The 72,089-nt window shown below is 36.5% G+C and overlaps 1 long non-coding RNA gene across 1 annotated transcript; it reads left to right on the top strand.

Annotated features, from left to right (window-relative positions):
- Window positions 1-43,533: 43,533 nt before the first annotated feature.
- On the top strand, window positions 43,534-44,460 carry LOC149226526 (uncharacterized). The gene is made up of 3 exons (XR_016247737.1): window positions 43,534-43,794; window positions 43,884-43,976; window positions 44,265-44,460. It is a non-coding gene; the product is annotated as an uncharacterized LOC149226526 (long non-coding RNA).
- Window positions 44,461-72,089: the final 27,629 nt, after the last annotated feature.

Raw genomic sequence — 72,089 nt, 5'->3', positions numbered from 1 at the left:
ACCTTTACCTTTTCCTTTGCCCCCGCCACTGCTTGTGGAAGCCTGTTTCTTCCCTTTGCCTTTCTCCCTCCTGCCACCAGTGCTACATCCTCATCCTGCTCAACTGGCTTGGCTGCCCCAAGCTGACCTTTCTTGATCTCTGTCTGAATGCAATCATCCCAAAACCTCTCCCATGTGGGAAGGGTCTCATGTGCACAAACCCCATCAGCAAAGTTCAACCATGAACGGGGGAGGCCATTCACTGCAATCTGCACCAACTCAGTGGGTGGAATGGCCTCTCCAATTGCTGCCAACTCATCTCTCACATTAGTAATCTTTGTGAGATATCTAGCTGCAGTATCATTATCCATCTTAATGTTCTTTAGCTTCTCCTTCAGGACCATCTTCCGGTTCTCATTGGTACTCTGGTAGAGATTGGACAATGCTGTCCACATCTCATGGGCATTGCTCTTTCCTCTCACATGAGGAATGCAATGGTCTTTGATTCCGTCTAGAATCGGCCTCTTACCCTTGTTGTTCTTTTTATTATAAGATGTCAACTGAGTAGCATTAGTAGGCACAACAACAAGGTTCTGTGTGGTATGCACCATGATATCCCAGACTTCTGCCTCCTCAAAGATACTCTGCATTCTCTCCTTCCAAACGCTGTAATTTATATGCCCATCCAGCCTATCCTCCACCCTCAATCCCAATGACATCCTGCTGTCCTAAAACTGAAAAATAGCACTACTGTAGTAAGATAAAACTGTTGTTTATGAAAAATCAGCTTGCTGAAATTTTCTGATTGAAAAATCAGCAACTGTAATTTTTCCTTTTGCTGTCCCAAACTGCCCTTCAGCACTCAAGCTCTGATACCATGTAGAAATTTATGTTTTCCCACCCCGGTTTTCAGTTTCTCCTTATTTGTCCCATATAGTTCAATGCCCTTTCCCATAACCATACATTTAACAAGCTGAAAAAAAATAAATTTGCTGAAAACACAAATTCTGGAAATTTTATAGAATGCTGGAAATTGCAGAAATAAAAATCAGCAGTAATAAACAGTCATTAAAACACATTTAAACACTGAGATTTTTGGTCAATGTGACCCTGGAAAAACTCCCTACAACTCTTGGGGAAAACCAGTTTGAGAGCTCTTCTTTATTTCTGAAAATTGCCTTTTACAGTGAGAAATTTTCAGCAAAAAATCAGCAAGCAAATTTACAACTTATCTCTTTTCCCATGCTTCACAAAAAAATGGAAATTACAGCAAACAGGATAGCAATAAATGTTGTACGGTCTCCTCGATTTTCGTGCCCACTTTCAACATTAAATGTTGTTGTATGGCCCTCGTTTTGCGTGCAGAAAAACCAAAAAACGGCTCCTCGATTTTTGTGCAAACCTCTCCTCGAAAATCGTGCCAAAATCTGCCTTTCACTATGTGTTGAATTAGCTGTACAAATCTTGTCAACTGCTGCCTTCGAATGTGTGCCAAGCTGTTGTCTCCTTCTCCTCCCTGCTCAAAAATCTCTCTTGCTCTCTTTCTCTCCTTCTCCCAATCTTCTCATGAAAGAATTGAATCGAATGTGATCTTTTCCTCCTTTTCCTCCCTTAATATAACTCCAATTGACTTTTGGGTGATCCAAGTGACTTTTGGGTGATCTCTAAATCCAATGGCTGAAACAGATTTAGATCAATGGCCGATATTAAATGCTCATTTAAATGTCACTTTTTATTTTTTAATTCACCCCACTTTAGTAAAGACCCACTTACTCATTTATTTCCAAAGTCACTTTTCCTTTCTAATTTTTCATTGACTTTATAAAAGTTACTTTAAAATTAGACTTAGTAACTTTATCACTTAAAGTCACTTTTAAATTAGATTTAACTTTATAGAATTATAAAGTCACTTTAGGAGAAAAATTAAATTCTTTTGGACATGTTTCCCTAGGCCAAAGATCAAAGCCTAAGGGAACCCCCTGTCCTCCGGTACCAAATTTCAGCAATTCTTCATTCAAAGTTTATTTATGTTCATGAAGTACCTGACATCTGGATTTATGATGTATATCCTTGTTGCAGTGGCTAAAATGATTCTTCCTCCTCAAAACTTTCCAGACTGTATTTGAATGTTTTTTCCTTATGCATCGTTAATTAGGAGAGGTTCCTCTTGAATCCTCACTATAACTTGAATGTAGTGATGTGCTCCCATATTCCACTTTTGGTTTGTCATTTGTTGCCTTGGAGAATTCCCCAACCTCCTTTCCAACATAACTAAGTCATGCAAAGTTTTAACACCCTCCTCACATATCTAACCAACTAACCAACCAACTGGGGTAAACATGTGACAAGAGGCTACTATGATTTGATTTGACCTCCTATGTGACCTTAAGGAAGTGGAATCGATGGGACACATCAACCAACCTATCCACATGAGCAACAAAACCTTGAGGAGACATGTTAGCCACTCAAACATCATGTCCCTATGTTCAAATGATGTTATGGACATATTAAGCCTCACTTTCTCTCATGATATAGGAATGATAGTAGAAATTCCCACTATAGATCAACAAATTATGCAATAAACTAAAGCAAAATAAAAGATCTACTTCTACAACAAAGTTTGTTGAAGCTTAATCGAATTGAACAAGATCAATGAGAACACATATAACTGAGAATAATAAATTAAAACACACATGAACACAAAATAATAACCTGGGGAAAGCCTCAGCCTAAAACGCCAATCTTTGTATTGTCATACAAGTGGAAACATGTCAGATTACAAAAATAATCAGCTCACAAGCTATGCTACTCGATGCAATCTCTTTACTTCTCGTAGAGAGTAAAAAGGATTCTCACAAACCTTCTCCTCTACCCTCCAAGCCTCTTATTTGCTTGTGCAGTTTTTCTTGGGGTCCAGTGCTACGACCTATGTGAATTGGAATCTTCAAACACTCACTAACCTTTGATCTAATTGTGTAATCCTGAAGGAGATAATTCCTTCCGCATGGATGAGTTTCCTATATAGGAAAAATCCTCCAAGTAATAGTACATTGTCCCATCCTCTGATCTCAACTTGGTCTCTAACTGAACTGAGATGCATGAGTTATTTATGAGAGAATATTCAGTTATCTGGAGTGCAGCAATTACATGCATGCATGCATTAACTAACTAAACTCACAATTAATTCAACAAAATGTTTGAATTAATCTAACTAGACTTGACTCAGCTAACTAAGCCAACTAATTACAACTCAATATTACAAATCATCCTTATCTCTTTAACTGATGGATAAATTCCTCAATCAATGGAGAAACTGTTGCATGTCCCCACATAGACTTGATGTTTGATTCTCTACAACTAGTTAACTCATGGTGAATTAATTAATTATTTTACAAACAACTACTCAGATCAAATTCAAATTTTACTTCCGTATTTCAGTTTAGGGACTAACTAAAATTGGAATCTATCCCAAAAAGCTATTTATACAAATGATATTTTTAGCATTTCCATTTTTCATTCCTTGTTTCTATATCCAAAACTGGTACCTGAGATGCTATTTATAGCATTTCTATTTTTAGCATTTCTTGTTGCCATCTTCAACACTCCTTCTCAACAAGAAAGACATTCAACTCGAACCCGATAATGAACCTTTGGAATGTTCTACATGCAACACTTCTCCCAAGTGTTATTTCTCGAGCAACTCTAGAAAGAAAAAAATCTCCCAAATGACCTCTATGTTGGGCTAGAAGCAACCTCTGATGTTGAGGCTCCATTTACCACTGACAAGTGCTCCCTCTCTGACCTTTGAGCTATTGCAACAGTCCATGCATCTTGCATCGTTGCACACCTTTCCGTGCCATCCTGCATTGGTGCAACACTCTTGTGCCTCTCTCATTTTTGTAGCCAGCTAGCTCTGCACTCTCTTGGGATTCCTGTACTATAGCTCTCTCTGTCGCTCCATCTGCATCTGTCTCTACCCACTCAACCAGTCCTGCTACTCCAAATCGGGGCTCTCGTACCAAGGTCTAATCAAGGAGGTTGGCTCACATAATGATCCTGCCCCTATTCCAGCCTTCTTGGGACTGTCACTCCACATCGCCCCACCTCTGACCTAGAGGTATGGATGCATGTGATCCCTCTACCCACTTGGCTCAAACTTTCCCCCTATTGGATGTCTCTGCATGAGTGGATGCCTCCACTTGGTCTCCTCTCGGCTTCTCTACTTGTGGCCACTCCATAATCTGCTAAGGTTGCTTCACCTGTTGTGGCTCCTCCACAATTGTATGAGACTTCTTCTGGCACTGCATGTTGGGAGGTAATGTACTCTCCCTCTCAACCACCAAGTCTCCATCAATTTCCTTGCTCCTCAAGGCTTTGCATGCATCATGAACCTGAAGATCATACAGGTTCTCGACTCGTGAATCGATCTGCTTCACATGTCTAGTGGTGATGTGTCAAAGGAAAACCTTTCCCTTACTAAAGACTACATCATAGCCTTTATCTTCCAGCATTGCGATCAACACCAAATTTTTCCTCAATCCTGGTACATACTTGACATCGGTCAAGGAAATGGAAGCTCCATGCTCCCTCTGAAAAACAACCATGCCTACACCTAAGACACTATACTTTTCATCATTACCCATCACTATGAGTATCTACAGATCTTTCTCCTCCAAGGTACTGAACAAACGCTTATTGTCGATAATGTGGAATGAAGCTCCACTATCAGGAAACCAACCACATCCCACCATGGATGAAACCATGCATGTGAAGAGGGTGAAATCCATCTCGAACTGTGAGTCCAATAACTCACCTTCAGATCCTTCCTTGGATCCCATCTTGGATTTCTTCAGTGGATAATTTGTAGAAAAATGGCCCACCTAATGACAACAAAAGAATCTTACTTTCGATTTGTTAAACTTCTTTCCACCATGGGAAGAACTCGATTTGGGATGAGAATCCTTCTCCTTCCCCTTCTTCGCCTTACTCGCTAAGACTAAATTTTCTTCATCCTCCTTGGATGAAGAACCATCTTTGGTGCTTCTTCTTATCTCCTCCTACATCAGATCTGACCAAAGTCGTTCTCAACCTGGCAGTTTTTCTCTTACATTAATTGAGTCTTAGTAGCTATGCTAGCTCTTGGGAAGATTGAGGAGCTCAAGACTCACCATGTTATTATCGGCTATCGTGATCCCTACACTTCCAAGCTCATCCTTGCAGGTGGTTAACTTGTTCAGATATCTAGAGATCATGTCGCCCTTTTCACACTTGATTTTCCGAAGCTTGTCTTTCAGCTCTAGCTTCCTTTGATCAATTTTGTTATGATATAGATCTTTCAATGTTTTCCACAATGAAAACTATGTCTCCTTCCCATGGAGACTCGAGATTATGTGGTCTCGAACTCCCTCTCTATGGATTCTCCTTGCTCTAGCCACACATTTCTTTCATTCTACCAATTTTGTAGCATTATCTACTGCAGGCTTGGGGACTTCTTGATCAATGAAGTCCTTTAGACCGTTATCCTCTAATATTGCTTCCTTGCAATCCTTCCAGGCTATATAATTCGAGCTTCCATCAAGGGCATACTCGAGTCTTAAACCACTGAATGACATTGGTGAAATTGATATGTGATAAGAACTCAATTTATATATTCAGGAACCTCAAACTTCGAACTTCTTCTCTCTTGTATATTATTCTTCGCTTTGAACACCTTTTCTCTGATACCATGTAGAAATTCCAACTGTAGATCAACAGATTACGCAATAGACTAAAGCAAAATACAAGGTCTTCTTCTACAACAAACTTTGTGAAAGCTTAATCGAATTGAACAAGATCAATGAGAAAACATATAACTGAGAATGAGAAACTCAAACACACATGAACAGAAAAGAATAACCCAGGGAAGGCCTCAGCCTAAAACTCCAATCTCTGTATTATCATACAAGTGGAAAAATATTCAGATTACAAAAATAATCAGCTCACAAGCTATCATGCTCTCTCTGCGATCCCTCTGCTGCTGATAGATAGTCAAAGGCTTCTCACAAACGTTCTCCTCTACCTTCTAAACCTTCTATTTTGTTGTTCAATTTTCCTTGGGGTCTAGTGCTACCACATGTGTGAATTGGCCTCTTCACACACTCACGAACCTCTGATCTAATTGTGCAATCCTAAAGGAGATAATTCTTTCTACATGGATGAGTCTCCTATATATGAAAAATCCTCCAACTAATAGTACACTGTTCCATCCTATGATCTCAACTAGGTCTCTGACTAAACTGATATGCATGAGTTATTTATGAGAGAATATTTAGTTATCTAGAGTGCAACAGTCACATGCATGCATGCATTAACTAACTGAACTCACAATTAATTTAACAAACTGTTTGAATTAATCTAACTGGACTTGACTCAGTTCACTGAGCCAATTAATTACAACTCAATATCACAACTCATGCTTATCTCTTTAACTGATGGATAAATTCCTCAATCAATGGAGAAACTGTTGCATGTCCCCACATGGACTTCAAGTTTGATTTTCTATAACTAATTAACTCATGGTGAATTAATTAATTATGTTACAAACAACTTCTAAGATCAAATTCGAATTTTACTTCCCTATTTTAGTTCAAGGACTAACTAAAATTGGAATTTATCCCAAAATGCTATTTATAACAATGATATTTTTAACATTTCCATTTTTCATTCCCTGTTGCTATATCCAACACTGGTACTTGAGATGCTATTTATAGCATTTCTACTTCTAGCATTTCTTGTTTCCATTTTCAACAATGAAAACATCCAGAAACCCAAAGTCGCTCTCACAAGTTTTCCTGCCAACATTGGGAGACCCAATTTTCTAGTTTTGAGCCAACATCCCGGGGATTTGAACCTTTTTTTTAGGCCCAGATTCCAGGTCACTGCTGAGAATGGAATGATAACTTAGGAGCAGTAAAATAATAGGAAAACAATGATCCAAAAGAAAAAAGTTAAACATGACCTTAATCAGATCCCCACTAGCCATGACAAGCATTTTGTCAAGCATCTCGCAATCATGTAACCTATAGGTGTAACTAATGGAATTAAACATAGGGATCTTGTGATTATTTGAGGATCACTAAGAACCATGGTTCCCTCAAGCCCATTGCTTCATTACCATATATTAAGCTAGAGATACATTATCCATTCATTTACAAGGAAAAACATGTTGAGAGCCATACATAGTTGTCGTCATAAAACACACATATAACTAGCATAATAACAACATAAATACTCCTGAAAGTACAACCATATAGACCACACATAACTCGTTAAAATCATCATAAAAATGCAGTGGGAAATAACCTTTCACTAATGATAAAAAAACCAAACCTGGGGTGGCACTTCTGTGTTCCACCTAATCGTAGAATAGATGAGTGAAATCTCTCCTCATTCCAACCCTCGTGCCATGTTCCAAGCATGAATGTGGGAATCAAACCGAAAGGACCAACCAGGTCATACCGAGGCTAAACCACCTAACCCTCATCAATGGAAACCATGCTTTACCGGAATCCATCATAGATCACTATGCCAGCACAACGAGCACATCACAATAGGATTTATCGTGATCTTAACCCAATCCCTAGGCCAAGCAAGCATGGATGCCACCATATTTCTCCACCTACAATGTGAGGAACTTTCCTGTCTCCTAGTCTCTTAGGCCTTACTGTAATCCAAACCCACATCACTAAGCCCTAAACTAAGACCCACTCTCTAGGATTTATTGCATATCCCAAGCCTAGGATTACTAGGCCCAATAGAGAGAAAACCACCTCTTAGATTTACTATATATCCTATCATTCATTGGCAAGGATTCCTAGGCCCATCAAGGCAACACAATCCTTACTATACCACAATCTACAGCCTGGCTTACGGGTCACCAGGCTAGTGGCTTTATCATGATCCGAAATCTGGTTTAGGGACCACTAGGGCATGTTCTCTATCATTCGGAGATCCACGTCACTCACCTTTAAATCCATCCTACAATGCATCTCAAGTAAAACATGAGAACCCCATCACACCATGGCTATCCAGAAATGGAAAGGGTAGGCTAAAAACACTGTTACACCTAGAAAAACCCATGACATGATAGAAAAGAACCACATGCAATGCCATGCATGCAAAATATACAAGGAAAATACACATGAGAATTGATACCTTCAAATAAAAATGTTCTAGCTCCTTGATCCTACCTTTCCCTACTTGATATTTTCTTCCTCTTGCCTTCTTTTTCCATTCTTGATTCAATGTCGAAATTCTCTAAGAAAAAACTGTGTCCAAGAGTGAGTGAAAGAGAGAGAGAGGGAGAGAGAAAGAGAGAGAATAATGAGAGAGATCCAAAACTCAACTAACAAAAGGTTACCAACTGATCCTAAGAAGCCTTTTTATGAATGAGACCTCTATTTTCTTCATTTTACATTATTTTACTTCAATTTCCTCCCCACATGCAACTTGTGACCTTTCACCTCCTTTTTCTCCTAATTTCTATTATTTTTATAAATAAATGTGCAAAAAATGCCATTTTGCCTTTTGAAAGCCTTATCCATTTCCTTATAATAAACCAAATAAACACCCTCTAGGATGTCTTTCCCAACATTCATCTTGGAACAAGTTTCCCATCAACCATGGTTATTATTTTTTCCTTAACTTTCATTATATGAAATTTCCACCATGTCTGTTACAGAACCCTACCCCCTAGGGAACATCGTCCTTGATGTTAAACAACACCAAGACTTCAGTAAAACCATTGAAACACAAACATACTGCCCATGGATATTTATAACATAGCTCTATGTAGTATTTACAATGATCATCCTGCTAAAACGCAGACCAACATCATAACAACATGACAAAATAATGGTATGACTACCATACCACTTATTCGAGCTTTATAAATTAGATTATGGTGGTGTTTACACCTGTATACATATGTACATATAGCAACATAACCAAAACGTATGCCAAAACACCATTCCATAACTACTTTTCCTCAAATGAAAAACAAGGAAGGATACATAGCTCGCATATGATCAGCCATCTCCCATGTAACTTCATCAAGACCAAAGTGCTTCCCTTACACTTTAACTTGGTAGATTGCTTCGGTTCTGGAGCATGAGCACATTTTTATGTAATATACACTAAGGCTTCATCTAGAATTATCCATCTGGTTCCACCTTCAATACAGACCAGTCAACCACATGATCAACATCTTTAACATACTTCTTAAGTAATGACATGTGGAAAACATCATGGACTTGCACCATAGGAGGCCGTGCAAGTCTATAAGCTACTAGCCCAATCCACTCAATGATACTGAAGGGTCCATAAAACCATGGTGCCATATTCACACATGATCTAATCTGCAAGGAGATCTTCTTTGGTTTGATGCAAAAGTACACATGTTCCCCAACCTAGAACTTCTCGAACAAAACATTTCGATCTGCATAGCTCTTCTACCTATCCTATGCTACCTTCAGATTCTTGTTTATAACCTACATTTCCTATTCCATGTCTGCCAACATGTCTCGTGCAATCAATACCCTATTAATTGGATCACTCCAACTGATAAGAGTATTTCAACTTTGCCCATAGAACACCACAAAATGACTCATGCTCAATGAATCTTGATAACCATTATTGTATGAAAACTGAACCAAGGGGACATACTCTTCCCACTTTCATTGCTGATGCACCACATACATCATCAACAAGTCCTTGAGTAAGTTGTTGACCCTCCATGTTAGTCCATTTGTCTACTGATGATAAGTTGTACTAAATACCAAGTCTGTTTCCAAATCTACAAATAACTCCTTTCAAAATTTGGAAGTGAACTTCACATCCCTATCTGATACATTATTCTTTCGAACACCGTGCAATATGACCACATCTCTGATGAATACCTATGCCACATTGCTAGCTATGAATGTAGACTTCACTAGAATGAAGTGTGCAACCTTCATCAAACTACCCACAACAACCATGATGGAATCATGATGTCTCATTGCCTTAGGAAACCCAGTTATGAAGTCCATGGAAATGCCTTGTAATTTCCACTATGGAATCGTGATCAACTGTAGTAATGACTACCTAGATGTTTACGCTCTCCTTTCACATGCTAACAGTCAAAACACCTAGCCACAAACTATGCTATATCTCTTTTTAGATTCATCCAATAATAAAATTTATTCAGTACAATCAATGTGTTTTGATAAACTAGGTGACCTGAATATGGTTTTGCATGAAACTATATCAAGATCACCTTCTTGAGCTCATTTCTGTTTGTCACATATATCCTTTCTTTGAATCTGACCAATCCATTTGTTGTAATACAATAATCCATACCCTAGGCACCTACAATTGTACCTTCACCTCTACTTGTTCATGTACATATACTTGTACTTCCACTTGTCGCTATACCACTACATGTAATTGTACATGCACTTGCACCAACACCTTACTCTAACCTTTACACAATCTCCATAAACCTGACATATTGTTGACCTGCTTACAAGATCGTATCCTGTAATTCTATCCTATAAGAGCTTGTAACTGCTAAGTGATTTACTTGTAACTGCTTGCTAAGAGCTGTCTCTTTACCTTTGATGGATTTGATCTTGAAATCAAACAAATTGATTGTGGCAAACCCCTTAGCCTTCCTGGCATTCAGATTCAGCTAGTCAAAAAAATGCCTCAACCCAATATGATGACTCATCAATACAAACCTCGTGCTAAGAAGATAGTGTCTCCGCATCTCCAATGCATGTATGATTGTTGCTAACTCAAGATCATGTTTCAGGTAGTTACTCTCATGCTCACTTAGTTTCTAGGACTCATAGCATACCATCTATCCATCCTACATAAGGACTCCACCAAGTCCTATCTTGCAAGCATCTATGAATACTACAAACTCTTTGTCCAGATCTTCAATCTGTAGCACTGGTGCATGTGTCAACCATTATTTAAGTTGCTCAAACCTAGCTTCACACTCCTCTGTCCATTTGAAATTATTACCTTTCTTCTGCAATGGTGTGATAGGATAAGAAATCTATGAGAAGTTCCTCATGAACCTCCTATAATAGCCTACCAACCCCATGAAATATCTCACCCCAGCCACACTCTTTGGAGATACCCAATCCATGATGGCTCTTCTCTTCTATAAATCTACTGAAATTTTCTCCTTGGATACAACATGACCTGATTAATGTAACTCAGTCTGAAAGAAACTACACTTGCTGAGGTTAGCATACAATTGATAATCCCTTGACAACCTCCACATTGTTGCTAAATGATTGGCATGCTCTTCCTCATTTTTAGAATATACTAGTATATCATCAATGAACACAATAACAAACTTATCCAAATAAGGATGTAGCACACTATTCATCAAGCACATAAATGTAGTTGGAGCATTAGTTAAGCTAAATGGAACTACAAAAAAATCATCATATTCATACCTAGAATAGAAAGTTGTCTTGTAAATTCCCTCTTCTTTAATGTATATCTGATGGTATTCAAATCTTAGATCAATCTTCGAGAACAATCCTACTCCCCTAAGCTAATCAAACAATTCATGAATCCTTAGTAAAGGGTACTTGTTCTTGATGGTCACTTTGTTCAACTTCCTATAGTCAATGCACAATCTAAGAGTACCATTTTTCTTCTTCACAAACAATACTGGTATGCCCCAAGGTGATACACATGACCTAATGTATCTCTTTTCCAAAATTTCCTTCAATTCTAATTTAACTCAACCAACTTAGGGGTTTTCATCCTGTAATCTTGTTTTGACGCTAGAGCTACTAGTGGCACTAACTCAACCAAAACGTCTACCTCTGAGTGAGGTGGAAACTTTGTAATGTCCTTGGGAAATACATCCTAAAATTGCTACAAAACTTGATACCTACTGAACACATCTACATCCTCAACCTCCTTGCCTTTATCACTAGAAATGTGTACTGCAAAAAACATACACCCTTTCTTGCGGCTATGCTTTTCTTGCATAGCTCTCACCATCCTAACTGATGTGGCTTGCTTCTTACCGTGCAAGACCCTTGGTTCCCCATTGTCATCAACACACTCAATGGATTTGTCATAACATTCTACCTTGGTTCTATGAAGATAAAACCAATCCATGCCCAACAACATACTGTATGATCCCAATGGTAGTATATTCAAATGTGTTTTTGTAGAAGTATCATTCAAATCAAATGCACAAGCTCTTACCTAATGATGAACTCCCTTGTTCATACCTGTATCCAACTTCAATAACCAAAATTGTGCATGAAATTTCTTACTCAAACCACACTTATCCACCAAGTTACGAGTAACATAGCTATAATTAGGTCGAGGGTCAATCAAAATAGAAATAACTTGATCACAAAACTTACTATCCATCTCAATGATAGATGCCTGGTGTTCCGCCTCTTTGCTTTCCACTGCTGCATAGATACGAGGAATGATCTCTGCTACATTACCAACAATATGCACCTCATGTGAACTATATATATGATACCTACCACCATGATTCTATGGAAAATATCTCTTAAGGTGTTACTTGCAACATGTCAAACACTCCAACTGACTAGTACCAACACCTCTATGTTGTTGTTGCAACTCATGTCCCTCTCTAGCTACATTAAATCTCTCTTATGGTGCCACATTCTCTTTCTCATTTTCATTCTAAGGCCTTGTTCTCTTAGGATGCCATTTACATTTGCGTTTGTCCTTTCCCTTCCATCCTTGATGAGATTCATTCTTACACTTTGATTGTTCATAGAAATGCTTTAGTTTCCCAAATAATGCCTCAAGTGACCGACGCTCATCATACTCAATCTTATCTCTAAATGCTAATGAAAAATCACTGAAAATTTGTTGAAATTTGGCCTTCTCATCTATAATATACGAAATAGACCTCAGTAGCTCTATAAGCTTGGGTGTGTACTCTCCATGTGTCATTGATCCCATATTTAGCTCATAGAATTATGTGGCCTTACGATCGTAGTAACTTTGTGACAAGTATTTCTTCCTGAAAAGCATCTTGAACTCCCACCAAATCATGTAATCATTTTTTATGTCTCTAACCTGCTTCACATCTTCCCACCAAATGTTTTCTTTACCTTTCAAGCTAAATATCTCTACACTGGCCTTCATGTTATTTATGTAATCATGAAACTAAAAAAAAATGTTCATCCCAAGTATCCAAGTGTCCAGACATCTCCATAAAAATTAGGTAGTTTAATTTTCTTAAACTCATCAGGAATGTATCCCCTATCATTCCCACTATAACGATGATAATGACGATGATCATGATGTCTATCAGAACTAGAGCTAAAATAGTACCTGTACTCATCATCTCTCCTATCTAGAGTGACCAACAACCTTCCATATCTGACTGTGTCAGATCTATCCGACCTGTGTCTATGAGGATACCTACTTCCATATGCCCCATAAGTTCTATCCTCATGTCCATGGATGATCCAAAGTGGCTCTTTTCACTACAAGTCTAAAAAACTCTGAAGAAGTTTAGCATTAACCTCTACTTGTTTCTCTCATTATTGTATCGTCGAGTATTTATTTTCCTTACAACTCCTTATATGATCTGACATTCACCCTATCTGATCTGTGAGTTCTCCTGATGCAGATTTTTCTTGGCAGGGTGGTCCTTGGATTCCCCAAGCCACTTGAGTACACATACTTCTTCTTCCTACCAACTTTGTGACCTTCTAGTCTACAGGGGAGAGCCCAATGTGGTGCTCAGCCTGGAAAAATCCTCTCTGGGATGGCTTGGCTCTTTCAAGCCTCTGGTGCTCGATGCTGCCTCTAGTCAGCTTGGCCCTCTGTCCTCTTCTACTTTCTTTATTGCCTTCTTTCTCTATGTTCTGTCCTCCTCTTTGGATTCTAGTCTCTTCCTTTGTCTCTTTGGGGTTCTATGTTCCTCTCGATGACTGATTAACTATGTATCCTATATCTGTTCATGTCTTTTAGCCATTCATTCCAATTCCTATTCGATTCCACTTCTTCCTCTGTTGATTCACCTTCTGCAGCTGTGCTTGGGGTTCCCTATTCTGCGTCATCATCAGTGCTCAGGGAGGTGGGCATGTGTCCTCCTTTAAACAACGGCAACCTACTTCATCGGTTCATTTCTTCAGCTACGTCATGGATGAATCTTTCCTCCACCATGGCAGTCAAAATGGATTCCAAATCCTTACAAATCACGACTCATTCCTTCGACAATTTCGCTTCCTCCATCGGGTGCGATCTCAGTCGTCTGATCTGGGTCCTCCAGATCTAACATCATATGCACATTTCACATGGTTGAGTTGCTCGACCAATAGTGCGTGATCAATGGCAGTTTTCTCTCACCTCCACTTGGCACATGTCGATTGATGTATGGAATTGCTTCACTTTCATCCAAAACCTGTTACCGTTTAAGGGAACCCCGGTCAAAACTGCCAGTTTCCAAAGCATGGGTCCTGCTTGTACATTTAGCACTTTTCACTTTTTCTTCCCACGGTTCTCCAGCTCACCATCTGTCCAGGTGCTCGGGTTTCCTCCATTTTGGCCCTGTTCACCCAACAATGCGAACATCACCTCCATTTCCCTAGGCACTAATAGCACATAAAAAATCACCTTCATTTCCCGATTCGCGGCTCCCAGGGGCTACTTTGACCTCCCACGCAGCGTCCATGGGCCTCGGTCAGTGCGCTTTGACTGAGGTCCTTGTCATTCCATGATGGCTGCCATTGCCACTGGTTCAGGGTGTTTTTGATTTCTATTTTTGATTCTTTAGAGATTTTTTTTGGCCTGATACAGTCATGGTTCTTTGATAGTCTTCTATGGATCTAGTTTGAATCATGGCCTTCCCATTAAAAAATCTTTTGGACCACCAAAAGTTGGTTTTGAAGCATCGACTAAGTGAGGGTATTGCTTTCTCACTTGTCCAATCTCAATCCACTTTTCATTTCTTGGTTTTGAAACTTTGAGCCCAACCCCGAGGTATTCGACATCCCCCTACGCGTTGTCCTCACCTTCCTATCCAGCACTGCGTCTTCCTGTAATTCATTAAGTTATTCAGGTAGAAGGTCATCAATAAAAGGAAATTTATTCTACTCTTCAGGGTCCTCAATCATTGACGTTCAAGCTATCTCAAGAAATCTACATTTATGACTAAGTAGATGTGCATGTCAGTTGGTAGATCAAGGCAAAAAGCATTTTCACCAATCTTAAAAGTTCCATACTTGATAGGATTTAGCTTTTTACCTTCACCTTGCACCCTGTCCTTGCTGATATACAACCAGACATGGTCTCCAACTTGAAAAATATTCTCCATCTGATGCTTGTCATGCCTAGCCTTATACTTGGCCTAGCTCTTTTCTAGCTGTTCCTGTACTGCCTGGTCGATCTCTTGGATCTGTACAATGAAACTAGTTTCCTTGTCCACATCACTATGTCCATCAACCATGGTATCTTTACCAAAGACAAAGTCCAAAGGAGACCTTGGTGTGAAACCAAAATAGGTCCCAAAAGGATATCTCTGTCTAGAAGAGTGCTTGGCTCTGTTGTAAGCATGCTACACATAACACAAGTGTTCATCCCAAAGCTTAGGATGTTTACTGCAATAACCTCTCAGTAACTGGATCATTGTTCTATTTAGTACTTCTGTGTGGCCATCTATTTGTGGATGAAAAGTTGTGCTTTTCTTTAGTTTGGTGTCCATAAGTTCCCATAGACTCTACTAAAACTTCCCCACAAATTTGGTGTCTCGATAAAATACAATGGAAGTGGGTAATCCAAAATGAACCCATATATGTTCAAAGAACAATTCTTCTGTTTGTTCAGTTGTAATCTGTTTATTACAAGGTATCAAAATACACATTTTGAGAACCTATCCACAACAACATATAGATAATCATGACCTTTTCTAGACTTAGGCAGTCCTCCAACAAAATCCATGGAAAGGCTTTCCCAAGGGTGAGAAGGAACTGGCAATAGAGTATATAAGCCTAGTTTTAAGTTGCTGGGCTTGCTTTAGCACACGTGGCACACCCTCTTACATATCTAGAAACTATCTCGTCCATTTTCAGCCAATAGCAGACCCTTTGCTGTTGTGAAACTGTTTTACTTACCCCAAAGTGGCCTGATATCAGAGAAGTGTGTGCTTCCCTAATTATCCTTACTCTCTCGGTTTGTGGAATGCAGAGTTTTCCCACAATGATATAAGAGTTAGTCCTTCACATGATAGTTCAATTCTTCTACTCTTTTGCCTTGACTCAAAGTTGCATATACATCTTTGAAGTCCATATCCTGAGAATATTGTTCTATGTAGCTCTCATGTAGCATAAAATTATGCTTAAGTATGGTAGATGCATTTAGAATGGGTCTAGATAACATGTCTGCAACCTTGTTATGTATGCCCTTTTTATATCTAATGACTAAATGAAACTGTTGTAGAAAACCCATCCATATGTAATGTCTTGATTACTGTAACTTAGTTTGGGAGTGTAGATATTAAGGTGGTTGATGATTAGTATGTATTTCTGTCTCTTTGCCCATTAAGTAATGTTTCCACTTTTTCACACTGTAAACTAATGCATACAGTTCTTTATAATATGTAGGATAGTTAACTACTGCAGGATTAAAAGTCTCAAAATGATAGCATATGGGTTTACTGTGCTGTGTCAACACTGCTCCCATGGCATAGTCACTAGCATTAGTTTGGATATCAAATGGTCTTTGTAGATCTGGCAATTCTAGTACAGGTGTTTTACTAGTTTTCTCCTTCAAGGTGTCGAAGGATTTTTGATGTTTGCCTCCCCACTGAAACACCTTATTCAATCCTATTAAAGCATGTAAGGGACCTGCGATAGAGGAGAAGTTAGAAATGAACTTCCTCCAATACTGTGCTACTCCTAAGAAGCTTCTCACTTCTGTAGCGGACCCAGGTTTAGGCCAGTTCACAATGACTGCCACTTTCGAGGGATCCATTTTCACTTCACCTCCCCCTACTATAGTACCCTAGTTTAGAGATGTTTTGCCAAATTCACATTTTGAGAGTTTAACATAAAGTTATTCTATTTTCAAAACATCTAAGGTCTTCTTAACATGTTTTAAATGTTCTTCCCACATTTTACTAAAAATCAGAATGTCATCCAGATACACAATAACAAAATCATCAAGAAAAGGTCTGAGTACATCATTCATTAATTTGATGAAAGTAGCAGGAGCATTAGTTAAGACAAAAGGCATAACCAGCCATTCATACAATCCTTGCTTTGTTTTGAAAGTAGTCTTCCATGTATCTTGCTCTGCAACTCTGACCTGATGGTATCCACTATGCAAATCTAGCTTGGTGAAATAAACAACTTCCTTTAATTGATCTAGAAAATCATCTATGCGAGCAAGGGGAAAATGATTTTTGAGTGTTATCTTATTCAGTGCTTGATAACCAATGCACATTCTCCAAGAGCCATCTTTCTTTCTCATCAAAATGATTGGTGACCCATATGGTGATGTGCTAGGCCCGATGAACCCTTTCTCGAGCAACTTCTACACCTACTTCTTGATTTCAGCATTCTCTAATGTAGACAACCTTTTATACCTATGGCTGCTATAGTTGTTTCATCTCCTGAGTTAGACCCCAAATCTTTCTAAATAGTTGTAGTAGTCCTCTTCTTCTTGCCCTCATACTTCTTAGGTCTTAGCTCTAGATGCAGAATCCAACAATGCTCATCATCATGCCCCTCCTTTTTACAGTGAGTGCATGAAGCTTTGGATTTTTGTGCAATGTTAGCCTTCCTTGCTTTCCACTTCTGCTTTCTTTTCTCCTTAGTCTTGCTTATAGTGGGTTGGGATGGTCCACCAACTTCTAGATTTCCATTCTTTCCTCTAGCTTCTAGATGAGTAACGTGTACAGATACCTCATCTATACTAATGGGATTAAACATGAGGATGGTATGCCTCATGTAGTTGTGTAGACCACCAATGTACTTCAAAAGAGTCTCTGGTGAGTCTAATGAGATACCCAACATCAATGTTCTCATTCTGAATTCTTGAGTATACCCTTGCACACTTTCCCCTTTCAATTGTTAAAGAGTTTTCCAACTCATCATGGCTTGTTGCATGTAGGCCAATGGATAGAACTTCTTTTTTATTACAGAAACAAAGTCACTCTAGACAAATATGGTCTTACCATGTATTTTCATATCATCTTGGGTTCTGCCTTCCCACCAAACCAAGGTAGTGCCTCCTAGGTGTAGGCTTGCCAGCTGAATCTTACTCTTGTCTAAGTTTATGTTCTATACCCTGCAATGCACAACAATTTATCTAATCCAATTGTCCAGCTTTTCAACATTTAGCTCTCCATCATATATAGGAAAATCAAATGTAACATGTATTTTAATCAAATATGCTTTCTTATTATGCACAGGGGTATTAGGAGGTGTGAGAAATCTTTCCTCTTTCCCCTTTCCTTTGGAGTGGTCATGGCAGTGAGACTTACCTTCTTCTTTATCTTGCTTAGAACTTGATGAATATTCAACCTTATGCTTTCTAAAGTCTCTATACATTTCTTCTACCAAATTTCTATGAATTGAAGGCCTTGCCCTGCAAAACCTTCTTTTGAAATTGTCTTCCAAGGATAGAGTCTCCCAATTTCAAGATTAGTTTCCACCAACTCTCCTTCTCCTAATTTGAGCTTTGATCTTGTGAGCATTCACAACTAAACCAACACAAGCTCATCTAACCTTATAGCCTAGAGCTCTGGTACCACTCGATCTGATATTCACCCTATGAGTGACATCAATTAAAGTTTTATTAAACAAAGGTATTACAGACTCATGTGCTGGTGTGTGTGTTCTATGTTATTAAAGAAACCAATCGATTAAATTGCCAATACCGAGATAATAAAATGGAAAGACAGTAGAGAAATACAATGAGCAAACACAAAGACACAAGCAATTTTAATAAGGAGTTCACCCTATTCTCCAGGGCTACATCTCCGTTCAAGCCCTCAGTTGTGGCCTTGTTTCATTGTGTCTTTAAGCAGAGAATTACAATGGAGGGACTCAATGTGAGTTCTCCTAAAGTGGGGTTTTCTTGGCAAGGTGGTCCTTGGATTCCCCCAGCCACTTGAGTACACAAACTTCTTCTTCCTACTAGCTCTATGACCTTCTAGACTACAGGGGAGAGACCAATGTGGCGCTTATCCCAGATAGATCCTCTCTAGGATGGCTCAGATCTCTCAAGCTTCTAGTGCTCGATGTTACCTCTGGTCATCTTGGCCCTCTATCCTCTTCTGTTTTGCGTTACTATATTCTTTCTCTGTGTTCCATCCTCCTCTTGGGATTCTCGTCTCTTCCTCTGTCTCTCTGGGGTTCTTTGTCCCTCTTGATGACTGATTAACTGTGTATCCTATCTTTGTTCATGGCTTTCAGCCATTCGTTCCAATGCCTATTTGATTCCTCTTCTGCCTCTGTCAATTCACCTTCTTCAGTTGCACTTTGGCTTCCCTGTTCGGCATCATCATCAATGCTTAAGGAGGTGGTCATGTGTCCTCCTTTAAATGGCACCAACCTACTTTGTCGGTTCGTTTCTTTAGTTACATCGTGGATGAATCTTTCCTCCACCGTGGCGGTCAAAACAGATTCCAAATCCTTACAAATCACGGCTCATTCCTTCATCGGTTCCGCTTCCTCCATCGGGTGCGACCTCAGCTGTCCGATTTGGGTCCTCTAGATCCAATGCCATATGCACATTTTTCACAGTTGACTTGCTCGATCAATAGCACACCCTCCTCATAGATCTACCCAAGAAACCATCCAACTGGGGTAAATATGCAACAAGAGGTTAATAGTATTGGATTCAACCTCCTATGAGACCTTAAGGAAGTGGAATTGATGGAGCACATCAACCAACCTATCCACATTGGCAACAACACCCTTAGGAGATATGTTAACCACTTAGGAATTTTGTCCCTGGGTCCCACTGATGTCGTGGACATATTAAGCCTTGGTCACTCTCATGCTATAGGTAGGACAACATCCAAAAAACCCGAATTCACTTTGACAGGCTTGTTTGCCAGCATCTAAAGACCTAATTTGCAAGTTTCATGCTAGCGTCCTCGGGATTTGAGCCATGTTTTTAGCCCCAGAGCCCAGGCCACTACCCATAATGAAATGATAATTCATGAGTAATAAAATAATAACCAAAAATGATGCAAAAGTAATAAGTTATACAAGACATTAATCAGATCCCTACTACCCATGACAAACATTTCGTCAAACATGTTGCACGCATGTAATCTATAGGTCTACCCAATATAATTAAACATAGGGATCTTATACTTATCTGAGGTTTCCTAATAACCATCACTTCCTCATTCCATTTTCTTCATTACCATCTATTATGCCACATATACATTATGCATTCATTTATAGGAAAAAACATGCTCAGATCCATAAATAGCTCCCGTCATAAAACACACATATAACCAACATAATAAAAATAGAAATACTCATGAAATTAGAGCCATATAGACCACATATAATTCATCAAAATTCTCATAGAGATAGAAGGAGAAATATAATTTCTTTAATGATGCATAAACGAAACTCGGGATGGGACTTTAATGTTCCACTCGACCGTAGAATGGCTGAGCCAAATATCTCCTCAGCTATTGACCCTCATGCCATATTCCAAGCATGAATGTCGGACTTAGAACAAAAGAACCAACCAGGGCATACCAGACTAAACCACCTCACCCTCATCAATAGAAACCAGTCTTTACAATAATCCTTCCTGGATCACTAGGTCAACACAATGAACACATCATCATAGGGTTTATCATGATATCCACTTGATCACTAGGCCAAACAAGCATGGATGCCACCTAATTTCTCCACCTACACTGTGAGGAATTTTCCTATCTCCTAGTCTCTCAGGCTTTACCACAATCCAAAGTTAGACCACTAGGCCCTGAATCGAGACCCACTCTCTAAGATTTACCGCATATCCCAAACTTGAGATTAGTAGGCCTGACAAATATCAACCAATCACTTTTCTTTACCGTATATCCTACCATTCACTAGCAAGGATTACTAAGCCCACAGAGGCAACACAATCCTGGTTTTACGGCAATCCAAAGTCTGGTTCAGGCGTAACTAGGCCAGTGTATTTACCGTGATCCATAGTCTAGTTCAGGGACCACTAGGCCACGTGTTATATTATTTGGAGGTCCACCCCACTCAGCTCAAATCCACTCGGCAATCTAGCTCAACTAAAAAATGAGAACCCCATCACACCATGGCTATCTAGAAATGGAAAGGCTATGCTGAAAAGACTATTACACCGGGAAAAAGCCATGCCATGATAGAAAAGAACCACATGCAATGCCATGCATGCAAAGTCTAGCAAGGAAAATACACATGAAAATAGATACCCACAAAGAATCATGTTGTAGATTCTTGAGCCTACCTTTCCCTGCTCGATCTTTGTTTCCTCTTGCCTTGTTTTTCCTTTCTTGATCCAATGTAAAAATACTCCAAGAAAAATATGTGTCAAAGAGAGATAGAGAGAGAGAGAAAATAATGAGAGAGATTGAAGACTCAACTCACAAAGGGTTACCAACTGATCCTTAGAAACCTTTTTATTAATGAGGCCTCTATTTTCTTCATTTTCCTTTATTTTCCTTTAATTTCCTCCACACATGCAACCTATGACCTTTCACGTACCTTTTCTCCTAATTTCCATTATTTTTATAAATAAATGCGGCAAAAATGACATTTTTCCTTTCGAAAGCCTTAGCCATTGCTATCACCAATTTCCTTAGTTATACTAAACCAAATGAACACTGACATGATGTCTTGCCCAACTTTCAGCATGGAATAAGTGTCCCATCAACTGTGGTTATTATTTCTACCTTTATAAACTTTTATTACATGAAATTTTCACCAGGGTTGTTACAATAGCGAAGAAATTCCTAGAATTTGATGGGGTTCATAATGGCCTGACCAGGAATGTTGAGGTCATTGCCTTGATACCCCATTTTCTTCATCAACTTTGAGCAATTCTTGTAGTATGTTTTTCAAAAGCCATGAAATCATCATCATAGAGAGAACATGGAATTAAGGAATCAATTTTTACCTTAGGCTTGTTATGCTACAACTTTTCCAAGGCCTCCTTCTTGGCTTGTAACTGATGTTGTAACCTCTATTTATTCTCCTATGCTTCTTGTAGGAGTCTCCTTAGTTCAAAATGACCTCTTGGAATTATTTATTTGATCTCCTCAGGTTCTTGGATCCATGCAATATTTGGTTCCCTTCTCATCTCTAGCATGACATCTACTGAAATATTTGTATAATTTCCTGAATCAGAACTCATGTCAAAAGGTCCATCTTCTGCATCCCAAGAGGTACAATCTTCATCTCATCACCTGAGTCAGATCTCAAGTGAATTGATCCAATACCTACAAATGCGAAAGTTGTGACCTTCTTATCATCGTCTATTTTTTTTTCTTTTTTACATATTTGTATCGAGAAATCTACTGTCCGTTCAGAGCTAGTAGTCCCACTAAGATGGGTAGCTATCTTAGAAACAAACAAACTAATGTTACTTGCGTTTTCCTTTATGAGAGATAGATGAGAGATAAGCAGAGAGTACCAATCTCAATCTTTCGCTAGTCTCCTTGCCTGTTTCCTCTCTCCCTTGATAGAGCTTTCGCCACTCCTTTCTCACTTGTCCCGCTTCAAAGCACACCTATAGAGTCAAAGCAGCAAAATACCATCATAAAAAATGTAGGATCAGATGTACATTAACGATACAAATGCATATAAAAATACAAGATTCAGAGATACGCAAGTATATGGAGAAAAACTCAAATAGCTTTATTGATAGAAGTAGTAGAAGGGAGGATTACAACCAAGCTGTCTAATCTGGCATCATCCTCCCAGTATCAAAGCCTTCTTCACCTCATGAAGAGAAAGATCACCCAACACTACAATGTCTTCAAAGAGAAACCAACAACACTTCCTTACAAATTACAAAATTCCAGCCTCTGGATCTCTAGGATAAGGGATCCATATATAGATGTTTGCAAGAGAGTGAGTCAGTTTCTGGGATTTTGATTAGTGTCATTTCACTAATATATATTCGTTCCACTTGGATATTTCATGATCTCTTACTCATCCCTGGGTGAATTCAGAGGGGCAAGTGCCATATGAGAAGTTTCTAGAAGATTCTTTGAGTTTCCAGCTAGAAAACTGCTTCTGCCATTTGTCTACTCTCACTCATCACAGCCTAAATAAGGGATTTTATGTATGCATCACACCCCTAATGTGTAACAGGTGAGATGCATCACACCCTCAGCATGGAGCAGTTTGTATGGTCTAGTTTTGACTAGTTCTGAGTAGTTTTTCAGGGAGAACATCTGGGAAATGATGTAATTAGCAGACCTTGTTCCTTTAGGGTATGAAACAACACTTTTAGGGGTTTAGAAGCCCTTTGTTTATGGACATATGTGATTGGGGTTGCAGTGCCCAAATATGTCTATAATGGTTTCCCCCTAAAGCATGAGGTCGTAAATCTTTTGTTGTTGGGTGAAATGCTTTATCATGAGGATCCGAGGTTTTTCGAACTAAAAGGTGACATGTAATAAGATACAATATAATACATTATCTTCATAATATTTTCATGATCTTTCTGAGGCAGACATTCCCACGCTCAACTTTATAAATTCATTTTCGTGTACATAAGATAGACAATCGTCTATATGGCAGACTAATGATTCTGGTAGAGTCATCATCCCTTAGCTTGGATGATTATCTGTGCACATGTGATGTACATTTGATGTTTTTATTTTCCTGAACATATCACAACCCAGATGGATGAAACTAGACCTGGGGTCTTCAAACTCATTCAATCTTCACCCAAAGTACAAGTCGATCCATGCGAAAATATGTTCTGATGTCGAACATGGAAAGACATCGCCTGATTACCAACCAATGATGTAATTTGTTAACAGGCACAAGAGGAATCACTGATAATTATGATGACCCTCAAGGTACTATAGTACAATTCACGTGGTGTGAATACATGAGTTGATGTCGAACACCACGCAAAATCTTTTGGTCGAAGGCCATTGATGTAAACTCGTCGTCGGAAGTGAGAAACTTACCGTTCAGGCATGCAAGCTTCAAAGTAATGGAAGGTTTGTTCCTAAGTCAACTTCTTGGATAATGAGATGATGTCGACAAGAAGTGACGCATTGTAGGAGGGCCTTAATGAATCCCACATCTATGACATAGAACAGAGCAAATGATTTTGTGGACGTGAAAATGATCTGATGATACAAGGTTCATGGTGGCAGTCATGAAAAATGGAGAGTGAAGGTATTGCAGCAGAGGAGGCTTTAGCTAGGTTGGTGAATTCTCTGAGTGACTTCTCTTGAACATACCGGCAACATTGAAATGGATTAGTAGGATTAAACCCAAAAATGGATGGTACGGAGGACCAATGGTGATATGACCGGTGAACAAAATAACCCAACCTGACTCAATCATGGTGATGGAGTGAAAGCGTCATGTTCAAGAGTGACTTGCTACCAATGAAGTTATTCAAGTTTTATTCCCTTCTTCCCCAATAATTTCTAACCAATACTTCTTTATTTTTTGTCAAGCTTGAGGAGGATAACACATGCTTGTTCTATAATTTTCCCTTTAGGAAAACCTGTCGCTATGTTTTAACAAACCTAGCGGTAGTGAAACTCGCTCTTGTCTGCATGGACAAGTTTTTTGCTATTGTTTTAAGGAGCTTAATGACAAAGATAACTCTGTACTTTTCAGTTTTAGAGAGTCTAAAAAGAGACAGAAAGGAAACTCTAGTAGTGATTTTTCGTAATATAATCCCTTGAGTCTGAAAAAGTATAAAATAATACGAAAGGGATGACTTTTCAATAGTTTTAACAAGCCAAACAAGACCAGCACTCGATATTTTTGTGTAATGATCCCTCAGGTCCAAAAACATTAAAATATAGAGGAGGGATGGCACTTCCAATGACTTTAACAAGGTAGAGAGGCCGACTGCTTGGCAATCTTTTTATATTTTACGAGTTGGATGAAAAGAGCTTAAAGGAGACTTTTTTTTGAGGAATGAGTGATGTTTTTAGGTAGCAGCTGGTTCTAGGTAAGGTTTGGAGCTTTTTCAATCATGGCAGTGTAAAGAAGGTGCCTAATAGAATCACTCATCGTAGCTGTCCCTCAAAAGGGTAAATAATCAAATGGAAGCGTATGATCGGCTAAAAAAGAGTGGAGGTGATGGTAAGAACACGATCAAGTTTCAAAAGCTAATAATTATGTGATCGCAAAGATTATTTACCAAAGGTGGGTTCATTTTTTAATGAGCTTGAACTCTGAGGGAACATTTGCTCATTGCTAGGTTTACTTTTCAACGAGCTTGAACGTTGCATAAATCGGCGCGGGCTAGTTGTATAATAAGGATGTCTCTTATTAGTAGGTTCATTTTTTAGGGAGCTTGCCCCATCGAAACTTTGCTCTAGAGCCTTTTCTATGCAAGTTAGGAATGACCAAACTACGAGGTTAAAGGGTTGAGATCCTACAAACTAAGAAAATAAAAGGTCGTTTTTCACTTGTATGCAAAAAGGTTTTCATGCCCCTAGGTATAAAGAGAAGTAGAGGTGATCACGGTGGGATCCATTTCCAATCTTATCCCATTTTCCTAGATAGACAGGGGCATCAAACTTAGTCAGATATCCTACGCGAAAAACCTACCTTCTCTCTGGGTTTTCCTACTGAAGCAGACCAGGGTTCATGCCCCCCCTGGGTTTTCAGTCACAATTACCGAATCACTCGTGCTCAACAGGTGGACGGACTAGAGATTGATGAGACATTCCTTGTTTAAAAAGACCAGATAGGGATGGAAATTGACTAGTAGTTGTGTTTGAATCAGAGAATGAAAGCTAGTCAACTAGGTTGATCACTCTGCCTTCATGCGAAAAACACATCACTCGAAAAAGTGAGGAAACAATAGCTCATATGCTGTAAATGTAGTCATGCCCAAGGAGTAGATTGTAATATGGAGACCCTTGGACTACCAACATGGTTAGATGAATGGATTTCCTTCTCAAAGTTATATTTAAATTTGGAAGGATACGTAACAGTCGACTGGTTCCCTTGTTGAAGCCTGTCACATTTCGAATCTCAGGCAGAAGCGATGGCGAAGCAAGCGCTTTCTAAGAATTTGAGTAAAGGATACTCACAGAATCCCCTTCATCTATGATAGTACCAACCATGATCATTCTATAAGCTTGTACTATGATTTGGAATGGTACACTAGATGGTAGGCAGGGTCTCCCTAGTAGATTCCAGTCGAAGGAAATGACTAGATTGCTTGGAGGAGGGACCGAATAAATAGACAGATCAATCTCTGATGAACTTCCTTCTTGTGGTGAAGGAACAGGTCGATTTCCCCCATGTTCATCGGATTCTGTGTTAACGAAAAGAATTTGAACGGTGTCATTCTCACCCTCTTTGGTGATTGTATCATCTGAAGGTGGACCATCTGAAGACAAGGTAGGGTTGACTGCTCTCTCAACCTATTGACTTTAGTCCAATGTGGATTCAGAGGGTTTATCTTCAATGATAGGTGCTTTGACCGATAAAAAAGGTGTGTGAGTCAGATTTTCAACAAGTGATGGACTCGGCAAGAGTTTCTTGTATCCAGGAGGAAGTCGTTGTCATGAAGTAGGACGGTTATCCAAGACTCTTTTAGCTTCATCTAGGAAAGGACAATGGTGGAGGGCATGATCGCCTTCACATGGTCTACAAGGAAATTTAGATCTTCCTTTCTTCCATTGACTTTGTTTTCACTAGTTGATGGTGTGCTCTCAACATGATTGTTAGAGGTTGAAGACACTGGATTGTGCAAGTGGGGAGATCAGTCCCTCAGGATCCATGGGATGCAAGGACAATCTCGATGATGGTGGTTTCCCTTGAAAATGACACATGGATATTTAGGTTTGGATGGTGCAGTGTGTGGATTTTTGCCAGATGATGCATGGTTTCCCCCTTTCGTCATTGGTTTCTTCTTCTTCTTCTCCTTCTCTTTCTTTTTCTTCTCAGTTACTTGGTTTTCAGCGTTACTAGCTTCACCAAGCAAAGAAGAAGAAGGAGAGGGAGAAATAAACGAAGTAGAAGGTGGGGGAGCAACTTTAGCATCATCTAGTTGTTGATTTTATTGCTGAGGAATTGTGGTGTTTTGAACGACAAAGGTCGAGAAAAGCCATACTGGAAGGCCGATTTTGAGTCCTGGAAAGGAAAATGTAGCCATGTGTGGAGCATCAACATCTCCCCAAGAGGACAAAGGACTAGGATTTCCCCCAAGGGGAAATCCTTGATTGGTGGACTCCATTTTCTCAACCTAAGACCAACGAGGGAACGATGATGTTATTCTGATTAAAATGAATTTTATGATGCTTTGACACAACTTGATTTTTCAATTTTTAAGAGTCGAGAAAAAGCTAAAGATGATTCTAGTCGCCTTCAATTTTTAATGAGCCTGAAGTGACAAGTGCTCAGATGGAACTTTTCTTTTAAGGAGTCTGAAAAGGAACGAAAGTGACTTCTCTGGAAATCTAGACAGAGGGATTACCAAACCAATCACAAAACTATAGAATACTTTTTACGTTACAATAGTCAATCTTCCCGAATGCTGTGTTCAGTGCATTGCGATCAATAGGGCGACAGACAAGGCTTCCTAAGGATAAAGGATGTAGCCTATTGTGGTCTCCCAATATATACTTGACGATGCGTGGGAGCACAAGTCCGTACTAGCACTTGTCATATCAAAGAGGAGGAATCACCCAACCTACGATGAAAATGATAGTTACTAGGCTTTACGATGCTGGAATACATCTCTAGCCTAGACTTCTAGATGTTGTGTGTTAGGTTCCAAAGCATTTTTATGTTCATTGAGGTTTATTTTATAGTTGATCTTTGTTAAGAAGTTTTCCTTTAAGGTTCATTGCGTGATGTAGATATTCAATTCCTAAATGTGCAGTCCAAGATGATAAACAATCATTTACTTTCTTTTAGCAATGAAAATCCTAGCTACTAAGGAAAGAGAAATAAAATTCTTTCAACATAGAGCAGAGAGCACAGCCTAGATGCACTTTTCCTAAATCAATTACCACATGCAGTATAAATGCAAATGAACTTTCATGTATTCTTTCTTCAGTTTCCTTAATGTGAGAACGGCAAATAAAAAACTAAGTAAAAATTTGAACTATCTTCTTTCAAAGCGACAGTACTGACAATTTTTTTTTTTCAAAAAATGAAAGGAAGACTAAGACGACACTTTGCGATTTCAAATTTAAAATTGCTTTTGACACTTGAAATAATATTAATTCAAATAAAATACAATAGAAAAAGTGTAATCGACTATCTGAAAGAGGAAGACTTTACGACACTCTTTTTCTTGACTGAAAATGACACTTGTGACACTTTCAAATCAAAAGATGACAGTTTGATTAAGCTACTATTTGCAAAGGAGAACTGTGGATGATGAAAAATACGTAAAAAAAATTCACAATTCTTAATTGATGGAGGCTGAAACATGCAAAGGAATAAGGTTTCAACAGTGATATACTAATCATAGACAGAAAAACTACTGAATAAAGATGAAGACAATGAAGAAAAAACCAAAATCTAGAGGTAGAAATAGTCTTACTCAGTCATTGCACCTATTACAGAGAGAAACAATGATGCATCTCACCTGCAACACATGGGAGGTGCGATGCATCTAGGTTGCCAATGAGAGATAGTGTGATGGCCCAAGGACAAGACTGAGCTTGGTTTTCACTCACAATTTGTAGCTAAGTTCAGGGATCTAGGATGAGCTAATGATTGTCACTAAACACAAAGTATAGGGGTTGATCTAATGAGGTTATTTGAGCTACCACTAGGGCACTTAGGATGTTTGCAAGTTAGATGCTCAGTTCATAAACCAACCCAGAGATTGATTGAAGAAGCATTGATCTACTTTTCAGTTGCATAGCAAAAGAAGTTCGAAGGCTAGCTGGCTTAACTTCAGGCTCCATCTGTAGTTTATAAAGCAAACAACAGTAACAAAACAAACAAACTATTCACTCCCCAGTGGAGTCGCCATTTTGTTATCGAGAAAACTAGTGTCCATTCAGAGTTTCTAGTCCCACTAAGACGAGTAGCTATCTTAGAAACAAACAAACTAAAGTTACTTGTGGTTTCCTTTATCAGAGATAGATGAGAGAGAAGCAGAGAGTACCAACCTCAGTCTTTCTCTAGTCTCCTTGCTTGTTTCCTCTCTCCCTTGATAGAGCTTTCGCCACTCCTTTCTCACTTGTCGCACTTCAATGAACACCTGCAGAGTCAAAGTAGCAAAATACCATCAAATCATAGAGACCTATAACCATAAACAATGTAGTATCACATGTACATTAACCATACAAATACATATACAAATACAAGATTCAGAGATACATAAGTGTATGGAGGAAAACTCAAATAGCTTTATTGATAGAAGTAGTAGAAGAGAGGATTACAACCAAGATGTCTAATCCAGCATAATCCTCCCAGCATGAAAGCCCTCTTCACCTCATAAAAAGCAAGATCACCCAACAATACAATCTCTTCAAAGAGAAACCAACAACACTTCCTTACAAATTACAAAATTCTAGCCTCTGGATCTCAAGGATAAGGGATCCATATATAGATGTTTGTAGGAGAGTGAGTCAGCTTCTAGGATTTTGATTAGTGTCATTTCACTTATAGTTCTTAGTTCCACTTGGAGATTTCATGATCTCTTACTCATGCCTCGGCGAATTCAGAGAGGCAAGTGTCATATGAGCAGTTTCTAGAAGATTCTTTGAGTTTCCACCTAGCAAATTGCTTCTGCCATTTGTCTGCTCTCACTAATCACACCCTGCAGAAGGGATTTTTAGTATGCATCACACCCCCCATGTGTAACAAGTGAAATGCATCACACTGTTAGCATGGAGCAGTCTGTATGGTCCAGTTTTGACCATTTTTGAGTAGTTTTTTAGGGAGAACTGCTGGGAAATGATGTAATCAACTGACCTTGTTCCTTTAGGGTATGAAACAACAATTTTAGGGGTTTAGAAGCCCTTGGTTTATGGACATATGTGATTGGAGTTGCAGTGCCCAAATATGTCTATAACAAAAGTTGAAACTATCTTTTGCTTCTTCTTTTTTCCATTCCTCTTTGGCTTCAATTCCAAATGAAAATTACATGAACGGTCCTCATCATTACCTTCCTTGTCAAAATAATTACAAGAGGGATTTTTTTCCTTTCTCTTAGTTTTTATTGTCCTCTTTGTGCGATCATCTTGCTCAATCTTTCCCCTACTTTCAAGATGTACAACCTCCACACTACCTTCATCAAGAGTTTTAGGTTCAAATAATAACAATCAATCACACAAATAGATATGCAAAGATCTAATGTATTTCATCCACATCTTAGAAGATTCTAATGGAACATTCAATGCTAAATATTGTTTCCTAAAATTCTCTTTAAAATTTTGAACATTTTTTACCTTTGATTTGTTTCAAATGTTATCATTTAATCATGGCCTTCTATCTCTAACCCAATGGGTAAACTTGTCCTGGTAAAGTAGAAACAAACTAAGACCAAGATGAAAGAAGTTTATGATTACTCTTACCACCTTTCTGCAGCTTTCCTTCCCACCATACAAGATAATTTCCACAAAATCGAAGGGATGCTAACTTGATCTTGACCTGATGTTATTTGATTCGTTGTATGTGGAAATAAACTTAACCTAATTTGATCCATTTATATATATTTTCTGCATTATATTCTTTTATTAAAAACAAGTAAATCAAACTTGTCATCCAACTTGAAAAAATATTTTTTATAATATTTTCTACTTTTAGAGCAACGAGATGATGAGGAAGAATTGGATAATTTTATAGTAGATGGAGATGGAGGTTCAAAAGGATCTTCTCCTCCTACTCCTTAATTTACTGAGGCATGATCATCTGGCTCTTTCTTCTCCCACTTCACCATTTCCTTCTCATACTCTATCAATATTTTTCCAACTTTTCTACCAGGGTGTAGAATATCTTGCGAAAATTTCTTTCTTCCTCCAATCGAGCATCTTCATCTAGCATTTCCATCATTCATGTTACACGCCTTTCTTTTCGATGAAAGGTATTGATTTTTCCTTCAGCTCTTTGGAGCTTTGCCCTAGTTATCATACACTTGCAATTCACATCAACATAAGACCCACCTGATACCAAACTTGATCCAAATCTTTTCACTTCAAAGATGCATACATAATTGCATATAGAAGAGCATGTAACCATGAAATCATATCACGTAAAAGAATAAAAAATAAAATTCAACCATGAGAAGCAAATGAAACAAAAAACTTCATAATGAAGTTCACCGAGTGTGGGTTACGTCTCGATGCCCTCCTCAAAGTGGCGAGGCCTCTCCATTCATTAGTAGCAAAATCGACATGAATACATGGAAAAATATACCTTATACCTCAAAATTTGGGAGTGACCTGAAAATGTGCTACTTGAATTAGAAAATCATCTTCATGATCAACATCCTACCAAAATGTTGAGAAATATGAGACTCAACCCGTTTCCAAGAAAACTTTTAAGGATGAAAATTTTTCTTGAAGTTTAAAAACATTGGCGAATCTTACTAATCCCTAATATGCAAACCATAAAATATTTATTGATCTATTTGTACGATTATTAAAATTTATAATGATTTTATATATAAAATCTATATAATGTTGGTGATTTTTAAGGTAAAATAATTTTATATTCTAAAATTTGGGCAAATAATCTTTTATAAAAAATGGAAATTAGAGAATCTTTTTTGTGGAAAAATCATGGAAAATTAGACCACTGGGCGGACATTAGCCCCTAAAATTTTCCATGGTTTTCTGCCATGGTCAAATCTGGGCTCCCCAACAATCTTTTAGATTCCCCCCAAAATTATTTTTGGAGATGGAATAAAATTTGCTTCTTCGATGAAGAAATGGATTGCACGAGTGAACTGTAGGCAAAATTCCAGTGCAAATGAGTATAAAATTGACCTTGTTTTGTGCTCATGACTTCTTGAGCTCTGGGAATTATTTTAGATTCTCCATAGATTCTCTTTGGGGAATATTCCTTGCAATATTTTGGAAACATTTCTAAAAAATTGCACCTAATAAGGTTGTGGTTCCGTTAGTTGCAACGTTCTGCAGGCGGGGTTCTGTGGGCAAATGAGTTTCACACTCTCTCTAACCCCGACATCCTAGTTGAATTCAGGGTTATATAACATTTGGTGGCTGACCTACCAAATATGATCACATGGCCCAATAATGGTGGACTTCTTGTTAGGGTGTTGTCCTCTCACCAGTTGTTGGGTTGAGTCACGGCTAGTAGGATTTTTGTGTTTCCTTTGTTTTAAATAAAAGGTGTGCTAGTGGGTTCAATTGTCACTGACATTTTTTTAATATATATATATATATATATATATATATATATATATATATATCTGTGTGTGTGTGTGTGTATGTATATATAACTACCAGGCTGGCTAATGATGTTTGATCATCTGTCGGTCACTCTAAAAAGAATTTATTTTTTTATTAAAGAAATAATATGACCATTGAAAATTACCGCCAATTTTTTAGTTATTATTAGACAAACTAATCAAGAAAAAATTTAGTCACCATCGACTGCCATACAGGTCAAAAATGTTGCCTCCTTAAGAAAGTGACCGACTATTGACTAAGTGCCACGTGGCACATTATTATTCATCCATACTACCGACGGGGTCATTCTCTAGGCTATTGAGATCATGATGATGTCACCTACCACATGTTGCCTCATAATTGGTTCCTTACTAATCATACTACCACGTCATCCTAATGGCGTCAGCATTTATATAGATTACATCAGCATCTGCTTTCCTAACATCAATGCCACATCATCACTCTAGGTCTTTCTTGCACTTTTGTTTGTTGTTTCCCAAAAGCTTTAACGGTCCATAACTTTCACATACATTGTAAGATTGAGGTGTCATTTGCATCATTGGATTCAGGATGATAATATCTTCTATCTAAGATAGGTTTCACTAAGTTTCAAGGACCTCAAAATTTTTTCCTTTTACGATCTGCCTAGATCATCTCTTGTTTGGTTTTCAGAAGGAATAAGGCCGAACAGGAGAATGTAAGATCAATATTGACCTAGGAAAACCTAGTCGAAGTATCATCCTAGTTTCTATGGTAGTTTATTCTCTTGTATTATGATAGAAGGATGGATAGGATTACAAAGGAACAAATATTTCAGTTCAAGGAGGCTTTCACCTTATTTTACAAGGATGGATATGGATGTATCACAATGAAGGAGCTTGGGACAATAATGTGTTCTTTGTGTAAAAAATCAACTAAAGAAGAGATACAAGATATGATAAATGAGGTTGATTCAGATGGTAATGGCACCATTGGTCTTTCAAATTTCCTAAATATCACTGCATGAAAGGTGGAGGATAATGACTTTAAAGAAGATCTTAAGGAATCATTCCATGTTTTCGGAAAGGACCAAAATGGTTTCATATTTATTGTTGAGCTACTTCACATCATGAAAAATTTAGGGGAAAATCTCATCGATAAATAATTTGATGAGATGATTCAAGAGGTTGATGTGGATGGTGATAGAAAAATGAACTATCATGAATTTTTCAAAGTAATGCTGGCCAAGTTATTTCCATCTTTAAGATCAACAACATTGTCAGTTTTTTCTTTATCCAGAAAATTTGTTTTCCATAGTCACTAGAGATTTGGATATTGTGTCTTATAAGCAAGATTCATTTATAACCTTAGAAGTCAACTTTGGATGAGATTTTGGGTATACCTTGCTTTATGGAATCATATATAAAAGTTTTCTATCTAGTTATAATACTTATTTTTATAAATCGTCTAATTAAGGGTGGAGTAGATCATCACTAATACTTGTTTGTGATGTCACATTTTGTGTTTTTCTCTCTCTTAAAATTTATGAATATGGCACGTTGATCGCACATATAACAAATAATGTATTGTAATTTTTAATTTATAGGTAAAATAATTATCTATTTGAATCATGACCATAATTACTATAGACAAAAGAAAGATTTCACAATAAATATGATTATTTTTCCGTAAAGAGAAATATGTAGAAAACTAAGAAAACAAATTTAAAGGTCTAATCCCAAATGAAGATTCTATAAATTAATAGTCCAGATCAATTTCATAGAAATATGAAGAGTAATAATAATTACTAATAATAGAGGATATGTATAACCAGAATAATTGTCGTTGGGTTTCACATTTGCATACATATGCTAGCCATGGAGAACATTTCACCTGGAGTGACAAGTCTACGAGCACTTGACTTCACTAGGGTGTAGATAATTTGATGAACAAAATTTTTGATTTATGTGATGAGATATATTCATGCTTCCTTTCCTTAAGTGATTGAGTATTTGATATTAGGTTCTATATTCCTTGTTCCCCTTGTTCACCAAGAAAACAAATCTAGAGAAGACACATGTAACCATGTATTATCAATGTTGTTACCTAGATGATAGTTCCTTTGGCTTCACAATATTTGAATTGAGGAAGTTGTGGAATTTCCTCAACTGAAGTTGCTTGTACTTAGGGACCAATGGAGAATTTTAGTGCACAAATATTTAGAATGTTTACCAAGAAAATGCTATGAGGGGAATATGATGCAACTATAATTATCCTTTACCATAAATAATAACCATTTGTTAGGGAATTAAAAGAAGGGTAGAGAAGGTATTAAGTGTCAGTTTGATCCTCTATAGGATTTTACAAACTTTTTATTTCTAGAAGGTATCAGCTATTACCCCAAGGATCGACTTAGTCACTTTCCATCCCTCTCCTTTCCTTATTCAATGACAAATAATCAAGTTTTTATTGCAAGCCTATAAGTGTTATCGCAATATAAGATATGGTTATAAGACATGCCTTCAAATTACACCCTCATGGCCTTCCCTAAAGAAGGGAATACCTTCATAATTTTTACCATAAATCAAACACCAATTTCTTAGGAGGTAAACATGGGAGAGGTAAAATCCTTGGCAAGGAACTATATTTTAAATATTATTGTTGAATAAATCTAAAACTTTGTCAAAAAATACACTCTCATTTACGTAATATTAAACCCCTAACCAAACATTGTAACAATCCTAGACTGTTATGCTCTTAACTTGCAAGAAATTCCAGAATACCATATGTGTGAAGAAATACAACCGAGAACATAGAATAAAATGAGAAAAAAGAGCAAGTATTTTATTATTCATAGATAGATGCAATGTTCACTTCCCTCTATATGGGGGAAACCTCCATCAAAGTAGGGTTCAATTACAAATAAGACTCGATGATAGAGGGGGCAACCTCAAGCAGAGTAAAGTTCAGTTACAAATAAGACTCGATGATATTTCCCTTCTAGCTACAACTACTTATATATAAATGACCTCCAAAAAGCTAACACCTAGTGTTCCTTTGCATAACATTGGTTAACCACTTTATTTATTAATTATGGCCAGTCTACAACTAATTGTGGTCCCTTTCTTAAATGTGGGTGTACCACTTACAATTATTAATAAGGGCTTTATTGATTATTTAACTAACTATGAGTATGACTCAGCCCCATTGCATTTATTACATAAATGAAGGGGTTATGGTTGGACCATAACATGCCCTCCCCCATCAAAAGAAGCGTTGTCCTGAAGGTTGAAGCTGCGAAAACTACTAAAGAATAGTGGTGGGTTCCCAGGTCGCATCTTCTAGAGAGGTGTCTTTCGACTTGATGAGGAATTCCTTGATTGTGTGATCACACAGATTTCTTTCACGAGTATTGAGGACATGTTCTGGTTGGATTCAAAGTGAACCTTCCTCTTCCAATTCGGGTAGACTAGTTTGAATTCTAAAATTGTTCCCCACCACTTTATTAAGGCATGATGCATGGAATATTGGATTGGGTTTTGAAGTTGGTGGCAAGGCAAACTTCTAGGCTACTACTCCAATGTGCTGAGGTATTTGATAAGGTCGATTGAATTTTGGAGATAGTATGTGGAAGCCCTTTTGTTTGAGCGATGTTTTCTTATATTATTGCAACCGCAGGAATACCTAATCCCCTTCTTGAAATGTGAGATCTGAACAATGCTAATCTACCTATTTCTTCATTCTATTTTGAGCTTCATGAACATTATCTTTGAGATGAGCTAGCATGGAAGCATAGTTCTGTAGGATTTGATCAACTTCTTGCACCTTAGAACATGTAGGGATATAAGAAATCTATGAAGGTGGGAGTTTTCCATATAGTTCTTCATATGGAGTCATCTTGGTGGCTTCATTATAGTTAGTATCATACCACCATTTAGCTAAAGGTAGCCACTATACCCATTGATGCTGCTTTTCTGAAGTGAAGCACCTTAGATATGTCTCCTAACATTTGTTGATTGCTTCTGTTTAAAAATCAGTTTGTGGATGATAGGCAATACTTAGTTGGAGTCGGGTGCCTTGTAGCTTGAAAATTTCTTGCCAAAATTTGATCATGAAAGTCGGGTCACGATAAGACACAAAGGAAGTTGGCATGCCATGTAGTTTGAAGATCTAGTCCATGAGAGATTGAGCCACCAAAGCGGGGGTAAATGGGTGGGGTAGAGCAATGAAATGAGCATATTTAGAAAGTCTTTCCACAACCACCATGATGATGAATTTGTTGCCCGACTTTGGGAGACCAATAATGAAATCCATGGAAACATCTACCCCAATAGAGGGAGGGAGTGGAAATGGTTGTAAGGTTCTTCATAACCTGACTGTTTCTCCTTTGTGGCATTGACACATATCACATTCAACCACAAAATTAAGAATGTCATTTTTCATGGTAGTCGAAAATAAATAACGACGAGTTCCAACATAAGTCTTCTAAAATCCTGAATGCCCTATAGTTGGATATGAACGCAACACTTTCGTAATGTGGGTTTTTAGGGTGGATGTCATCAATATAACTACTGGATCCTTGTAGGGAAGAATATCATCCTCCCAATAGTCGCCTACTGAGGAATTAGGATTGGATCTCAAGTTACTAATAAATCGGTAGAGAGACGGGTGTGAAAACCATTCCTTGTGGGCTTATTCAATCTAATCTACTATGGGAAGAGAGATTGATAGCAACGTGATTTCATCCTCAAATTAGTGTGGTAAAGCATTAGCTACTACATTGTCATGCCCTTTCTTGTAAATTATCTCATAATCATATCCCAACATTTTGGATTCATCGATCAAGCATGGCATCCTTCCCATGAAAAATATATGAATAGAGCTCTCTTCATCTATTTGGGAATCAGGGAAAGAATATTAACAAAAAATATTGATCAATAATAACCAAAGCAAGCTATGCATGTCACCAACATCAAATCTATATCACAATTTGTGAGGGGCTTCTCTTTATACTCTTGAAATAATTAAAAAAGAAAACTTCATGTGATCATGCAACCTCACATACATATTAAAAAAAAAACAAACCAAAGAATGACGAAGGAAAGGAATAGGAAACCCAGGCTTATTATCCCTTTCCTCTAGAATAATTGTCAACTATAAACTCGAAAGAAAAAAATCATTAGGAGTAATGATAGTGATAGAAGTTGCACAAATCTTAGGTATGGCATAAAATCCCACTAAAAGTACTATTATTTCGTTATACTCCAATGCACATGTCATCATGGTGGAAATGAGACCTTCAAAATATGAACCAATGCACTCATTACAAATTATTTTTTACAATGATGTTGAAAAATATTTGTAGATTTTATAATGTTAAACATTGTAAAATATATCACTCAAAACTCAACTAACGGTATTCAAAAGCAAATTGATCGCTAAATTCCTACCTTGGCGGGTACTAATAATGAAATAGATTACACATATGATAATATTAGTTAATATGAACTAACAAATAATGAAAACACTATGTTGTTTAATATAAGCATTGAAATATTTTATTCATTCTTAACACTAAAATATTTTTCTTAATAATATATTCTTGTTTTAATTATTACATGTCAATTGAATATAAAATTACAAAATATACTATCAAAAATATTTTAAAATGAATTACACATTTGGAAACAGTTTATCTATATATATATATATATATATATATATATATATATATATATATATATATATATATATATATCAATTTCATTTAATATGATTATAAATAATTTATTAACTTTCATGTTTCGTAATTTCATTAAATTTATGAAGTTATGACAATAAAACTGTACTTTTTTATATATATGACATTTCATCCCTACACATTGTTAAGAAAATAAAGCTTTTTTTAAGTAGGCTACATGTTCTATAATCCTATAAAAAAATAAATTCATTTTGCAGTAGGTTACCTGATCTATTCTTCAAATGCAAATGGGGATTATCTGGACTGGCTCGGAGGAACGATGTCTAGCGAGGACATATTTAGTAACTTGCTGCAAATGAGATGTTAAAATTATAATGAATATAATACATTGGAGAATGTTGTTGTTGTTGAGTCTACCAATAGATTATCTTACCAACTACAATTGAAGAATATAAAATGATGAATTCTCCTTTTCATTCTTCCTTATTTCTCAATGTTATTTTTTTCATGTATGTAACTTCACTACTTTATAGTTTTCTAAATTTAAATATTTTAAATGTATCCCAATGTGTAACTTCCTATATGATTCAGTTAATTTATAACTTGTCCAATATTATAGAACCTTCAAATTAGTTACAAAATGTTAGTAGAGATATGAAACATGCAATATTCATTAGCTTATGCCTAATCAAATCAAGCTCATGAAAAAAACATATAGAATTGAGACAATAATGGAATTTTATCTTATTACTACATTTGTACGGTTATAATGGAATTTTACTCAAAACAAAGTTATAGTGATATGAAGGTAAGTGGAAAGAACGAGTGAAATATATATAAAAAAATGTAAAAAAGAGGCAGTTTTGGAGGCTCAATAGTATGCATATATATTTTATTTATTTCACTATCCTACCCTACTTTACTTGAAAAATGAGATATATTCAATTATAAGAGTACTTCCAATGGATCCATTTATGAAGGAAGGTCTCAAGTATTCTTATACCCCAGTTTCAAAAATGTTCTTTAATAAATATCAGGATATGAGAAACCAGTTTCTCCTAAAAGGATGCTGCCAAGAATGATAAATTGAAACCAAGCTTTAATTAACATTGAGTTACTACGATCAATCATCTTTTTATCACTTGTGTTTTCACAAGGAAGATATGGGAGGAGGTCACTGGTTTTCTCAAGTTTAAAGCTCAGTGGGGGCAAGATCCCTTGGATATTGCTTGGAGGAAATGGTGGCACACCTATCCGGAAGGGAATCTGAGGAACTTGCCCCTTATTTTCTGCTGGGGTGTATGGCTTGCTAGAAACAAAAGCTTGTTCCAAGATAAGGATACACCCTCTTCTGTTATTGCTACTAATATCACAGCCATATATTCTGCCTTGCCTCCACCTGAGGAAAAAAAAACCAAAAAAAAACAAAGACATATCACTATTCAGGAGGGCATTCCCTGTGGCTTCTTTGATGGGGCCTCCCAAAACAACAGGGCTGGAGCAGGCCTGTGCATACACATTAATTCGGAACATTCTTTAAAAGCTTCTGTTGGGTTGGGTTCTGGCACAAACAACTATGCTGAACTATCGGCCTTACGATACCTTTTATGCTGGCTCCATCACAGAAACATCAACTCTATACAGATTTTTGGGGATTCACTCAATGTCATAAACTGGGTCAATGGAATTGCATCTTGTCAAAATCAGACTTTGAAGACAATTGTTGAAGAAATTTACTATCTGAAGACACTTTTTAACAGGTTTACTATATGTCATATCTACAGGGACAGGAATGAGGAAGCAGATCAGCTATCTAAGGCTGGTCTACAACAGGATCCGGGCAGCTGGGCGATAGAAGAGACCAGAGAGGGGCAGTCATACAGAACAGATCAGCCTCCATATGCTCAGCATTTTTGACCACAGAAGTTTTTCTCCGGTTTTGAAAGCTTTTTACACAGAGTTTTATCTACAGTTTTGGTTTTTGTATATATCTTCCTTTCTAGTCTTAATATCCGGCTTATAGAATACAGTATACAGACTCTTTATATGTATTTTTGTTATATTTACACACGGTTTCAGACATACTTTTTGTTTGGTTGGGGTCGGTTATCCTTCGTCGAAGGAGGCCCCAGGTATCATCATGTTATTTTTTGAAGTTTCGACTATACATCCTCCCGCGAGGAAGACTTTAACTGGTTTTTTAAAACAGCAGTACAGCTCCCTGAGGGTTGAGCAGATAGTGTACGTTTGAGCTAACAGTTTGGCTTATGAACTTTTTGTACAAAAACTTTTTATGGTTTCTTAATAAAAAGTTAAGATTTTTTCCTCGGAAAAACATTGAGTTACTTAATTTTCTATAGTTTTCATCCCATAAAGTTCTTTAGAAAATTGATCTTCCTAAATGCATAAGGATCTAGATATGGCGACAGTGGTGCAAGGAATTATCTAATTTTTGCTTCCGATATGCATAAGGATCTAGATATGGCGACAATGGTGCAAGGAATTATCTAATTTTTGCTTCCGATATTTTTTCTTCATCAAATGTTACCCATGTCTTCCTGATCTCATCTACCTGCTGATAAACATTAGAATAGCATTCATTCTCTTCCATGATTTCAGTAACCTTTGCATTTGAAACCTTCCTAGACCTAGTCTAATTTTACTTCCACGGTGTACGTGAGATAAAATGGGTAGGAAAGGAGGGTAAATTGTTAGCTCAACACTATAAGCATGTCATAATAATTTATTATTATGATGGTGTGGGATAGTTTAAGTAGGAATTTGTGTAGGGCATGGAGTTGTTTGACCATGTGGATCATTAGGTTGTGTGTTCAATCTTTATAGGGAAGCAAGATGTTGTTGAAGAGTCGGTGCAAAGTATGGATCATACATTTTTTCTACAATGCGAGGGAAACTAAACATGGGGTTATGTGATGATACATGAAAAATATGTGGGCAACGGTTGTGGGAGTTTTATTGAGGTTGACATGGATACAATAGTGCAGGAGTATTCCATAATGGATTATGCGAGGAAGAAATTTGGAGGATAGTGTTTTGAACCATATATGCAAGCCGTAGTTTCCATGTTTGTTGCAATGCCATTGTATAAAATGATCTTTCTATAGCTTCTTGATATTTTTTATATGTCGCTTTAATCATGGATAAGGAAGAGAAACTACCAAGGGGATGGTTCAAGTCTCACATGATAGAAGTCTTGAGACTATCCAAAGGACAACCTCTTACGAGTTGTTTCTTTTGGAACTGAATGAAAAACACTTCTTCAAATTAATCTTGATTTTTCGTAACACAAAAAATATCCAATTGTGAAATTAAAGATATAATAATATCATTTTTTGAATTTCAAATAAATTATTGATTTCAGCTCCTGTAACTCCCGTTCTTGCAGTGGATTCCAAAATTTGAGAGGAAAGCTATCTAGATTTCTTACGAGCATTGAAGTTTCCTCTTTAACAACTTATACATAATTAAAAAAAAAATCATCATACGGTAGTTGAAAAGCATCAGATGTTCCCTTTACATTTATTATTTCTAGAAATTTATCTTAGATTCCTTTGAGCAAGAGTATTTTTTGGGCCTCTTTCCCCAACTATTTGTATTTTTTTTTTCGAAGGCTGAATTAAAATCATTCCACATATTCCTTTAAACTTTCATATTCTCCTTGTCTCATTCCGAAAATATCTTCACTGGCCATGTAGTGGTCTTGGTAATTCTTGAAGAATACATTCTTAATGTATTTCCCATGTTTGTATGCAATTCACACTGAGGCTCATGAATGATCAAAGAGTTGATCCTTTTAGAGTAAGAGGAAACAATTTTAGCTTTTGAGCATTAGTATAATAATCATATCCTCTACAAATTACTTTAATTTCAAGTAAGAATTCATGTGAGTCTTTATTTTCCAAACCATGGAAATTTTATTTAAACATATGGGGCAACGATGTGCATTTGTACCACTCGCCCTTAGTCTCTAATGGGAATTTTGAAAGTAACATTTTCTTCCATTTGTTTCCAAAATAGATGAAGTTCTTCACGTGCTACCCTCACCCTCCTCCTTCGATTGTTCTTGTAAACTAGTTATTGGAATGGTTGGTCATTACTACAACACTAGATGAAATGATAAGATTTATTTATCTTCCACCTCTACTCATACACTCATATATTCTTCACACATGTACCATAAATGTTCTCATACAAGTTGGATGCGAGCTTACCATGGTTTTCCCTGCAAGGAGATAGGAGATCAACTATTTATGTTGATTCCCCTCCCATATTTAAAACTCAGCCCCGAATAGTACTAGATGTAATGCACCTATCCAACCCTAGATTGTTCCTTCATGCCATTGCAAATTCCCTGGAAATGACACGAAAAAATGCCGTCTTCTACAATTTCATATTTATGATTGTTATAACACTTCACATTTAAATGTATATTCAACATTATCTATTATTTCAAGGCTATATGCAAAATATATGTGGAGAAGTGATAATTTCCTATTATTGGTGGTTTTAATGATCATGTAGCTAGAAAACACAAACTCGTAAAGTATATCTTACTCAATGATTAAAATAATAGGAACTCACTGAAATAGAAACTTCAATTAATTAAAAGACAAAGCATTGGTTGTAAATAAATGAAATTTAATATTAAAAAATTCTTAACAGCCATATCAAACCATTTGAGGATTGGATGGAGCCCGTTAAGTTGATAACTATTTGTGTTATTTGGGACATAGTCTATATACAATCATAATAACAAATATGTCCCCGAAATAAATGCGTGTAACACCCAATCCATGATCTTTCTCAAGAAATCACTCACAAGTCACTTAATTAGGGATGTTTTGTCAAAAACCCATGTTGTATTTATTTAATATTTGTCTTATTAGTCCCTACCTGGACTATAGCGATCATTGACTTCCTATTAATTCACTTTGACCGAATAATATTACCCGTACATTTGAGGTTCAAACCTATGTTTTAAAAAAAAATGTTCGGCTCAACCAATTTTTATCGAATGTTTCTATTTGGAGGTCTTATTGCCGGCCTTGCCTGCCCAGGAAGTGTAAGTTATTTTATCCTAAGTGTTTTAAAACAAAGGCCGATCAAGTTATTTTATGCAAAGTAATAAGGTTCGGGAATTATGCAGTTTGGCGCAGTTTGACACCACTGTCGCTACATGTACACAGCTGCCACGGCTTCTTTTACAACTCCCACGGCTTCTTCCAAGTGTCCTACGGCTTCTTCCAAGTGTCCTAATGCATTGAAGTTCTATTAACTATAAGGTTAGGGGGATTATCGTCGCCTATCCCTGGGCTATGGCTGGATGATGATGGAGTAAGTGCCAAGCCTGGTAACCAATTTGCCCAAATTGTTCCAGGTTGCTTTCTGTTTAGACTTGAATGAGGTGTATCCTCAATTTACATTGCTCCACTGGCAATGATAGATTTTCACGAGGGTTTGGATACGACAATGCAGCTTATGGGTTCTTCCTCATGGCGAACAATCATCGCAGCTCCAGGTAACTCACAACCCTACTCGTTATCCTTCCGCTGTACTGAGCAATTTGCCGCTAGTGTTCAATAATTACTTTGCTGTTGCTATGAACAGGGGTTTTCTCGGCTACAGGAATGGCCTACGTGCTATGGTTCTTCCTTTTAAGGCGTGTTCTTAAAATTTTAAAGCGCGGGCTGACCCTTACAGGTATAATGTGGAGCTCCGGTTCCAATCCCCATTAATCTTGTTTCTTCCCAACTGGCCGTCATTTTTTTTTTCCATTTTCCAGGTTCCTTTTCCATCACCTCTATATGAGGGCTTACCCATGCTTGATAGCTTATATTTGCTTATGGTTCTTGGTTCCTGGAAGTTGTTACAATTCGAACTTCACATAGGTCGCATCAGTTGTTAATTAGGGTTTAGGGTTTGAGTTTATCTTGTAGCCGTTTTTTTTAAAGATTAATATGGCTTATGTATCAAAGTATTTTTGGCCAGGAAGAATTAGAGCTCGGCTTTTGAGCAGAAGAAGTTATGACTGTAATTGGGTTCTTTTCTAGTTAGATTCTCGCCGGACAGACTTGACCTCACGGTCTGTTGTGTAGGTTCTGCACAGACTTGACATCTCCTGGGCTTTATCGTTGGACTGTATGTTAACTCTCTTTAATGCTACAGACTTTTTAACTCCTTATAACATGTATTGTTCTGGTTCTGTCATTATAATTGTTGTATTTAATTAATATAACTACCCTAAATTTTCAACGTAACAGAGAGAAATAAATAAATGAAAACGACATTCTATACACTGAATTTTGATGTCATAAAGTTACAAAGACTTGAATGAAAAACCGCATTATATATTCAGAATTTTGGTCTCACAATGCCTACAGGACTATCACCATTATTTAGTAGCCACATATACATTCTGGCTATTTTATATAATATAACAGTGTTATTTTCTAGCAGTCTGGACTCATGAACATGGTGGATGGCGGCAACATTTTTTGCAACATTTACATGCATCGAAGCATAATTCGCAGCACAAACAGTACGGGCTGTTGTGAAAGCTGTTCACGTTATCGTGACCAGTTGATGTGGATAACGGACCTGCAAACTCACAGATGCCCCATTACATTAATATAACTCAAATGAAAAAACTAAAAAGAAAACATTACCTTTCACTAACAAAAAGCATTGCCATACCTGTCACCAACAGAATTATATTGCTTTTGCTGTGTCGGCGTTGTGATTAATTGAGCAACTTAATATGTTATAATACAAACGTAGCATAAGGAAAAATGAGTTATAATACCAACCTTTTGGCATCATTTTCTCCTCCGACACCTTTAATTGTGAATTTCGTTGTGATGCGGACGACGACGACGGCCCTGCTGTTATGGAGTGGGCATGCGAAAGCGAAACAGAAAGCAGCACAAGTAGTATTACTAGTGTGTAACAACAAGCAACTAAAACTCTGTTAGTTGTACAATAATTAGCCCCAGCCATTTTCAGATTAATGTTATATGTTATAACAGTGATGGAATACTTTCAAATGTACAACATACTTTCAGAGCTACATATATATAATATGCCAAATTTTGTTTGTTTCTGTTTCAGACACCATCAATTTCGCTGCCTCCAACAGGTAGAGTGATGATTCTGGGCAAAAATCTAGTTTTGTTGTGCCTGAACCTTTCTTTAAAAGTTATTTCAGGGCAAGGACCAGAAATTAAAAAGATAAAGAGCATCCATTACATTTAAAACACTGTAAATAAGTTAGAGCATCAATTAATAGAGTTTATTGATTAGCACTGAGATGAAAATATAGCCTTCCTCCTCGTAGCCAGCGTCCTGCACTACAAATATCTGTTGTTTTAATCGGTTGGTCTCCTGTTTTAAACGGTTGGTTACATCATTTTCATGGTTCTTCAAGGTATATGTTGTTGATGGTGCCATCGTTGTCAATCCATCTTGCTTCGGTGGTTCCAAACCATTGGCAGCGCCAAGTTGATGATCTATTGCGATGTTCATTTGCAATATGTGAGAGAAATTATAGGAAAAAAATTCACATGGGTAACAACATATCCATTGACAATTACAGAAAAAATAACAGAGAAGAGGAACAACAGAGTAAATATGAATACCAGGAGTAAGCTTCGCTTGAGCATCAAGCGAATCTCCAACATCTGCCAGCAGAGTAAATATGAATGCCAGGAGTAAGCTTCGCGTGAGCATCTGGCGATTCTCCAACATCTCCCAGCTTGCGTTCAAGCTGAGCCATTCTACTGCGAAGGAACAAATTCTGATTAAATCCTTTTGCACTTGGCAAGACTAGTAAATAGATGGAGAGCGTTTTTATTGTTGTTGTGGCAGACCCCTGAATTTTTTAACCATTTACACATTGAATTCGGCATGTTGCAGAAAGCGTTTGTATTGTTGTTGTAGCAAACCCCGGCTTGTTGTGGCAGACCCCGGCAGGGACTACCGGCTGCATGCAACACTTGTTTATTTTGTAAATCAAATCCGAAGATGGTCACTCTATTTTTGTCGGTGTGATATAATTAACCTATAGATCATGAGTTAGAGCCTGATGGTGTTTACTTGGGTATGAGTTAGGCAAAAAAAAATCCATATCAATATCCCTAGGAAAAAAATCCACGTTCCAAATATCGTCTTGGAGCTATGTAAGTATACTGACCATGGAGACTCAATATTATTATTACGTGGGAATGACTGGAAAAACACCATAAGAAAAATCATGGATAATAATATTTAATCTATTAGAAATAAATGAAAACAAACACTAGTTAAACACTAAATAATAATTAAGTATCATATGGTATGGTATTTGATGAGAAATTATGTTAAATGGACTGATAAAGGAGTAGTAAAAGGGATGAAATTACTGTCTAGATGTGATAATGATAATGAAAAATCATCAACTTAATAATCGACTCACTAGTTGGCCTCCAACCCCACTTGGGTAGTATTCTTGCCCACAGTGTTGGGAAAAGTACTTAGGGGTGGCCTGAATCAATAGTTTGAAAAAATCACAATAATAATTTTCTTTTCAGAAATATATACGTGACTTTACCAAACTTTTGTAAAAGAAGCTAGCGTATGCTTAGTAAACTTGTAAAATAGCTAATTCTTTATCTTTTAAACTTAAACCAAAATGTATGAGATTTATCAGGAATTTGATAAGCGATAAGCATGTGAAGTAAGAACATAATAAAGTATCACACATAAGAAACACACATGAAAACTAAGATTTAAGGTGGAAACCCAACATGGGAGAAAACCATCGTTTCTTACATCTTAGTCTTCAAAATTATTAATATCAAAGAATTCTTGCATTCTTGTACTAGTCTAGACTCATGCCAATACGTAGGCACCCACCTACTGAAGGCTACAACCTTCACTCGTTCTCAAGCTATCACTGGAAGGGAGCTCCAACCCCCTAATATAATCACCAGCTACTATTGGTAGAAAGCTTTGACTTCCTCACTAAAGGTTCCAACCATCAGCAACATTCATCGACGACGTTTCATAAATTTTCACACTAGATCCACCTGCTTTAATACATCGCAACTCGTAGATCAATTGAAGAAAACACCAACTTAATTCAAACATAAAAATTAGATCGTTGTAACCAGAACATAGAACTGAGCTCAGAATACTGCATCAACACACATAATCAACTACACGCCTAATCATTCATATCCCAACATGTATACGCTACTTCACTTAAGGAAACATATGTGTATATGCAGTTTTCTATAGAGCAACCTATGTACAGATCTCAATATAAAGAAAAATTATAATTTTGAATCAAACACAAGGTTGACCATAGTTATTCTGAAATATTTTGTTAGCTTACAAAACCCTCATGAAATTAGCACAGTCGATAATATTTTCAACCAATCAACATGTAACCAAATTCGAATTCATCATTCAATCAATTTTGCTTCAGATATTATCACTCAACCTAGATGAACATGAGGACACCATTGACACACAAGCGAGATACAATGACACTGATCATGTTGATGAGTCATTTATGAACATAAACCCTTCCTTTGTATACAAGACTTTAAAGAAAAAAACCTACATGTATATGCGACTTAACCGAGACCATCCTGCGTACAGATCCCAAAAATTAATAGAAAACCTTCCTTTATGGATGTGACTATGGAGAAATGAACATGCGTGTATACACGACTTCATCGACACCAACCTTCATACATATTTGAAAATTTTGACCTAAAATTTCACATCTCCTCAGAACTTCAGAAAGACCCAGATCATAATTTTCAAAGATAAAAATATCTGTCAATAATTAGATCTAGTGAATTGTTAAGAAACCAACTCACAAAAAATATAAAAGATAGATCAACGCCTTAGAATTCAGCCTCTTTGAGGGGGAAACCTTCTTTACATTACACAAATGAACAATTCTTAGATGATTCAAATGCCAAGACCTCCTTTCTATATGTAGGAGTCTAAGGGGTCATAATATAATCATAGTCTACATAAAAATAATAATGTAAGGGCACAATAATAAAAATAGTGGGCTTCTATAGGGCACAATAATAACAATATGGGGATGACATGGGTGCAACAATATAATAGGGGGGTTGTACTAATAACAATAAGGGGTTACACTAGTAGTATAGGGACCTAACATCCCCCTCTCCTTCAAAAAGTGTCGTCCTCAATGCCTGAGTAGTTATTGATGCTTTTGTATAAAATTATTGTCCTCCCATGTGGAATATTCAATGAGTAAGTTCTTCCACTTGATGAGATACTCTGAAATTGAATTATTTCGTAGTTGTTGGGTTCTTGTTTCTGTGACTGCTCCAAGTTCCAATATGATTTTTCCTTCCTCGTCAAGTTCTGGAAATATTGTTTGAACTGGGATCTTCTAAAACATTTGAATGAGTGGTGACACTTCTTCATCCTTCTTCCATTCACCCCTTGCTTCGTTTATCCAATTTGGTTCGATAATAGAAATAGAAAAAAAAACAATGCTTCCACATCCTCATCCTTTCTTAAGAGTGCGTCTGCAACAACATTTTGCTTCCCCTTTTTTTAGGTGATTTCAAAATCATAACCCAACATATTTATGACACATGTTTTCTTCTATCATAAGATAATCTTTGTTATAAAAAGTATTTTAGACTATTATGATCTAGTTTTACCTTGAAGTGTCTTCCCATTAGGTAAGGTCGCCATTTCTTAAGTGCATGTAGTGTTGCCAACATTTCCTTCAAATCAATATCTTGCTTGAGATGTACTCGTAAAAATACCCAATCGCCTACATCAAAACTTCTTTTACTGTGATGTTGATATGCCTCTTATTTCATTCAATTTTGCACCAAAGTTACGTTATCCTTTAAAACTTGGACAACTTATTGTTGGTGCTTGATTTAATATTTCACTACTTGAACCTTTTTCTTCTTGATATGTCATTCTATCTTTAGAGTTTGGGTGGTAATTTCTTCCAATGTATTACAAGATATGGGCGAACTCATTCCTTGATGCTCGATGTGATCTTTCACTTCTTGAACATTTTTCTTCTAGATATGTCCTTCTATCTTGATAGTTTGAGTGGTAATTTTGGACAATGCATTACAATATATACTAGGATTCATTTCTTATTTCTCGATGTGATCTTTCACTTCTTGAACCTTTTTCTTCCTAATATGTCCTTCTATCTTGAAAATTTGAGGAGTGGTAATTATTTCCAACCCTTTACAAGATATGGTCGGATTCACTTCTTGTTTATTTGGGGTTGGTTCCTAGTGTATATCCTCTTCTTTTGATGTTTCTTGATCCTTTTCTTCCTCCTCTTCATAATCTATGTAAAATAATTTCTTCTTAGCATAGTTATGACCTTTAGAATTTTTTTTATCACAATTGTAACAGAGCTCTTTTGTTCTTTTTTGTTCCAATTATTGTGGTGTCAACCTTGTAGGTTGTGGAAGGCTAGGAGAAACAACAGTTCCATAGGAGAAACAATAGTTCCATATTTATAGTTGTGAGAGGTAGACTTCCTTGTTGCCATAATTTTTCTTTCCATTTTTCTGGGTAACCTGAATGCCCTCTCTAATGAATCAGGTTCCCAAAGATGAACCTCATGTTTAATGTTATCTTTTAACGTCCCTATGGAGACATCAATCCTCTACTTCTATGGAATATCATTCAATCTTTGAAAGTCTTCAATGTGCTCTTCCATTGAACACTATTTCTTTATATTTATCAATTAAATAAAGAAAGTGTTTCTCTTTGTATCCTCATAATGTGCTATCATTTCCTCTTTGAAAATTGACCATGTAACAATTGGTTTATGAGAACAAAGCCCTCTATATGATAAAAAATGATCCGGTTCTAAATATGAAGATGCAGTACCTACCTTTTGTAACAGTGTTACACCATGTAGATCAAAATATTTCTCCATCTGTAGTATCCAATTTACCAGATCCTTGCCACCAAACTTACTCATCTCAACATTTCTTTATTTTAGGAGCTTGATCTTGAAATGACTGTAACTCTGTAATTTCAGATCTTTAGGTTTTGAATTTTTAGTCTGTAATATCCCTCTGAGTCCTCTTTCTAACTCCACATGTCTAATCACAATTGGATTCTCTAAGGAAGCGTTCTGTCAAATCTCCCATAGTGACCTGATTATTGACTAGTTCAATAGAACAAACTTGTATGAAGTTCTACGTCTCACTATTTCAACTTTAGTACCTAAAACTAATATACAGAAAACTAATGGTTGTCCTCTTTCTGAAAATTCTGACAAAATTTCAATATGATGCCCAGGGCCAAAGTTATGATCATTTTTCCCAGGTCACCTATTTGGAATGTAATTTGGGAGTCTGCAAAAACTCTAAATTCCTCAAAGCATATCTCCGAAAATATAGTGAGGCAAGCTCTGAAATTTGGACCCAAATTTTCGAATGGTTTCCTCTTAACTGGGTCTCACTTGTAGCTTCAGAAACATCGCAGAAAAAATTTATAGTGACAATTCCACAATGACCTCTTTGGAGTAGTGAAACCCTAGAATCCAAAGCTCTGATACCAAATGTTATGAAACCAACTCACAAAAAGATAGAAAAGATAGATAAACACCTTTGCGTTACACAGGGGGTAACCACTTTTACGTTACACAAATGAAAAATTCTTAGATGATTCAAATGACAAGGCCTCCTTTCCATATATAGGAGTCTAAGGGGTCATAATATAATCAGAGCCAACATAGCAATAATAATGTAAGGGCACAATAATAACAATAGTGGGTTTCTATGGGGCACAGTGATAACAATATGGGGATGACATGGGCACAAAAATATAATATTTAGGTTGTACTAAAAACAGTAAGGGGTTACACTAGTAGCATAGGGACCTAACATGAATCCATGAGCAGATCAGACAATGGAATGTCATTTCAGGTCTTGTCATCCTGATCCATTATTTTATTCATTGGTACATAATTACTTCAGATCTATGTGTCAACTATGGCCCTTACAATGTAAATATACTTCAAATTGAAGTATTCATCCAAAGCCCTTCCACATTTTGTTGAAATGTGGCAACAAGAATATTCCAATTTAATTTGTCCTCAAATTAAATTGTGAATTAAAATCGAATTTAGTCTTAAAAACTACTTGGAAACAATTGATTAGTTCATTCTGAATTAATTAGTTGGAGAAATTCAAGTTAGAAGTCTTTCTGAAGTCATGCAAGAGTTATCTCTTAAATTAAGGACATAAGCCTTAAATTAAGGAGATAAGATTGAGTTATATTTGAGTTGTAATTAATTAAATCAATTTACTGAGTTAAGTCCAGTTAAATTAGTTCCAAACTACTTGAGGAACTAATGGTGAGTTAACAGTCAGTTGATGCATGCATGCACTCAACTAGTGTACTCTAGTTAACTGAAGATTCCCTCATCAGAAACTCATGCATGTCTATTCCGAGAAAGACCCAACTGAGATTAAAGTCAAGGGCAATGTGCTATCAGTTGCATGTGTTTTCTTATAAAGAAAACTCATGCATGCAGTCAAGGCATCAATTCCTTGAGGATTGTGTAGTTCTGATAGTGTGTGAGATCACAGTGTGCCACTTGGTTGAAAGTGAATCATCCTAGACGAACAACGCAAGTAATAGGAGCTTGGAGGGCAAAGAGAAAGGCTAGAGAGAAGCCAAGATTTCTTGTGAGCATCTGTGAGGATTGTACTAAGAGGTGGCTAGTTGTGAGAGCTAAGGCTTGTATTTCCACCTTGTATGATAATACAAATAGCTAGATTTTTAGCTGAAGCTTTGCCCAAAGTATTTTCATGCGTATTGTGCATTGATTATTCTTCTTCTGGTTATATTGTTTAGCTCGACCTTTAAGCTTCCAAAAAATGATAGTAGATGTAGGTTATAGTATTCTGCTATGATTTATATTGCATTATTAGGTTAACCTACGACACAATTTCTACATGGTATCAGAGCTGGATTTGTAGAGAATTTTCTACATGGTATCATAGTTGTGAACAATATACTGAGAAGAGAATTTGAAGTTTTAAGTTCGAGGTTGCACGTGAAAATCAAATTCATGCCATACTTCAAGGTTGGCCAATGGCATTCTATGGCTTGAGACTCGAGTATGCCTTGGAAGATAGCTTGAATTGCATAGCATGGAAAGATAGAATGGAGGCTGTGTTAGAAGATAATTGCTTGAAGGAATTCATTGATCAAGAAATCACAAAGCTAGCTTCAACTAATGCACAAGAGTTAGTTGAGTGGAAGAAGTGTGTGGCAAAGGTGAGACAGGTCATCCTTGATGGAGTTTGAGGCCATATTCTCTCGAGTCTCCATGGGAAGGATACTCCATTTTCAATGTGGAAGACATTGAAGGACCTCTACCAAAATGGTAGCGACCAGACGAAATTGGCGCTCAAGGATAAACTTCGAAGAATCAAGATGGAGAAGGGTGATACTATTTCCAAATATTTGAAAAAGCTCACCACCTATAGAGATGATCTTGGGAGTGTGGGAATAACTACTGCTAATGATGATATGGTGAGCCTCACTCTCCTTAGCCTTCCAAAGAGTTTGAATAGCTACTAGGACTCAGTAAATGGAAGGGAGAAACTACCGGATTGGGAATGACTGTGGTCAGATCTTATGCAGGAGAAGATCATGAGGAGCACATGAGATGGTTCTTCATCCAAGGATGATGATGAAGAAAATCTGGCCTTATAAAGTAAGGCAAGGAAAGGGAAGGGCAAGGCTTCTCATTCCAAATCGAATTCTTCTCATGAAGGGAAGAAGGGTGACATATCTAAGGTAAGATACTTTAGTTGTCACGAGATAGGACATTATGTGACTAACTGCCCATCGAAGAAGTCCAAGAAGGGATCCTTGGAAGGATCAGAAGGTGATGCATTAGCCTCTCAATTCGAAATGGGCTTTACCCTCATCGCATGCATGGTGTCATCTATGATGGGTTATGTCTGGTATCTTGACAGTGGAGCCTCATTCCACATGACCGGTGATAAAAATTTATTGAGTGCCTTGGAGGAGAAAGACCTCAAGATGCGCATAGAGATGGGTGACCATGGAAGGTATAGTGTTTTAGGAGTGGGCATGGTTGCTTTTTAGAGGAAGCATGGACCTCCTATCACTTTGATAGATGTGAAGTATGTGCCTGAACTGAAGAGGAATTTGGTATCGGTCTTGATGTTGGAGGAAAAAGGCTATGACGTTGTCTTGGGTAAAGGAAAGGCATTCCTAAGACATATAGCCATGGGTGACACCAAGAGGATATGGATTCAGGTGAAGAATATCTATAAACTAGAGGTATATGATTGTGTGGCATTGAGTATGAAAGCAGAATTGGTGCAAAGCCAAGACATTGGCGAGTTATGGCACAGGTGGTTGGGCCATTTGTATCATGGGGCTTTGAAGATAATCCAGCAAATACCTACAGGACTTCCCAAAGGTAAACTTGAGCAAGTTGAAACATGCAAAGGTTATACCTTGGGAAAGTACACCAAGTCTTCCTTTCATGATCGTGACACTCGAGCAAAGGCTATCTTAGAGCGAGTTCATACTAAAGTGTATGGACCATTGTCAATGGCATCCACAGGGAAGCAAAGGTATTATTTGATTTTCGTTGATGACTATTCTCATAAATGCTGGATTTATTTCATGAAGAAGAAGGAGCAAACCTTCACAAAGTTTTATGAGTTCAAAGCTTTGTTTGAGAAAGAGTCAGGGAAGAAGATGAAGGCCTTGAGAAGGGACAACAGTGGAGAATATGACTCTCAAGATTTTAAGGACTTCTATGCAGTGAAAGGAATTAAATGAGAGTTGACGACACCTCATAACCCATGGAAGAATGGGGTTTTCGAGAGGAATAAAAAAACTATTGTAGTGGTAACACGGGCTATGTTACATGACCAAGGCCTACCACATCACTTGTGGACTGAGTCATGGAACACAACGGTCTATTTGTAGAATAGAATCCCACATGCCATACATGGGATGAAGACACTAGGGGAAGCTTTCTCTAGTAAGAGACCAAATGTGGGTCACTTTAGAATATTTAGCTCATCGGCATATTGCCATGTGACAAAGGATGCATGGAAAAAGCTTAAGTCGACTACAGAGTTGGGGATATTTTGTGGGGTACACTGGTACACCTCACAATTATTGGGTGTTCTTGCATACCAGTCGGAGGACAGTGGTTCACAGAGATCTCAAGTTTGATGAGCAGAAGGCCATGCGAGATTCCCTTGAGAGGGAGCTCCAACTACAAGACGTGGAGGAACTGTTGGTTCCTAAGGAGGAGGAGCCTCAGACTGATGTGGAGCTGCCACATGCAGAGGTTCCAGGAGTGGAGACATCCACTCAAGCACAGTCTTTCAGAGATGGACGCAAGCGCACAAGAGAAGTTGACAGATTGTTGAAGGATGCGAGAGAGAATGTAGGAGCACCATCTTCTCAGCACAGATAGATGTCACCTGAGAGGCACAATGGATACATGGACCTTGCTGGGGAATGTGTTGATACTGAGCCATATTCCTTTGAGGAAGAAATGCAGCAACCAATTTGGGTTGATGCTATGGTGGAGGAGTATGACTCCATAGTTAGTAACAGTGTTCGGGGCGTGGTTGCGAGACCAAATAACAAGTTAGTTGTGAGTTCCCGTTGGATTTACAAGGTAAAGCAAGCTGATGATGATGGGAGGATCATGTTGTTGTAGTATATTCTGACAGAGGAGCAAAATGGTGACATTTTGACAAAGGAATTGTCAAAGTGTAAATTTGAGTTCCATAAAGACATGATCGGGGTGACAAATAATCCCTTTGTTGTTGAGAGGGACTGTTGAAATGTGGCAACAAGAATATTCCACTTTGATTCTTTTTTGAATTAAATAGTGAGTTAAAATTGAATTTAGTCTTAACAACTACTTGGAAATAATTGATTAATTCATTTTGAATTAATTAGCTGGAGAAATTCAAGTTAGAAGTATTTCTGAAGTCATGCAAGAGTTATCCCTTAAATTAAGGAGATAAGCCTTAAATTAATGAGGTAAAATTGAGTTATATTTGAGTTGTAATTAGTTAACACAGTTTATTGAGTTAAGTCCAGTTAAATTAGCTCCAAACTAATTGGGTAACTAATGCTGAGTTAACAATCAGTTGATGCATGCATGCAGTCAACTAGTGTACTCTAGTTAGCTGAAGATTCCCTAATGTCTATTCTGACAAAGACCCAATTGGGATTAAAGTCAAGGACAATGTGCTATCAGTTGCATGTGTTTTCTCATAAAGAAAAATCATGCATGCAGTCAAGGCATAAATTCCTTGAGGGTTGCACAGTTCTGACAGTGTGTGAGATCAAATTGTTCCACTTGGTTGAAGTTGAATCATCCCAGAGGAACAGTGCAAGGATATAGAAGCTTGGAGGGTAGAGAGAAAGGTTGGAGAGTAGCCAAGATTTCCTGTGAGTATCTTTGAGGATTGTATTGAGAGCTCGCTAGCTACGAGAGCTAAGGCTTTGTATAATTCCTATGTATTTCCACCTTGTATGATAATACATATAGTGGGGTTTTTAGAATAGGCTTTCCCCAAAGTATTTTCATATGTATTGTGCATTGACTCTTCTTATTCTGGTTATATTGTTCAGCTTGATCTTTAAGCTTCCGCAAATTGATAGTAGAAGTAGGTTATAATATTTTTCTTTGATTTATAATCCATTATCGGGTTAACCTACATCAGATTTTCTACACATGCACACTTAGCACTTTGACTTTCACTTCCTTATATAGTTAGAGCCTTAGCCAATACCATGGGTCCAAACTACACTAGTGTCAATGGTAATCTTGGACGAGATCAGGTAACAATTACTACGCTCACTATTGTGGGCTAATACCATGGTAAGGAAAATTGCTATTCTTAAATTAGTGTGCCAGAATATACATGAATTTGCTTCGTTGACCTACTTGTATACAGAACTTAGCCTTGGCGAACCCATTTATAGAACTTCAAATATTCACCTTTATCAAACATATGATTTTCATCTGTAAACCATTGTCCCATCATACTATTATTTTGGTCCATACCTTTGTGACCTCTGAACTAACTCGTGGATTCATCTAGTTACGATAGACTTGTTCTATTACAAGTGAGTTGCGATCAAGGACAACACATGAATCATGATGCCAAAAATCTCCCCATTTGGACTTGATTGCAAATGTGTTGGTGTTGATCACCTCAACCTATAGAAACTTGTTATATACATCAAATAACCATTATTCAAACACCAAGATACTCTCCCCCTTTGACATCAACGGAAAAGCCTCATAGACCAATTCTCCACCTTTAGATCTTTTTTTCACTATACTGTCCATCCTCTCCCTGAGCACATGCTAAATCTTTAGAAATATTTTCAAATGAAGAACATGACTCTGTAACTCAATTGAGTATGACCTTGCTATCACCAAGGACTCATACTTACACCAATCACCCAACCAAGTGGGGATACATATTTGACTCAACTACCCAACCAAGCGGTATTACAATTTTGACACTACCACCCAACTAAGTGGGATTACATATTTGACATGACCTCAAAAGTCCATACATGATTAAGTATGACACTTATTACATCATAGGTCACTGCATGACCTTTACATCACGTGATAGATATAACGTTAATAACTAAGACCAAAAGATCTTAATAGTAGCATAATTCAACAACAATAATACCAAAAATGAATTATATTTTGCAAGGCTAATGCTCCACCTGAATCTATGCTACATATTCATTTTCAGAAACTCATTCATGGGAGCATCTTCATCAATCAGATAAATATCAATGAGAAAAACATAACTCAATACCATATCAAGGACTTGTACCCATCAACACCAGACCAAGAAAAATCAAATAATAATTGTCAGTAGCATGTCAGAGGCTGATCTTGAGTCTGTCCCACTATTTTTCTATCAAAGAAAAACATATGCGACTATCTTCAAATAAATTCACAAATATACACAACTACACTTCATGAAACACACGTATAAAAATCAACCTTCTGAATTTTTACCAATAGGGTGAGTAGACTAGATTAATAGTAAAATGAGGTAGAGACAACTTCCAGTTTCTCTCTGCGATATTCAAATGCTTCTCTGGGAAGAGGTTTAATAAATATATTAGCAATTCATTCCTTGGAGGGAACATACTCTTATGTAACCTTTTCTCAAGCACTTGTTCTCGTAGTAAGTGATACTTAATAGGAATATGCTTGGTCTTAGAGTGCATAATAGGATTTTCAAAATATTAATAGAACTTGTATTGTCACATAGGATGGAGATGGGTGGAGAACATTTGATTTGTATATTTTGAAATTTTTGCATCATCTAGAGAAGTTGTGTGCAAGAAGGTGCAACAACCACATATTATGCTTCCATTGTAGATAAGAGATGGAACTTTTTTACTTGCTGAACCAAGATACCAATCATGACCCCATCTAAAATGCACCTCCACTAGTGCTTTTCTAGTCATCAACATTTCTAGCCCAATCCACATCTACGTATGCATGAATAGTAAGATCTGAATCTTTAGGATACCATAGACCAAAGTCTTAGGTTCCTTGGAGATATTTGAATATTTTATTTACTGTGTGAAGATGTGACTCCTTTGGATTGGTTTGGAAATGTCCAATAGTCCTAATTGAATGCATGATATCTGGTTTGGTGCCTATTAGATAAATCAAACTTCCAATCATAGACTTGTACTCTCATTGGTTTACTACGAGAGAATCATCATTAGAATTGAGGCTACATCATTTCATCATGCTAGTACATACAGGTTTGCAATCTTCCATCCCATACTTCTTTATAATCTAATTGATATATTCTATTTATGAGAGAAAGGTTCCATATTTTACTTGTTGCACTTATAGAGCAAGAAAATAGGTTAGATCCCCATGTAAAGGCATTTCAAATTATCGCTGCATAACATAAGCAAAGTTTTGGCTCATATATTCTTCATTACTGCCAAAGATGACATCATCAACATAACCAACAATAATTAGCAGTTTATCACCCTCAATTTTTGTGTACAAGTTGATGTCTGCAGATCCTTTTGTGAAACCTTGTTGTTGAAGATATTTTTCTAGACGATAATACTATGCCCGCAGATCTTCTTTTAACCCATATAAAGCCTTTTTGAGTTTGAATACAATTTTTACATCATTTCTCAAAATGAATCCTTCCAGTTGTTCAATACATACTTCTTCTTCTAGATCTCCATTAAGGAAAGAAGATTTTAAATCCTCTTGATAAACTTTGAAATGTCAAAAATTTGACAATGCAAGAAACATTCTTATTACTTCAAGTCTGGTAACTGGTACAAATTTTTCTTCAAAGTATATACCTTCTTGTTGAGCATAACCTTTACAAACAAGTCTAGCTTTGTTCCTAATGACCTCTCCATTTTCGTTCTACTTATTTCTTAATATCCATTTTGTACCAATAACATTTTTTATCATGAGGCCTTGGAACCAATACCCAAGTATCATTCTTTCAATCTGATCAAGTTCTTCATTCTTGGCCTTAACCCAACATTCATCTTTGCTAGCTTGATTTAAATTTTGTGGTTCAATGGTGGATAATAAAGCTATATCACTAGAAGATCCTACAAGGGTTCTTCTTGTTTGTACCGAAGATTCCTTTTCTCCTAGAATTTGAGTTTATGGATGATTATTTTGAACATACCTAGATGGAGCCTTTTCTTTGTCTAATGCGCCTTCTTCTACTCTTTCATTAGTTTCTTCTTCTATATCATTCTGATTTGATGTGGGAAGTAATTCTACACCATCATCCTCTTTTGATGATGTTACCTTCTTGCAATCTTTGCATGCTTCATCAATCATGACATCAATGCATTGAAATTTTTTTCGAAGTCTCTTATTGTAACATTTCTATCCTTTGCTTCTAGATGAGTAACTAGGGAATATTCCTTGATCTTCTCTATCTTCAAACTTACCATGTTTTTCATCATTATTTTTGATGAAGCATTTTCTTCCAAAAACTCTAAACTGCTTTAGAGTGGGAGGCTTACCTTATGAAAGTTCATATAGAGTTTTTATCACTATTCACACAAACATGAGCCTTGTTGAGAATATTTACTGCAGTATGTGCAGCTTCACCCAAAAGGTGTCAGGAGTGCCAAACTCATCAAGCATAGCATGAGCCATTTTTTGAACATTTCTATTCATTCTTTTTTCCATGCCATTTTGTTGAGGATTTTTAGCTCCAGAAAATTGTCCTTTTATGCCATGTTGTTCAAAGAAATTAAAGAATTCATCTAATATGTATTCTCCTCCTCAGTCAAATCTGAGACATTTGATTTTTAGATATAATTCATTTTAAACTAATGCTTTGAGGACTTTAAATTTATAAAATTCTTCATATTTATGTTTCAATAAACTTATCCAACACATTCCAGAAAAGACATCAATGAATAAGATATAGTATTGTTCTCCACAAGGTGACATTTTCCTTACTGGTCCACACAAATCAGTATGTATATGTTAAAGAGGCTTACTTGCTGAGCCTTCTTTGGCATTGAATTGAACTCTGGTTTTCTACTTAATTGAGATGACTTACATATGGTACTTTCTGGTAGGGTGATGTTGGGTAGATCATGAAAAACTTTGAGCCTACTTGATTGGCTTATTTGAGAGAATATTAAATGTTCCAACCTTCTACGCCATAACTAGTTTTCCTCTCCATTCCCTAGGTAACATTTTTTTTGCCAACTTTTAGTATGTATAGATTTCTCAGGGTTCTTGTTCCTTTTATTATGGTCTTTCAGGTGTGAAGTTCATGAACCACACATTTGTTTCATCGGAATACCACCTCATTTCCATGGTCACACATTGAGCTATCACTCAACAAGTTATGCTTTAATCCATAAACATACATAAAATTACTAGCTTTAACCTTTTCTTTTATAAAAATAGAACCCTTACCCTTAATGACAACAAATGAGTCATTTCCAAAAGTGACATTCTTTTATTTATCTATAGAATTGCATGAAATAATTTATTTTTATCTCCTATCATGTGTTTTGAGCATCTTCTATCAATGTACAATTGATTTTCTTATCCTTCTAGAAATAATGTTGTGTTGCAAATTTCATATTGTAACTTCTTCATTTTCCATACCTTAGGATTTGTTGATATTTTCTTTTTTTGAGATGTTGGCTGTAATTTGCTCTTGCATTCATATTCTTCATGTCCAAAGTTATTGCAAAATGAGCATTAAATTTCATATTCAAGAGTTGAGAAGTTATTATAAGTGTTCTTCTTGACTCCTGTCTCATTCCTTTGCTTTCTAGCTTCTCTAGTCAAGATAGTTTTGTATGCAACACATTGAGTAACCTTCTGATGAAATTTATGACATGAGAAACATTATTCATTAAAGAAGAAGTTTATATGATCATAGAATCTTCTGGTGTTTTTTACCTTTTGAATGGGGCTTATGTTGTTGTTCGTCCTTAGATTAGAGTGAACATGATTTACCTGTGCAATGCCTTTATTCTTTCACCAAGGACTGAAGCTTTGCTGACTCGATTTTGCTGCATTTAGATAGCTTCTGGCGATGGTTGCAGAATTTTTTGTTCAAGATGTTTCTCCAGTGTATCAAATACTTGTCTTCATAAGAGGAGAACATTGTGCCTTGATAATTTCATCTAAGGTTTCTGATCCTTTAACAAATATAAGATTCAATGTTTTTTTTTGCAAGTTCCTTTCTTAGACTTGCTACTTCACATTCTAACTTCTCATTATGCTTTTCCTTTTCTATGAGTTGATGCTTTAATATACCTATGGTTACTTTGTTTTCTTCCAAGAAAATTTTGAGTTGAGTAGTTTCCTCAAATAAATATTTTTCCTCTAAAGCATCCACGAATTTATCATTAGAATGATTACTATTTTTCTCAAAAGCCATAAGTAATTTAAGATCTTGATCGGATTTTCCTTCTTAACTATTAACAAGACGTCACTATCTTCATATGTATAATCACTTCTTCTATTGTCAAAACATATCCTATTACCTTTTTTAGTATCCTTCCCTTTCTCATAGTTGTCTTTATAACGACATTTAGCAGCATAATGACAAACTCTACCACAAGAAACAAATTTGAAGGGAAGCTTACCTCTAAAGCTTCTAATACCCAGCTGAAGTTTATTCACTCAGTTTGCCTCAACTTCTTCTGATATATATCCTGATTCCTTGTGCTATTCCTTTTCTTTTCGTTTTCCATATGCTTTAAATTTGGTTTCTCTAACTTCTAAGGGACCTCATTTCCTCATTACAAAAGAAGTCAGGATCTCGTGAAGTTGAACAACAGTAAGAGACCTTAGATCCTGATTCTCTTCAATGTAAGACACTTTTTAATCTAATTTAGGAGTTAGATATATTAATATTTTCTCTACTAAAGTGGTCCCTTTTATTTCTTCACCCAAATTTTTCATTTGATTATAATTTCATCTATACGTAGAAAGAAACTAGCAATTTTTTCATCATTATGCATTGTTGGAGTTTCATATTAAATTTTGAGAGTTTGAAGTTTAGCACTTTCTACCTTGGTATCACCTTCATATATTTGAATTATTCTATCCCATATTTCTTTTGTTGTGCTAAACTACATAACCTTGACAAATCTTGATTCTGTCAAACTTCCCAATAATGCATTGACAACTTTGGCATTGGTTTCATACGTCTTCTTTTCTATTTTTTTTGTGGGAACTATCACTGGATATTGGTAACCTCCTTCCATAATATCCCAAACATCTGCTCCAAGGGACTGAAGATAGGATTTGGTTCTTCTCTTTTAGTATATTAAATTATTTACGTTGAAGAGTGGTGATCTGATAGATGTTGTTCCATCTTGATTGATCATCTGCAGGATCTTCCTTCAAGCGATCAACATCATTTTAAAGGACCTGCTATGATACTAATTGTTGGGAAAAATAATGAGTGGGGGTGAATCAATATTTTTAATAAATCACAATAACAAGTTTCTTTTTCGAAATATACATGCGACTTTACTGAACCGAACTCGCATATGTATGAGACTATTGTAAAAGAAACCCGCTTATGCTTAGTAAACTTGTAAAATAGCTAATTATTTATATTTTAAACTTAAACAAAAATAAAGGAGATTTATTAGGCTTTTGATAAGTGGTAAGCAGTTGCAGTAACAATATAATAAATTATCATACATAAGAAACACAAGTGAACACCAAGATTTAAGGTGGAAACCCAATGTGGGAGAAAACCACCACATATTTCGTCTTATTCTTCAAAATTATTAATATAAAAAAATTCTTACATTCTTGTACTAGTTGAGATCATACCAGTACGTAGGCACCCACCTATTGAAGGCTGCAACCTCAACTTGTTCTCCATCTCCTACAAGAGGGGAGATCCAATCCCCTGGTCCGATTACAAACTACTATTGGAAGGAAGCTTCAACTTCCTCACTGAAGGATCCAACCCTCAACAACATTTGTGGACCATGTTTCATAAATTTCCACACTAGATCCACTTGATTTAATAAATCACAACTTGTAGATCAACTGAACCAAACACAAACTTAATTCAAACAGAACAATGAGATCACTGTAACCAGAACAAAGAACTGAACACAAAATATTTCATCAATAAACAAAATAAACTACAAGCCTCATCATTCATATGCCAACATGTATATGTTACTTCACTTAAGGCAACCCACGTGTATACATTCTTTTCTGTAGAGAAACATGTGTACAGGTCTCAACATACTGCAAATTTGTAATTATGAATCAGACATAGAGTTGACCAGAGTTATTCTGAAATATTTTGTTAACTTACAAAACCATCATACAGTTAGCAACATCAATAATATTTTCAACCAATAAACATGTAACCAAATTCAACTTCATCATTCAATCAATTTTACTTTAGAAATTATCACTCAACCCAGATCAACATGAGGACATAATTGACATATTGCAGAGATACAACAACACTAATCCATTTGATAAATCATTTATGAACATCAACCTACATGTATACGCGACTTAATTGAGACCAACCTACGTAAAAAATTGAAAAATGAACATAAACCCTTCCTTTATGTACTTGAATCTGAGGAAATGAACTCACATTTATATGCAACTTCACCAAGACCAACTTGCGTATAGATCTGAAAATTTTGAATTAAAATTGCACACCTCTTTAGAACTTCATAAGGACCCAGATCATAAGATTCAAAGATAAAAATATGCGTCAATAATTAGATCTAGTCAATCTATTTGTAGATCATACAATGGAAAGTCATTTCATGTCTCATGATCCTAATCCATAATTGTATTCATCGGTGCATAATTATTTGAGGTATATGTTTCTACTATGGCCCTTAGAATTCAAATATACTTTAGATTGAATTATTCATCAAAATCCATTTCACATGCACACTTAGCACTTTGATCTTCACCTCCTTATATAGTTAGAGCCTTAGCCAATATCATGGGTCAAAACTACACTAGTGTCAGTGGTAATCTTGGATAGGATCAAGTAATCATTACTATGCTCAATATTGTGGGCGAATACAATGGTAGTGATCGTTGGTATTCTTAAATTAGTATGCCAGTATATACACAACTTTTCTTATTTGTACTTGCGTGTATACACGACTTGACCTTAACGAGCCTGCGTATAGATCTTCAAATATTCAGCTTTATCAAAGTTTAGATTCTGATCTGTAAATCTTTGTCCCATTATTCTATTATTCTATTCCATCAGTCTATCACTTCTGAACTAACCTGTGGATTCATCTAGTTACCATATGCTTATTCTGTTACAAGTGAGTTTCCATCAAGGACATTACATGCATCATAATTCTAACACACAGACGCTTGAGCTTCAATGGGGCTAGAGGGACGATGAATAAGATAGTAGTGTGGAGGTGAGGTATGAAGCCCAATGGGTCCCCACTCAAAAGTATATTCACACAGAAAAAGCTCATAATAAGGTTCAATTAGTGACATAAAAAATGGTTCTACATTAGGATACCTATCCAACTTTAAGTGAATAAGATAAATATTTCTTAACATGGTCTTCGTTTATAGGATGTTTTTGTTTCCTTTTGTCTCTTATGCTAAAAATATCACATTTCTATTGTTTTATTATTATTTTGAACATCCATTGTTTTATTAGTTTGTTTTATACAACCTTGTATTATTATTTCTTTTAACCAACCTTATTTTTAGTCTTTCGACGACTCTTATTTTGATATTTTATTTCAAACACCGTTATTTTATTTTTTTCTTTTAATTTCCCCTTTATTATTTTATTCTCTTAGTTTCCCATTAATCCTAACTATATGCTTTTGCACATGGATAATTCTCATGAGTACTATTTCTCTTAATTTATGAATTGTTTCCTTTTTCTCATGCTAATCTCTCTGTTAGGAGTTCTTACAAGTCAACATTTTACTATCATTATTTCTAATTTAGAATATTCTCTCCACTTGTTTTAGTATAGCTATAATATTTCATCAATATAAATTTTATTGATTTTAATTTTATAATGTCTAATATACGTTTATCCCAAATAATCCCCCTTTTCAACCTTTTTATAATTTTCAAATAAAATTTTACTTTAAATTCACTTTAAGTGCTTTGGCCCATTATCTCGAAATTTAATTTCCCTTTCTGTTTCTAGATACAAAGGGTACTATGCTATTTGCACACCACTACACTTTTCCTTCAAGTATCCTTTTGTTTCCTACAAGAAAGGGGTTCTAAGTGAGTTATTTCCTTTAGGAACTCCTCCCATAGTTATAGGGGTTCCACAACACTTTCCCTTCAACTATCTATGACTAATTGAGGGAAACATGGGAAGGATAAGAAAATAATTGTTAACTCTTGCTTCACCCCTAATTGTGAGACTAATAGTGACTAAGAATCAACATGTACACCTTGTTAGTTGACCCTAAATGAATCTTTGTGAGTGATCATTAGTACAATATGTCTGAGCAGTTACTAAAAAATTGACTAAAATTTGCATATAAAATATCATTTTTTAGTTGGTGACCTATAGTGACTAATTTATAGTATCTTATAACACGACCAATTTTTAGTCATATTTTTCTTAATCATTAATTGGTTGACTCAATTTAATCATCTAGTATAATATTTAGCCATAATTTCGTCATTAATTTAGTCATTAATTGCCACAATTAAAGACTAAATACACAACAAAATATACTACCACATGATCACCTGTGAAAACCAATTAATGACCAAAGAAATATGGCCAAATTGTTGGTTGCATTATAAGATACTATAAATTAGCTACTAAAAGTTATATATATGAAAATTTTATTCATCATTTGAAATGAGTTAATGACCAAAGAAATATTACTAAATTTTAGTCATGCTATATGATATTCTAAATAAACTAATAATAGTCCTATTTATGCAAATTTAGTCATCATCTGTAATCACAATTTTATTATAGTAGTTATTTTTTTTTTTGGTAATTTCATATTCACAATATAAATCACTGATATAGTGGTTTATATTCATTTCATTTACTTTCATTATTAATCATTATAAATGACCAATTTAGTCATCACATATTCATTTTATTTGTGTTCATCATTAATCAAAATAAACCACTAATTTCCACTTCAAGAATGTTACATAAACAAAGAGGAACTCATACCTAAATATTGTTCAAAAAAGCTAGAAAGGCATGAAACCCCACTTGTTATATCATATTTTTTTCTTTCTTTAGGATGAAATTATTCATTCTAAAATGTAGAAAATAATGGAATCTTGTGTTAGAGCAACAAATAATAAAATTTCCAAAAACACATTAGCAACCTCACAAAATGGATCTCACTCTATTCATATTGCAAGGGACAACAATCATAACATAAATTTCACAAATAATTCATAAACAAGGTGATATTGATATCAAACATACTTCCCTTTAAATTGAACAAATAAAGATGCATACTCCTCGATACCATGCTTTATTGTAGTGTTGTTAAGACTTGAAGAGTCAAGACGCAAAAGATGTAATGGACATAAAAGATGATACTATTTCACTATAATTGACCAAAGAATATCCATCTAATCAACAACCATGTTATCTTTCTAGTGACGTTGTCTTAAATAAAACACTCAATCTTAAATAGGTTACCATGCCCTAGATTCTATAACTCACAATATATTCATTACTAAATATTGCCCCATCATTTGAACAAGGTACAAATCATGATGATGTGCATATTGAAACAAGGTAAATGATGAAAAAATCCCCTATTACACATATTTTTGGTGGTGGCTATGGTTACCTTGTAGTTATATGAGACCACAATCTTGCTAGTCCACAATTCATACAATTTAGGAAAACCATTTTTTACTTCGTGGAATAATATGACACTAAATAATACAAAAAATTATAAAATTGACTTTAATGTGATCGTACCCTTTTGGAAGTGCACAAAAATTCATGTCTACATTAATTTAACACTTAAATTTAAAATCAAGGAGAAGATGTTTCTTCCTACCATGTACAAGGTGATTTTGAATTGAGCAATTTATTTACCTTATTGTCCCATCCCTTCCATTAGCTGATTTATTCATATAATTTGAAACAAACAACTTCAGGCCCAGTCTAAGAATTTTAATTATAACTAAGGAAAGGACACACTTCATGGTTTATGTCATCAAGAACAACAAAAAATGAAGAGTTTAATGTTCTTCAGAGAGAGAGAAATCATAATTGCAACTGAACACATCACAATAGGAGAAGAATTTCTCATGGAATTAATGTAGTAGGATATTAATTATCCATTACCATTAATGTCTTATACATCAATATATCGCAGAGAACTGGTAGTGCTGAGACATAGTATCTGGAAAAATTTTGTTTGATATATTAGTAAAGATTATATCTAGTTAAATTCGGATAGACCAATAAAGCAAGTTTGGAAGTTGGTGGGAATTTTCTACTTGTATTTGCATACAAAGGAAAATTCATCATGGAATGTTGTTTTTATTGAAAATGGAAAATATATATGAGAGGTTGAAGTTTATCCCTTTTTACAATGACATCACCATAAAAATGTCCATGTATCATGCTTCCTTCCATTAGCATCCTGAATCATATTTTAAACCCCCTTGCAATTTAGAACCCCTAAGGCATGTGTTCTTTTTAAATCTTGAAAAAGCATCTCTATTATTAGATGGTCTTTTAAAGAAAAAATGGAAATATTAACTTGTAGAAAGCCACACAAACATGATTAGTAAGAGTATATATGTTATTGAATCTCAATCTCCTTTCATTGTTCAGATAAATCTAATGATATCCATCAACAAGGAATTGTAACAAGATAAAATTGTATTGAAAAATAATCTATTTTTTAATTCTTGTATCTCTCATCCACTCATTAACATGTCCTGTATGATGACATGAAAAAAATAAGAAAGATGCACTGCACTTTTCCTCTACTAAAGGAACATTATGCTACTTACTAAGGAAATAAAATAGGATTTTGATTGGTAATGTGTGTCACAACCGAATAAAATAAAGAAACTGATCACATTTGTTACACAAAAATATCGTCACTATGATTATTTGCAGTCAGTATGGGTCTATCATCACTTGTACTGTCCTCCTAAGCAAGTCTAGGACCTCAGCTCTTCAAGTCAAGCTTTGAAAATGAGAGAAAGACATTGAAAATGAACAAAGCTCTGGCTCCACACTTTCTCTCACTGTTACCTGCGGTCCCGCACCCCCTGTTCAAAATACCTGCGGATCTGCCCGCTCTGTCCCTAAAGGAGTGGGTGCGGACCCCTGTGAAAGTCAAAAAGGCGCAAGTTTATTCTAAAAAACTCACTTTGGATTAATTATAGATGATTCTAGAAGGAATTTTGACGTGGATTATTCGCTCTTAGGTGGTTCATGCATCCCAAAAGAGAAGGAGCTAATCCCTTGATGAGAGGAGCTATCCCTTTGAAGGAGGGCTTTATCCCTTTGAAGGAGGACCTAGTAACTTCCCTCCATTGCACTATAAATTAAGGCATTGGGCTGGTTGCCAGGGAGGTTAGAAGCTGAACATTTTTGAGGGTAAATGCTGGTGGAATTGGGACTTCCTAGTTAGGCTTGAAAGGAGAGATTACATACCTTTTTCAGCTTCATTGGGAAGAGAGTGAAACTTGTCAAAGTAGAGGAGACTTCTTGTTGGACCCTGGGAGGAGCTTGTACAGCATCAAGGCATAGGTAGTAAAGTTCTTCTTTGATTTGAATTAATACAATCAGATTCATTTTTCTCAACAAATTGTCTTATGTCATTTGTTTCATGAATTCCTTGATCATCATGATGAATATGATTTATAATATTGGCTTTTCAGGTGCTATTTAATTTGTTTGCTTGTTTGTGTTTGCAGATTCGCTACAAGGGAGCTCATTTGGATCAAAGGAGTGAGGCTTCCACAAACTTGAATTGGACGCAAGGTAGGCCTAAAACACTTGTTTGCCTTTGCTTATATATTGCATATTTAGAGAAACATAGTTTTTTATTAGCTTTCTTGTCACTAGATATCGTTAGATTCTAGGAAGGTCTATCTTGTTTGCAAGATCGACTCATTCCGTGTGACAAAATGGAGACTCCACTGGGGACTTGATTTCTTTATTTTCTTTACTTTGACTTGAGAAACTGTGTTTTGTTTCTGTTTTTGGCTTGTTGTGTGTGGAATTGGGTAGATTTAGTTGATCGAGGATTATTTTTTTGTTTTTCATAACTTTGGGAGAGGACCGCACCCTCGGCTTGGAACACAGTGCAGACCTATCCACACTTTTTCTTTTAGCACAGAGCGGTACCACACCTGTGTGAATGGTGGGCCTATAGACCCTGATTAAAATTTTGAAAACCTTAAAATTTTCTCTTTTAGTCAGTTTAGTTTTTATTTAGATATTGTTATCCCCTACCCAGACCGGCATATGACCTGTTAAGAACTTTTCTTAGGTTAATACCATTGTTGTTAGGGTTTTAGGTGAAATTCCTAGAAGTTTTGGTTACCGCGCTTGGTTTTCATTTTGGTCTTGTAGTAGCTCAGAGCTTAGAAGCTGTAGAAGCCTCAGATCACCTTGGTTTTTATTGGCCTTGTTATGAGTCTGACCATTTGCAAAATCTAGCTTTGTTGAGGAATCCACCTTGTGTTTTCCCTTTGCAAAACTTTGAAAAGGCTTGTGTTAAATGTTTGGATTTCATTTTTAGAAAAGAAAACAAAAATGTTAGGATATTCCGACACATAGGAAATAGTTAAGTACAACTTGGTCTAGTATAGAGTTAGGTAAAGTGTGTTTCTTTAATATGTACGTTTTGTAACTTACAATCCAACGGTCACTATATGTAGTGATCCGACAGTTCATTCTCTCCTCGGTATTACCGACACTTGATCTGTGGCTTAACACCCAATTGGTCCATGATCTCTATTTAAAGAGCATGCAGGGTCATTTGTAGGGTCATCCATCTATGAGAGAAGCATATGTAAATTTTCATTATTTTATTAATAAATTGCCTGAAGTGGCCGCGTTGGCTTAGGCCGTGGACTGTTTCCCTCTTTGAGGGTTTTAACCATGTCAAAATACTGGTGTATTGATCTGTGATCTGTTTGTGATCGGTGTCCTTTTGGCATTCTATCTAAGGAACTTACCCTGTAAATTGCCACATTGTATCAGAGCTATTTGAGGGCCGCGTCCATTGGTGATCCAAATCTGAAGCCGGTGGAACTGCATCCGACAACCGTTTCCTAGATCTACTATTTCTGACTACTTTCGGGCCAAGAGGACTGCTTTGTTGTGTTGGGAGCATATGTTCCAGTGAGGAACACCTTTCGTTTCACGTGAAAAGGTTTTCGATAGCCCTAGCTGCGTCATTTTTAAGATCTGGAGGTATACAATGTTTATTTGCAGTTTACAGTCATTTTCTCTCTATTTATTTCGGTTTCGGTTTATTTAGCCTTTTTTTATTACCAGATATATAACTTTCATTTCTGCGTACGCTCTTTACCCTAAGACTCTGTGCGGTCTGGGCAAATCAGAAATAGAAAGGAAGGATTTTTCTCATGCGTATGGTCTTTTCCGCTGCGCCTTAGTGTGATCTTGGAAAATAAAAAACATTGAGGAAAATATTTAGTTTCTAGCTAAAGATAACTTCGAGCCACAAGGTTCGTTTTTAAAAATATTTAGTTTCCGACTAAAGCTAACATCGAGCCGTAAGGTTCCTTTTTTTGTATGTCCATGTTGGTTTTTGTGTTTTTTGTTTTGTAGGGAAAAAGAGCTTTCTCAAAGCAAGCACGCAACCCAAAGCATCAACCCCCCCGCCCCCGCCCTCTCTCTCTCTCTCTCTCTCTCTCTCTCAAACTTTTTGTATATCTCACTTGGTGCAAAGCTAATTTATGAGAGTAGAGGTCTTGGGTTCAAGTCTCCATTTTGTGGTTGTAGACTTTTTCATTTCCACACATTCCCGCACTTCGTCGGCGACTTCATCAAATTTTCTTCAAAAATCCATAACTTCTTCATCCGGAAGCCGTTTTCATAACTGTTTTTTTGGAACAGCCTAATTTTTCGAGATCTATCCATTGCAACACTTAGATTCAGCATCTATAGCTTCCGTTTTTTTAAAATGGAAAGTCCATGCCAAGTTATTCTTGACAGCACCAACTACATCCAATGGTGGTCCTACATTGTGGATTTACTTAGAAGTAAAGGTCTCTACAGAATAGCCACAGGCCAAGAGACCAAACTGAAATATGAAGACAAGGCAGCTAAATGGGAAAATAGACAAGACCAAGCACGTGGGTTGATGGGGATGTCTATTTCTCTAGATCTTAGATTCCATATTATAGAACTTGATACTCCTGATGAAGCAATGAAACAGATTACTAAAGTCTTTGGAATTAAAAATTAACTTAAAGCCCATCAACTTGAAAATGAATTGCTTACATTGGACCCCAATAATTTTTCTTGCATTGAAGATTTTTTGTCCAAGTTCAAGACCCTTAGACTTCTCTTGGAAGGTGTTAAGGTTAATAAAGAATATAGTAGCCTTATCTACTCCATTCTTAATAAGTTGGGACCAACCTATTCTGTGTTTTTTTCCACCTTCCATTCTACAAGAGAATCCTTCATTTCTCAAGGAAAAACCTACAAGCCCCCTTCCTTTGATTCCTTTTGTGATTATTTAATAAGAGAACAAGAAAAACTCTTACACCTTGGTCTTCTTCATCTTGGAAACTCTTCTAAGAAAGCGTTAGCTGCCCAGCAACAACCAAATTCAGAGAATATAAGAAGTCGTATCCAAAAAGGAATGGTCCTAAACCAAACAAGGGTCCTAAGCAATTTCAGCCTCAAAATGAAAAATCATTTCAACAAAATGATAAGACAAATAAAAATAAAGGGAAGAAAACTGATAGACATTGCAACTTTTGTAATCGAGATGGCCACTTAGAATCCAAATGCTTTAAGAAGATGGAAGCCTTGGAAGCAGCAATGAAGAAGCATAATATCCATTTGGAGCACTCTTCAACTTCAACTTCATCTTCAGGAATGGAACTTTCTGCATGTGGTTGTCAAGCATCTCGATCTGGATATGCACTAAATGTATCTTCTTGTTCTCATTCTCATGAGTGGCTCATTGATTCTGGAGCTTATTATCACGTGGCCAAAAACAAAGCCATGTTTT

This window comes from Pinus tabuliformis, chromosome J (assembly GCF_031772625.1).
Source record: "Pinus tabuliformis cultivar Carrire ecotype Pingquan chromosome J, CPIR1, whole genome shotgun sequence".
In the NCBI taxonomy this organism is placed as follows: domain Eukaryota; kingdom Viridiplantae; phylum Streptophyta; class Pinopsida; order Pinales; family Pinaceae; genus Pinus; species Pinus tabuliformis.
The sequence above is the reverse complement of the archived record's forward strand: the minus strand, read 5'-3'. Positions and strand labels throughout refer to the sequence as shown.